General features: G+C 47.3%; 1 protein-coding gene and 1 pseudogene across 3 annotated transcripts; both read right to left on the bottom strand.

Annotated features, from left to right (window-relative positions):
* Positions 1-14,104: 14,104 nt before the first annotated feature.
* On the bottom strand, positions 14,105-43,266 carry IDH1 (isocitrate dehydrogenase (NADP(+)) 1). Of its 3 annotated transcripts, none has more exons than XM_007672591.4 (9): positions 43,173-43,266; positions 40,116-40,253; positions 36,183-36,474; positions 34,175-34,280; positions 25,524-25,701; positions 23,542-23,693; positions 18,049-18,189; positions 16,414-16,576; positions 14,620-14,859 (listed from the first exon to the last, which is right to left on the bottom strand). In XM_007672591.4, exons 2-9 carry the CDS (start codon positions 40,235-40,237, stop codon positions 14,766-14,768), a joined length of 1,248 nt encoding a protein of 415 aa, XP_007670781.1. In that variant the 5' UTR covers positions 40,238-40,253; positions 43,173-43,266; the 3' UTR covers positions 14,620-14,765. The 3 variants fall into 3 exon arrangements, with proteins under 3 accessions (XP_028925008.1, XP_007670781.1, XP_001511049.1); XM_001510999.6 differs by lacking the exon at positions 43,173-43,266 and adding an exon at positions 42,982-43,115; XM_029069175.2 differs by lacking the exons at positions 18,049-18,189; positions 43,173-43,266 and adding an exon at positions 42,982-43,123 and having other exon boundaries at positions 14,105-14,859.
* A 12,348-nt stretch (positions 43,267-55,614) lies between these two features.
* Positions 55,615-57,092, bottom strand: LOC100076625 (annotated as a pseudogene).
* Between the last annotated feature and the right edge of the window lie 14,410 nt (positions 57,093-71,502).

The following is a 71,502-nucleotide window of genomic DNA, read 5'->3' as shown; positions in this document are numbered from 1 at the left end:
GGTGATGCAGAAGGGAATGGGAGAAGAGGAAAGGGGGGGCCCGAGTCTGTGAAGGCCTCTTGGAGAAGATGAGCCTTCAACTATTCCTCTCCCCATTAGTTTCCCCTCCTCTATCCCCTATAACAGCTCTACCCTTCCCCACATCGGACATTTTCAGAGCTCCCTCCGCCGCCTCAGAGACATTTGGACCATGAGCCCTAGGACTCTCCTTGCCGCTTGCCTTTTGATTTTGATCCAATTGACCCGTAGTCAACACGACCCTGGTCATCACTCGCTTATTAATAATATCTTATTGTATCATATTACTATATTACTGGTTTCGCATATTAATGTTAATTGTTCTCTGTGCTGCCACCTACCTCTCTGGCCTCACCATGTCCTTCCACCCCCCTCCTCCCATCTGCCCCTCCCAATCCTCACCTTCCCCTTCCCCTCTCCCGCCCAGCTCTTTCCCCCTCTCTCCTCTGCCTCTTCCCCTCCTCCCGTCCCCCGCCCTAGAACCCCACTTTACCAGCACCACCCCTCTTCCCCCTCCATCTGTGCTCCTCCCCACCAAACCCCCTCCTCCCACCCCCTCCCCTTTCCTCTTCTCTACCCAAGCCCCATCCCAATCCTCCTGTCCCACCACCACCCCTTATCCCCTTCTCCCCACCCAGGCTCCTGCCATCTTATTCCCATCCAAACCCTCTCCTCCCCCCGCCCCCTCCCCCCCCGCACCCACAGCTGCTGTCACGTGTGGCCTTTGGAATCCCCGCTCCATTACAGGTAAACTACCTTTCATCCTTGACCTTTTCCTTTCTCACTCTCTCCTCCTCCTTGCCCTCCAGAGACCTGGCTCACTCCTGAAGACATGGTCTCTTCTGCTGCTCTCTCCAGCGGAGGCCTCTCCTTCTCCCACTCCCCCAGACTCACCGGAAAGGAAGGAGGCGTCGGCTTCCTTCTCTCACCCCAATGCCGCTTCCGCACTATCCCCCCTCCTCCCCCTTCCCTTTCCTTCCCCTCCTTTGAAGTCCATATCATTCGCCTCTACCACCCCCTCCAGATTCTTGTAGCCATCATCTACCACCCTCCTCGTCCCACCTCCAACTTATTCAACCACCTTGACCCCTTTCTCACCTTCCTTCTTTCCTTCTCTCTGCCAATTCTGATCCTCGGAGACTTCAACATCCACATGGATATACCCGGTGATTCCTCTGCCACCCGCCTGCTATCACTCCTCGACTCTGCCAATGTCCTGCTCCACCCCACCTCGCCCATTCACCGACTTGGTCATACCCTCGATCTCATCATCTCCTACCGCTGCATTATCTCCTCCCTCACCAACTCTGAAATCCCTCTCTTGGACCATAACCTTCTCACCTGATTCCTCTCTCACACTCTCTCCCTCTGCAAATACATATTACTCCCCCACAGAGACCTCGTGCTCTCTTGATCCCATCTGTCTCTCCAAAAGCATTTCTCCCCACCTTGCCTCCCCATCCTCTCTTCCCACTTGATGATCAGGTTACCGGTCTCAACTCCACCCTCTCTACTCATCTCAACTCACTCGCCCCCCTTTCCCTCTGCCACTCTCAGTCCACTAACCCACAGCCCTGGATCTCTGCCTCTGTCTGCCTCCTTCGCTCTTATGCTCGAGCTGCTATGTGCTGCTGGCAAAGGTCCAAGCACCAAGCCAAGCTTATCCATTTGAAATTTATCCTTTCCTGCCTTAACTCTGCCCTCTCCTCTGCCAGGCAAAACGACTTCTCTTCCCTCATTGACACCCATGCCCATCACCCCTGCCAATTGTTCCCGCACTTTTAATTCTCTCCTCAAGCCCCCTGTTCCTCCCCCTCCCCCATGCCTCAACTCCAACGATCTGGTCACTTACTTCATCATGAACATTAACACAATTGGGTCTGAGATCCCCAAAGTCACCCTTCCCCCTTCTGCTTCCCCCTCCCTCCTAACCTTCCCCCTACTTTCCCATCCTTCCCTAAAGTATCCTCAGAGGAGACCTCCTCCCTCCTCGCAAGTGCCACCCCCTACACCTGTACTTCAGACCCCATTCCCACTCACCTTATAAAAACCATCGCCTCTTCCCTCCTCCCCTCCTTAACTTCTATCTTTAACCACTCACTTTCCAATGGCTTCTTCCCCTTTGCCTTCAACCATGCCCATGTCTCTCCCATCCTAAAAAAACCCTCTCTCGACCCCACTTCCCCTTCCAGTTATCGCCCTATCTCCCTCCTACCCTTCCTTTCCAAACTCCTAGAACAAGTTGTCTACACTTGATGCCTTGAATTCCTCAACTCCAACTCTCTCCTGGACCCTCTCCAATCTGGCTTTCATCCCCTCCACTCTTCTGAGATTGCTCTCTCAAAGGTCACCCATGACCTCCTTCTTGCCTAATCCAATGGCTCCTACTCTATCCAAATCCTCCTTGACCTCTCAGCTGCCTTTGACACTGTCAACCATCCCCTTCTCCTCCACACCTTATCTCACCTTGGCTTCACAGACTCTGTCCTGTCCTGGTTCTCCTCTTATCTTTCTGGCCGTTCATTCTCAGTCTCCTTCGTGGGCTCCTCCTTCCCCTCCCATCCACTAACTGTAGGGGTTCCTCAAGGGTCAGTTCTTGGCCTTCTTCTGTTCTCCATCTATACTCACTACCTTGGTGAACTCATTCACTTCCACGGCTTTAACTATCATCTCTATGGCATCATCTCTATGCAGATGTCACCCAAATCTACATCTCCCCTGTTCTCTCCCTCTCCCTTCAGGCTCATATCTTTTCCTGCCTCCAGGACGTCTCCACCTGGATATCTGCCTGCCACCTAAAACTCAACATGTCCCAAACTGAGCTCCTTATCTTCCCTCCCAAGTCTTGTCCTCTTCCTGACTTCCCTGTCACTGTGGATGGCACGGCCATCCTTCCCGTCTCTCAAGCCCGCAACCTGGGTGTCATATTTGGCTCAGCTCTCTCATTAACCCCACACATCCAATCCATCATCAACACCTGCCGGTCTCACCTTTACAATATCACCAAGATCTGCCCTTTCCTCTCCATCCAAATGGCTATCATACTGGTACAAGCTCTCATAATATCCCGACTGGATTACTGTGTTAGCCTTCTCTCTGATCTCCCTTCCTCCTGTCTCTCGCCACTCCAGTCTATTCTTCATTCTGCTGCCCGGATCATCTTCCTACAGAAACGCTCTGGGCATGTCACTCCCCTCCTTAAAAACCTCCAGTGGTTGCCTATAAACCTCTGCATGAAACAAAAACTCCTCACTCTAGGCTTCAAGGCTCATCACCTTGCCCCCTCCTACCTCACCTCCCTTTTCTCTTTCTACTGCCCAACCCACATGCTCTACTTCTCTGCCGCTCACCTCCTCACCATCCCCCATTCATGCCTATCCCGCTGTCGACCTATGCTTCATGTCCTACCACTGTCTTGGAATGCCCTCCCTCCTCACGTCCACCAAACTAACTCTCTTCCCCTCTTCAAAGCCCTACTGAGAGCTCACCTCCTCCAAGAGGCCTTCCCAGATTGAGCTTCCCCTTTTCCCTCTGCTCCCTCTCTGCTCCCCCTCTGCCCTCTGCTCCCTCCCCCTTCCCCCCTTCACCTCCCCTCAGCTAAGCCTCCTTTCCCTCTGCTCCTCCCCCCTCCCTTTCCCTCTCCTCAGCACTGTGCTCCTTTATATATTTTTATTACCCTATTTATTTTGTTAACGTTTATTTAGTACATCCCCTTGATTCTATTTATCGTGATTACATTGTCTTGTTTTTGTCCGTCTGTCTCCCCCATTAGACTGTGAGCAGGGATTGTCTCTATCTGTTGGCGAATTGTACATTCCAAGAATTTAGTACAGTGATCTGCACATAGTAAGCACTCAATAAATACTATTGAATGAATGAATGAATAAGACTTTGAAGTGGGCCAGAGTAATTGTCTTTCAGACTTGAAGAAAGAGGGCAGTTCCAGGTCAGGGGCAGGTTGTGGATTGGGGTCAGTGGTGAGAAAGGTAAGATTGAGGCATGGTGAGAAAATTAACACTGGAGGAGTGAAGTGTGCAGGCTGGGTTGTAGGAGAGAAGCAAGGTGAGATAGGCGGGGGCAAAATGGTGGAGTGCTTTAAAGACAATGGTGAGGAGTTTTTGGTTGATGCAGAGGTAGATGGACAACCACTGGAGCTTTTTGAGTGACATGTCCTGGCCGCTTTTGCAGAAAAATGATCCGGACAGCTGAGTGAAGTATGGACTGGAGTGGGGAGAGCCAGGAGGCTGGGAGGTCAGCAAGGAGGCTGATGCAGTAATCCAGGCAGTAATCCAGGGATTATTATTAATAATAATAATAACTATTTATATTACAACAATGATACTTGTTAAGCACTTACTATGTCCCAGGCATTGTACTAAGGGCTGGGGTAGATACAAGCCCCATGGATCCACGTGGAGCTCACAGTCTCAATCTCTATTTTACAGATGAGGTAACTGAGGCACAGAGAAGTGAAGTGACTTGCCCAGGGTCACACAGCATACAAGTGGTAGAGCCGAAATTAGAATCCATGACCTTCGGATTCCCAGGACCATGCTCTATCCACTACACTGTGCTACTTCTCTGATTACTGTCCAAGCCCTCCTTTCCTTTACTTCCACTCCCTTCGCCCTCACCTATGCACTTGGATCTGTATCCTTTAAGCAGATGATATTCATTCCACCCCCTCCCCACAAGCACTTTTGGTCCTATCCATAATTTATCTAAATGTCTGTCTCCCCCTCTAAACTGTAACCTCCTTGAGGGCAGGGATCTTGTTTACTAACTCTATTGTATTGTACTTTCCAAAGCACTCAGTATAGTGTTCTGCACACAGCGGAGCGTAATCAACACTACTGATCAATTGATTGTCAGAAACTAAGTAATTAACAAATACCACAATTCATATTATAATTAGGAAGAACAATGCAGCTGCTTCACCTGAGCTGTTCCTGTCACCTGGATGGAACATTGTGGTCCAGAAGTAGTCCAAGAACCTTGGTTTTGAGCGATGAATTGGTTGCTTAAAGCCCTCTTCCTCCAGGAAGCCTTCTCTGGTTAAGCCCACCACTACAGGCTGTGTAATCCCGACACCCTTTGCATGTTATGTACAGTCAGCCAGGCTTAGAACATGTCTCTATACTGGGTCATGTATTATACTTACTTCATTATTCCTCTTTCCACTCTCCATATGAGCTGTATCTTTGTGTCCTCCCGCTTACCCTCACTACTTTTGTAAGTAATTTTGTCAGCCCAACTCCCACACTAGATCATAAAGTCCTCACAAATAGGGATAGTGTCTTTTACCTCTATGGTTCCCTCCTAAGCTCTTAGTCCAGTGCTCTGCAGTGCAGTGCACAGTGGGTGCTTATCAAATGATGGTCATGGTGGCCAGAGGTTCAGATGGGTCAGGGACCGTGGGTTCCTGCAGCCTACAGGGCTTCACGCTGAGTTTCCTTAGTATCACTGCACTGGAGCTCTGGCGGGGAGTGAGTTGTGAGTGTTTTGTGATAAGGTGCCCTGGTGAGGAACACTGCTCAGTCTGCCTGCTGGTCCCCATGCCTGTTGACCATCCCCAAAGCAGAGACCATCCCGCTTAATGGCTAGTGTGGAGTCGAGACCCCCACAAAGACACCCTACCTGGCTGTCTGGGCGAAGGCTAGGAAGGGTGTGGGGCCCAGGGAGGTGGCGGGGTGAGGACAGAGCTTCTTCTTGTCATCACACACCAGTAACAAGGATTGGGAAGGAGGGAGAGGGACAGAATGCAGAAAAAGCATCCAGAAGGGGGATTTGCAAGTTGCAGTTTACTTTTGCTATTCCCCAACCTAATGGTTACTAATGCCTTCTTTCCAGCAGAACACACTGCTTTTTCTTCATTCACCCTCCTCCCTTACCCTCTGGTGGTCCTAGCCAAAGGCCTTGTACTCACCGAAGAGGTTTTAGATCTTTCTGGTTTTCATTGTGGGGGAAATTTATGCTTTTAAGTAACTGAAGACATTGTCTGTGGGCCAAGCTGATCCCCAGTCGCTGCTTGCTAAGCTGAAATGCAACCAAAGAGGACAGGGTCCTGAGCTGGGATCATGGGGCATTTCAGCCCTGATGTTGCAAATCTGATTCAGCTGAGCTGGACATGATGACCAAGACCAGCCAGAAGTGATCCACAGAGTCAGCAATTCTTGGCAGAGCTCGCTTTCTCTCGGCAAGCTTGGTCAGGGAGGATCCCATGCTTGTGTCGAGGTAGACCATTACTTAATAATAGACAGTTTTTCCACTGCTACCCCAGTGCACATCCCTGTCCCTGCCTCACCTCTGCTCAGCATGGAACTGGTGAAAGGGTGGAGAAGGGAGAAAGAGTTTGTTGAACAGCTGACTAAATTGAATGCTCCAATTTCCCGGAAAGCAGTGAGTGATACTGCTCCAACTCAGTGCATTTTGCTCTGTGACTTGTGCTCCCTGAGGGAAGCACACTGAAAGAATGAAAATACTTAGCAACCTCAACTGTGGTATTTGTTCAGCACTTCATGCCAAGCACCATACTACGCACTAGGGTGGATAAAGGATAATTGGGTTGGAAATAGTTCCTTTCTCACATTGGGCCGTCAGTATAAGGGGAAAAGAAAATGGTATTCCATCTCCAATTTGCAAATGATGAAACTAAGGCACTGAAGAAGTTAAGCAATTTGACCAAGTTCACATAGGAGACAAGTAATGGAACCAAAATGAGAACCCAGGCCTCCTGACTACCAGCCCTGTGCTCTTTTCATTAGGCTATGCTGCTTTTTCTGAGTTGATTTCTCTGCTCTTCCCTTCCTCCAGTGAGCCAGCTTACAAGAAATCTGCTTCCCCCCTGCCCTTTCCTTCTCCATTTGACACAGGTGGAATTCCTTGCTGATAAAATCTAAATCTCCTCAAGGAGGGTGATTATCAGGCCTTTTGACTATCGGAAAACTACCTCTCTGATATGAAGACTGAACCAATCAATGCCCCAAGGTCCTCTCGGTGCCGGGCTCCTCACTCCTCCTTCACCATTCTTCACATCCTTACTTTTAATAAAGTACTTTTTAGATTGCGTGGCTCCAGAGGGACAGGGACCATGTGTAATCTCCACCTGTGTATTCATTCCCAGTGCATGCTTAAAATGCTATTATTACTACTATTACTTTAAAATCTTATTAAGATCACATCATGTCCAGGAAGCCTTTATTTTCTCTCCAACTTGCATTATCTATGCACTTGAGTTGTACCCGCTAAGTACTTGGGTCCTCATCCCACCGACAGCACTTATGAGACTTGATTTCTTCCCCTCCCTGTAATTTATTTTAATGACTCCCCTGACAGACTGTAGACTCCATGAGAGCAGGGAATGTGTATACGTATTCTATTGTACTCTCCCAAGCACTTATAACAGTGTTCTGCAAAAGGTAAGTGCTCAATAAATTCCACTAATCGCACTCTGGACCTCTCCGCTGGCATTCTCCTGGGGCATGCTGCCTCTCCATTTTGCTTCTTTGGGCTCTGCTCCCAGCACGCACTGCAGACTGCCTTCACAGACTTAAGTGATTGCTCGCCAAACCCCAGACCTCTCCACAAGATGGCTGTTTGACTTCTCTACATAGCTGCAGCGCCCTACCACGACTTCCAGGAGCTTAAGCGTCCTCCTTCAGATGGCTCCACCGCCTCCCTGGGTCACTGCACTGGCTCTCCTCTGCATTACCGAGGAAACCTCATTCCAAACCACCTTCCACCACCCTGGTGGAACAGGGAAGAACAGCTGCAGCCTGGCACCACCTCTACAAAACCTCAGAAGACTGTGGAAGCTGCTGTTTTAGTCACTGTGGCCACAATTAGAACTATGGACTCTGAGCCATGAGGAGCCTGAAATTGTGCTCCTCCTGCCACAACATCCAACTGATTTTTGCTTTTATCTTCATATTTTCTTAGTGTTTGTTTCATCTTTCCTTACATATCTGTAACCATTCTCTTCCCATTTTTATTTTTAGGTGTCTAGCCCCATGAGGGACAGGAACCTTGTCTAATTCCCACCTGAGTATTTTTTCCCAATACTTAGTAGAGTTCTCTGTATCCAGTAAGAGTTTAATAAATACTGTAACTATTACCACTACCATGGATTGATTTAATTGACCAAGCATATTGGGTGGTGTGGTGTACACCCAGGCCAACCATCCACATGAGCTAGAGAGATCATTCTGCCTTAGCCAGGTCGCTGTGGTGCACTCTAACTCTCCAGATATCACAGGGCAGTTCAGGCCCCCATTTGCAAACTCAAAAGTGAGTAAAATTCCCCAGTTCCCCTCTCACCTCTGTCCAAAGAGCAGGACCACTAGGTGGCTATGGACTGGACTTAACCAGTTGGTTTCTGACTGGTGCAGTGGCAGCAGCTCTCCCGAAGGGGGCACAGTCCAGAGACCATCATCACAGTGCAGAAGCCACAGCTGTTCCCTAGGAACCATTGATCCTGACTCTGTGAGATGGGTCTTCCCAGTACCCTGAGTCCCAGTCCACTCAGGGTCTTTCTGGACTCTGCTTTCTGGCCGTGCCAGAAACTAACAGAATCAGCAGCCCAGGCTTGATTAGTTCAGCAGGGCCAGTGTTCCTGCTCCCTTCCACCTGCATCCTTCTAGGACCTGCTGCCTCCCCATGCAGGTCTTCAGATTCTGCTCCCAGGGTGCCCTGTGTGCTGTGGACTGCTCAGGTAAATTTGTTTTTATTGTGTGTATTTGTAAGATGCTGCATGGCCTGGAAGAAGCAGTGTGGCCTTGTAGAAAGTGCAAGGCCTGGAAATCCAAGGACCTGGAAGTCATAGAACCTTGGTTCTAAACGCAGCTGCACTACATACTTGTTGTGTGACCTTGGGCAAGTCACTTAACCTCTCTGGCCTTCAGTTTCCTCATCTACAAAACTGTGAACCCCATTTGGGACCTTATCTTGTATCTACCTAAGTGCTTATTACAATACTTAGCATATAGTAAGCACTTAAATACCACAATTATTATGATTCTCAGGTTGTGTTTTAATGTTTCATAACTTCTGAAGCATATCTAGTCCTTTCACCCCATTTATACTCAGAATGTGAGCCCCGGAGGTACAGGGACTCTGTCTTAATCCCACTTATGTATTCTCTCCCAGTGCTTAGGACAGCTCTGTGCATAGTAAGTACTGAATAAATACAATTACTACTACTATTAGTTGAGCCCCCACTGGTCACACCACTCCTCTCCATGAAGCAGCACCTAAGGAAGACTGTGGCAGCTGGTGCTGTAGCCATCACTGTGGCTATGGTTGCAATTGTGGATTGAGTCATGAGGAGATGGAAATTCTGTTCCACAGTACAGAGTATACTACTCAGCTTTGTTTTAGCCTTTATGTTGTTCTGATGTTCTGTTTCATCTCTCCTTGACTGCTGAAAGGCCCCTCTCCCCATTTGTGGGCCATTTAAGGGGTGCTTTGCCTCACATCTCCTTTCGGTGCCTCCCGTAGGGGGTTCTTAGCCCTCGCATTCCTGCCTTGACATCTTCAAAGTCGCCAGTACCAAATAAACCATGGGCAGCAGCTGCCTTCCCAACTCACTGCTGTCTTCCTTGCCCCAACCCCAACTGCTAGGGTCCTAGTCTGGGCCCGCTCAGCCAGAGGATCAGCTGAGACCTTGTGGAGCCCTGAAGGAGGCCCAAAGACAGGTATGTGACATGACAGAAAAGGAGCAAAACATCTCTCCCAGAGCCATTTATGCCCCTATAGACTATACGCTCCTTGTGGGCAGTGATCACATCTACCAATTAGATAAGCCCCCTTTCCCTTGGGGGGCTGACAATGCGAGAGTATAAGTGGGGAAAAGAGTTCATGGGCCGAAACCCCAGGACTTCGAATTTGTGGACTGGGTTGGGCTAACAGGAGTGGTATGGTCCGTTTATAACCATGTAGATAGCTGTCCAAGAAGGAATCTGGGATAGATCTGCGGCCCCTTCCTGAGACCCTGACCTTTAGTAGCTTCTGTTACTTGAGGAGTGTGTCTCTTATCTAGCTACCCAGCAGGGGCTGGGCCAAAAGCCAGGACCTCTTCAAACAAGGGAGTTCCCAGGAGCCTGAGAAAGGCACAGTGTAGATTTCCATCTCCAAGATTTTCAGTTTGCTTTGCTTCCCCTCCTGTGGATGGGTTCAAAGTGCTGGTCTGGAGCATGGGGCACTGCTCGAGCGCTAGGGATTGCAGAGGTCAGGGAGGGGTTCCCTGCCCCTCGGACTTTCCCTCCTCCTATTGATAATAATAATAAGTTGGTATTTGTTAAGTGCTTACTATGTGCCAAGCACTGTTCTAAGCGCTGGGGTAGATACAAGGTAATCGGGTTGTCCCACTTAGGGCTCACAGTCTTCATCCCCATTTTACAGATTAGGTAGCTGAGGCACAGAGAAGTTTAGAGAAGCAGCGTGGCTCAGTGGGAAGAGCACGGGCTTGGACGTCAGAGGTCATGAGTTCAAATCCCAGCTCTGCCACTTGTCAGCTTTGTGACTGTGGGCAAGTCACTTAACTACTCTGTGCCTCAGTTACCTCATCTGTAAAATGGGGATTAACTGTGAGCCTCACATGGTAATCAGCTGATTACCCTGTATCTACCCCAGCGCTTAGAACAGTGCTCGGCATATAGTAAGCGCTTAAATACCAACATATATAAGTGACTTGCCCAAGGTCACACAGCTGACAAGTGGTGGAGCCAAGATTAGAACCCACAACCTCTGACTTCCAAGCCCATGCTCTTTCCACTAAGCCACGCTGCTTCTCTCTCCCCATGGTCCCCTCCCCCAATTCATCCATCCATCCTTGGTATTTACTGGGCACTTACCATGTGCCCAGCACTGTAAGAATAGAGTTGGTAGGCATGAACCTTGCCCAGAAAGAGCTTACAATGTCCTGATACCTGGAGTCTCCCTGGCTCTGAGGTTGACTGGCTGGAGACTTCCTGCCATCTAATCTGGGAGCAGAGATTCCAAGGGCAAGCTGACAGCTAGAACACATAGTGCCCAGTGAGGTTCTCAGAGGGAAGAAGAACACCATCTACTTGGCAGTACCTGCCCCACCCAAAGGAAGTGGTGAGGAGAGGAGCTGGAAGAAACTGGGCAGTCAACTTGACCAGTTCTGAAGAACCCAGTCCCAACAGCCTGAAGCCGTTTAAAGAGGAACTATGACAACTCCCTCCTAGGGCTGATTACAGATGGACCTTACATACACCAAGTCTATTCTACAGCCTTACATTATCATGAACTAGAGCCATCTTCAGGATCTCCACTGCTACCACAGCTCTTTTAACACAAGGAGCTAGCTGAGGGTGGGTGGTTTTGTTTTGTACTGCTGTTGCACATTTCTGTGCCCAGTCCAGGGCCCTGCGCCACAGAGACACAGTGTCATTAATGCAAACAGTGCTCTTAAGGATGATGATGATGAGTCTTTGCGAGCTGGGAGATGTAGCTCTCTACTTGATTTTTACTTAAAACCAAATCTGAAACAAAGTTGAAAGTCCTCAGAGAATTGAAAGAGAATTTATAAAGGGATATGCACTTTAAACTCTTCATATGTGGTTTCCAGAACATGGAGCCTTGGTTTAAGGAGTTATTCACCTGGATGATTTAATGGAAAAACAAATTCTATTGACTCCCTTCGCACAATTATCAAAAATAGACTCTAATGCCATAGCAGGTGTTGCTCCACAGCCTAGGGAAACCACCAGAAATGTAGCAGGAGAGTAGCTAACATTACATTTATGGTATTTATTAAGCACTATGTGCCAGGCACTGTTCTAAGTGCTGGGGTAGATACATGGTAATGGGGTTGGACAAAGTCCCTGTCCCACATGGGGCTTCATTTTACGGATGAGAGAACTGTGACACAGAGAAGTTGTGACTTGCCTAAGGTCATACAGCAGACAAGTGGCAGAGCTGGGATTAGAACCCATGACTTTCTGACTCCCAGGCCCATGCTCTGTCCATTATGCCACGCTGCTTTCTCAACATTCAGAAGAAATAATTATTTGAAGTTGAAATTTGCTGCCACAAAATTACTGCCACACCATTATGAGGTAAGAGAAGGCCACAGCTTGGTATAAAGACCAGTCCTTCTTACAGTTCCAGCATGGAGTCTTCCCACGTAATTTCAGTAGCAGAAACTCAAGCAATAACTCCTCACTATTGGCTCAAAAGCTCTCCATCACCTTGACTTAGCTCACCTCCCTTCTCTCCTTCTACATCCCAGCCTGCACACTCCACTTCTCTGGTACCAGCCTTCTCACTGTGCCTTTTCACTTGTCTGGCCATCGACCCCTGGCCCACGTCCTACCGCTGGCCTGGAATGCCCTCCCTCCTCAAATCCACCAAATTAGCACACTTCCCCACTTCAAAGTCCTACTGAAAGCTCACCTCCTCCACGAGGCCTTCCCAGACTAAGCCCCCCTTTTCCTCCGCTCCCCCACCCACTGCCCCAACTCACTCCCTCTGCTCTCTCCCTGCCCCACAGCACTTGTGTATATATGTACATATTTAAAGCTGTGTGATTTGGGGCAAGTCACCTAACTTCTCTGTGCCCCAGTTACCTCATCTGTAAAATGGGAATTAAGACTGTGAGCTCCACATGGGACAACCTGATCACCTTGTATCTGCCCCAGCGCTTAGAACAATGCTTTGCACATAGTAAGTGCTTAACAAATGTCATTATTATAATTCTATTTATTTTTATTAATGATGTATATATATCTATAATTCTATTTATAATGATGCTACTGATGCCTTTTTACTTGTTTCGATGTCTGTCTCCCCTTTCTAGACTGTGAGCCCATTGAGGGCAGGGACTGCCTCTATTTGTTGCTGAACTGTACTTCCCAAGCGCTTAGTACAGTGGTCTGCACACAGTAAGCACTCAAAAAATACAACTGAATGAATGAATGAATGAATGAATAGCAGAAGCTGAGGGGCTTGGGTCCTGAGGGAGGGGTCAGCAAGGTACCTGAACACTACCAACACAGGTCCAACCAAGCCCTAAATGTTGCAGGCCAGTTGTTGCCTCCCCTCCTCCCAAAGACTGCTCTGGTTACAGCCCCAACCACCAGTGGTCCCACAGTGCCTTGGCTTTAGAAGGATCAAAGGGGTCTCCTTAAGCACTTTGTTATCCACCCCATTCCCTGTTCCACAGCACTTACATACATATCCTTATAGTCTGCTGCTTCCCCATCTGCAATTTATTTTAATGTCTGTCTCCGAATCTAGAATGTAAACTCCTTGATTGTGTCTACCAACTAACTCTATTGCATTATACTCTCCCAAGTGCTTAGTACAGTGCTCTGCAACACGAGAAGCAGCATGGTTGGGTGGATAGAGCATGGCCCTGGGAGTCAGAAGGGACTGGGTTCTACTCCCAGCTATTCCATTTGTCTGCTCTGTGACCTTGGGCAAGTCACTTAACTTCTCTGGGCCTCAGTCACCTCGTCTGTAAAATTTGTAAGACTGTGAGCCCCATGTGAGACATGGACTGTGTCCAACCTGATTAGCTTGTATCTACCCCAGGGCTTGTTATAGTGGCTGGCACACAGTAAGCGCTTAAAAAGTACCATAAAAAAATGCTCAATACATACCCCTAATTGATTGGGTCCAGGTTCAGGTGGGTTGGGAGTGGCCCTGAGACTGGTAGGGTCTTGCAAAGAAGAGCAACAACCCAGCTCTACCCACTTTAAGTCCGTTCCCAAGTAGTGCATCCCTCACAAAGCAAGGAGGCGCTTTGGCTCTCACCCATGCTGTGCAGGGCACAGAGCAGAACACGGTGATGTCAATGGCATCGCTCTGCAGAGTTACACCAATTACACAAATCCCCTGAACCTCCCTCTTGTTCCCCTTCTAGGCCACATCTGGCACCAAGTCTGTGCCATGAAACTCAGCAGTGGGAACTGCGATGCAGGGAGACAAGGCCCCCAAAATGATCTGATATCGGACCACAGAGCTGGAGTTTAAAACCAGGCACTGACCTCTGGAGCTCTCCGGCAGAAGCCAGTCCACAGCCGAGTAGCCCAAGGGTCATTTTAAATTCAGACAAACACCATTTGGAGAGACGTCATGGCTGGGACAGTCTTTAATCATAATTCTGAAATATGGATGAAGAACTTCCTCTAGGAGCACTTTTGTTGAAATGCACAATTTCTGGTCACAAACACACATCCTGTCCCTGCCCAGTTAAGCACAGAATCAAAACCAGACACATCCTACCTTCTAACTTCACAGGACTCCCAATGACGGGGCTCACACCGCTCCTCCTGCTTGCCACAGCATGCCTTCCCTCTCTTCATAGCCCTGACCTATCAGTTCACTCCACCCAACACCTTGGTCCCCGCACGGTATTGGGAAAGAAGAGTTAGGGCCAGCCTCTCCACTGGCCATTGCAGGGGATATCCCTGCTGCTGTGGCTGTGTCCTTTCATATTGAACACCCTTTCCACTTTGGTCTACTTCAGAATAAGAGAAGAAAAGTGATAGTAAGAATAACATGGGAAGAAAAGAACCCACTAATGGCTATAAAATGTCTGTGGGATTTTCCCGCCTGACACTGACACAGATGGACTCAAGTGTAAGAAAAGTTTTAAAACTCATAGAAAAAATTAATTTCTGAGTCACAGAAAAATCACAAAGTTGGTTTTGCTTAACCTTTGAGTTTCACCCAGAAAAGGTTACCCAGGGACAGCCTCCTCATCCAGCCCGAGCAAAATCTTAAAGTTTTGCCTGAGAGGCCAGTTTTGCCTTCAAGTTTTCACCAAGCTTGTCCATGAACTCAAAGGTATTTAGGTAGTCAGAGCGTTGCACACTGGAGAAGAAGGAGAAAGAAACTCAGTCAGTTATCTATTCCAAATCTCCTGGAAAAAGGGGAGCAGGTGCACAGCGGGGAAAGGGGTCCTGGACCCTGGCACTTAGAAGAGTAACTTTCAGTCTGCTTGCTTCCCAGAGTAGGAAAAAGACATGGCTAAGGTAGCGCCAACATTGCGGCTTCAAGGTCTCTGGGACATGTGGCACGACATCCCCTCTGAAGCCAGCAGGAGAACCTGCCCTACCTGGATATCGTACTGGAAAAACACAGATAGCCAACAGGCCGCTGCCCATCATGTGGTGGGGGCTACCTGCATTAGCTCTGCCCAGTTGCTCCTGGAGCTACAGCCTGATAAACTAAACATGGTGCCTCCCCATGCTCTTCTTTATTCATTCAATTCATTTATTCAATAGTATTTACTGTGGGAAACCAAGTGCCCAGCTACCCAGCTCCTTGAAAGACCCTGACCCTGAGGAACAACCAGAACCACCCGGTTTCAATGGGTGTTTGCGTTTCACAACTGTTTTCTTAGAACAGTCAGGTTCAACTTCTGGCAGGCCAGCCACTGCAAGGTCCTGGGTAAATCCAGAACAGTTGCTTACAGCAGGAAGTGAGTAAAGGAAGGCATCCTGGGGGCTCATCTTGCCCCTGTTCCAGCCTGAAAGGGTGATGTTGCCACGACAACAGACCCTAAATTCTTGGTGAATGGGAATCATATCTACAAGCTCTATCATATTGTGCAATCCCAACCACTTAGTACAGTGCTCTGCACACAGTAAGCACTCATAAAATAGGACTGATTCTTCAATCCTGCTCTCTGGGGTTTACGGGCCTCAGGGGAGGCTCTGCCTGCAGCTGCCAAGCCAGAATCTGGAAAAGCTGTGGAGTGGCTTTGGCCTCATCAAACAGGAGCACAGAGCCTGGCCGACTAATGGGGGTGAGGGGGTGGCAGGAGGGCACTCATTCTGCACTTTCCTCTTGCTGCTGCTACCAGTCAGAAGGGAAAATCATCTAGGGGGACTGCAGGGGTGGGGGGACACATGCATGTGTGTGTGTGTGTGTGTGCGTGTGTGTGTATGTGCTGTCTCTACCTCTCTCCTTCCCCTTCGTGATTTCTGCACGCGTGCGCGCGTGTGTATTGTGGGTGTGTGTGCATATTTCTTGTTTGTTTCTGTCTCTACCTCTTTCTGAAATGGTCTCCTAAATGAAGACACTGAGTTGATGTTACATCGGGAAAAGCAGAATTGGTCTTGAAGCGAGTTAACCTCCCAACTTGGGGTGCCCAGGGAGCCGATAATGGTGGGTGGAGGGGTGGCACACTTATCCATAGCTGCTCTATGGAGTGCAAAATTTGGATTGAACATTTATGAGTGTTTGTAGAGGGGTCAATTTTCAAAGGGACACACCCTGTTTCTAAGATGTGGAATCTGATTGTTCCTAAACTAAGTGCAACTCAATTCCCAGAATTGAGTGGCTTATGCCCCACACACAGTATAGCAGTGCTGGGACCTGGCTGGAATGGGAAGAAGCCACTATCAGGCAGTGTGTCCTTACTTGGGCAAGCCTTTAATGCAAGCAGCTAGGTCCTTGGTCATGAAGCCTGCCTCAATGGTCTCGACGCAAACATCTTCCAAGGTGGTTGCAAAGGTGCTTAGTTCTGTGTTGTTATCCAGCTTGGCTCGGTGAGCTAGTCCTCGACTCCAGGCAAAGATGGAGGCTGAGAGGGAAGGGAGAAGAGGAGACATCCATTTTTGTGAATGATGAAAATATCTTGTTGATGAATGATGGTATTTATTCAGCATTTCCTACCTGTACCAAAGCACTGTGTTTAATACTTTGGCAGTTACTTATCATTAGATTGGACGGGGGTCAAAAGCTCAGAGATGGGGAGAGCAAGTATTCCTCTACACTTCAAAGATGAGGAATTGGAAGCTCAGAGACGTTAAGAGACTTGCTCAAGGTCACCAGAAGAGCCAGAACTGGAACTTATGTCTACTGATCCCATTCCTGCGCTCTTTCCACCACCCCACAATTCTCTACCTGAGGGTCCTGGAATTCATTCATTCATTCATTCAATAGTATTTATTGAGCGATTACTATGTGCAGAGCACTATACTAAGCGCTTGGAATGTACAAATTGGCAACAAATAGAGACAGTCCCTGCCTTTTGATGGGCTTACAGTCTAATCAGAGGAGACAGACTGACAAGAACAATGGCAATAAACAGAATCAAGGGGAAGAACATCTCATTAAAACAGTAGCAAATAAATAGAATTAGGGTGATGTACATCTCATTAACAAAATAAATAGGGTAATGAAGATACATACAGTTGAGCGGATGAGTACAGTGCTGAGGGGACGGGACGGGATGGGGGGACGAGCAGAGGGAAAGGGGGGAGAAGAGGGTTTAGCTGCAAAGAGGTGAAGGGAGGGGCAGAGGGAAAAGGGGAGCTCAGTCTGGGAAGGCCTCCTGGAGGAGGTGAGCATTAAGTAGGGTTTTGAAGAGGGGAAGAGAATTAGTTTGGTGGAGGTGAGGAGGGAGGGCATTTCAGGACTGCGGGAGGAAGAGGCCCAGGGGACAACGGCGGGATAGGCGAGAACGGGGGACAGTGAGGAGGTGGGCGGTAGAGGAGCAGAGCACGCAGGGTGGGCAGTAGAAAGAGAGAAGGGAGGAGAGGTAGGAAGGGGCAAGGTGATGGAGAGCCATGAAGCCTAGAGTGAGAATACCTGAATACCTGCAGTGGTTTCAGGATGTATGGAAACAAGATCCAGTTTCTCAAACAAAGTATATTTTCATGGCACTAAAATGTAAAGTATTTAATGGTCATTCCATTTCATCTCCCACTATCTCCCTAAATGCTGCTCAAAACTTTGTGGCATGGACGTGGCCCCATAACCCAGAGCATTAATCTCAAATTTCATTTTAACACACATAGGTGAAATGAGATGCATACAGTATCTGTAGAGTACTGCCATGTAGCCTGGACCCAAGGGGGCTCCAAAGTTCCATTTGGAGGTAGGCCAAAAGGACTTTGATGTCATAAACAGAGTTCAAAGGGCATGAAAGCTGTTTGGATAATAATCTATTCACTGAGCAGTCTCTGTACAAGGTGATGGCTATTCCCCAAGGAATGTTCCAGATTTCCAGAGCCTAATTCAGGAGGAAGGCAAAGGCCAGGGGCATCTTACCAATGGGGTTGGTGGATGTTTCTTGGCCTTTCTGGTGCATGCGGAAGTGGCGGGTCACAGTGCCATGTGCAGCTTCGGCCTCTACTGTCTTGCCATCTGGGCAAATCAGCACGCTGGTCATCATTCCCAGTGAGCCGTACCCTGTGGGAACAAGCATCTTCCTCTGCCTCAGCCACACAGAGAAGCAGTGGGCCCTGAGGCGACCAGCACTGGGCATGCAATCAAACAATCAGTGGTATTTATTGAGTGCTTACTGTGTGCAGAGCACTGTACTAAGTACTTGGGAGAGTATAACATATTAGAGTTGATAGACACTTTCCCTGTCTATAAGGAGCTTACAGTTTAGAGGAGGAGCTTACAGTCTCAAGGAGGGGTCCAAAGCAACAGAGCAGCCCTAAGGTGAAGTTTGCCCCATGGGTGTCCCTGGGAAATCAGACAATGAGGAAGGTCACAATCAAAAATTGTTCCGACCCTCTCCAACTAAGCAAGAACCCCAATAAACACTTCTTCTAGAGTCTTTGCTATTTTCATTGCATTTGCAATACAACTTTTTAACTTTCTTTGATCACTTTTGGTCTGAAGTCAAATAGCTTATGGATTTTGAGTTCTTTCAATTGCCATAGCTAGCCCTGTGGCATGACTGTCACTGCCCTCTCCAGACCTCCAAAAAGGTTCTGGCCAAAAGGGCTCACACGTCTGCATCTCTGCCAAATCAACTCTCACTTTTCTAATGGTATTTGTTCAGCACTTACTATGTGTCAAGCTTTGTTCCAAGTGCTGGGGTTTCTCCTGTTGGACACAGTTTTCCCACAGCTCACAGGCTGTATTCTGCGAGCAGCCAGGAAGCGGGACTCCACTGTTCCCACTGGAATCCGTCAGCTGAGCCCCCAAATTGATACTTTTTTAGCACTGCCTCTGCCTGTGATCTCAACCGGACATGCTGTCCTTTTGGGAATGCCTAGCTAATTCTTTGTGGATCAGTGCCCATTTCAAAGTTTTCCTTCTTTTAACCTGGGTAGGTAAACACTTCCTGGTTAAATATTTCACCAATCTCTATCTTGCTATCATTCCCATTACTAGCCACTCAGAGATATCTGATGGGAATCTTATTACAGCTTTTCAACCCCTGCAGCTGGAGCTGGATTTAGAGGAAAGAGTTTTCTTTTTCTATGCAGAACTCCCCAGAAGGAGTGTCACATGACAATACTTGGAGAAGTCCAAACACTGAGTTCCACCTTGCTGTCTCTCCACCTATCTCTCTGATGGATCCTTCTCGGTTTCTTTCATAGGCTCCTCTTCTTCTTCCCACCCTCTAATCAAGGGAGTGCCTCAAGTTTCATTTCTAAGTCCCCTTGTATTCTCTACCTGCACCCACTCCCTTGGCGAATTAATTCACTACCATAGCTTCAACTACCATCTATATGTGATGAACTACCATCTCTTTGTGGATGATTTCCAAATCTCCCTCTCCAGTCCTGACCTCTCTCCCCGTTGCAGTCTTGCATTTCCACTTACATTCAGGACATCTCTACTTGGATGCTCCACTGATACTTCAAAACTTAACATGTCCAAATCATAACACCTTCCCACACAATCCCTGTCCTCTTTCTGACTTATATTACTGTAGACAATACCATCATCCTCCCTGTCTCCCAAGCCCAAAACCTTGGCCATAGCCTAAGTCACATATCACTTATTCAACCCTTACATTCTGTCACAAAATCCTTTCAGTACTACCTTCAAAACATAATCAGAATTATGGTACTTGTGAAGTCCTTTCCTTGGGCCAAAGCACTGTATTCTGGGGTAGATATAAGATAATCAGGTTGGACACAATCCCTGTCCCACATGGGGCTCACAAACAGTAGGGGGGAACACATCTACAGAACCCACCTTTTCCTCCACACAGATTCAAGGACTCATCATTTTCCACTGTGACTATTGCATCAGCCTCCTCGTTGAATTCCCTGACTCCTATCTATCCTCTTTCCAGCCCACACTATGCTTTGCTGCCAGGATCATTTTTCTGAAAAACCACTCAATCCATATCTACTCACTCCCAAAAGTCTCCAGTGGTTGCCCACCCACCTCAGCATTAAACAGAAACTCCTTACCAACAACTTAGAGACAATCGATCAGCTCTCTCCCTCCTACCTAACCTCGCTGATTTCCAACTACAATCCAACCTACACTCCAACCTACACTCTCTGCTCCTCTAAACCAAACTGCTTTCTGCATCTCAGTCTCATCTAGACCACTTCCAATCTCTTGCCTACATTCTCCCAGGGCCTGGAACTCCTTCCCTATTCATATCTGTTGGCCCACCACCCTCCCCACCTTGAAGATTCTCCTAAAAATCACACCTCCTCTAAGAAGCCTTCCCAGACTAAGCCTTTTATTTCCCCATCAATTCTCCCCTCTTTTTCGACTATGTACTTTTCTGTGTATACTTTAAGCACCTTGATTCACACCTTAGCCCCATGATACTTCTGTAAATAATCTTATGCTCTATTATTTCTCCTATCTGTAACTGTTTTAATTACTTGCCTCCCCCTGTAGACTGTAAGCTCGTCGTGGGCAATGACCGCATCTACAAACTCTGTTGAACTGTTCTTCCCCAAATGCTTAGAGCTGTGCTCTGTACACAGTAAACACTCAATAATTACCATTGATTGACTGATTAACTGGAATCTTTCTGCTCCTAATTCTCCTTTAGGGGAGGCCTCTCTGTACCCACCCCAGAAAACTTCAATCTTGACCCTCATCTTTCCCAGCTCTCCCAGCTCTCCCCCCTGAAGGGTCAGTTGGGGGCTGGGGAGCAGATTTTCCTGATAGCTTTTTAACTCTAATTAAAGCCACCCCACCTGCAAATCCCAACTGCTGACACACAGATCTTGAAAAGGGGTGAGCCTGCCCAGTCCTTTCTCCTATGCAGGGAGGGGGCCCATGCTCCCTCCAAGAGTGGTTCTGCCTTGATCTGCACTGCAAGACTGGCTAGAAAGCTGAATGGCCAAACGGGCTGGAGAGGACTGCTGCCCATAATCCAGGCATCCCACAAGTATCCCAGGGTTGGGCTAGACTGAGCTACACTATGATGTGTTCATAAACCTCCATGCTGCCCCCCCTTCTATCTCCCCACCCTCACAACCAACTCAACCCCCACCGACTATGTGGACTGAGCCTGAGAAATATGTGAAGGGAGCAGAGAGCGGCACAGTTTCTCCTTTTTCGGTGTTTCTCAAAAGCCACCCTATGTGGACCTTGCCTCCTTCCTAACAGAAGATTCTCCCAGCACAAGGCATTAAACCTTTCTCTGGGGAGAGGTTCCTTTCCAGAGTTAAACATAAGGCCCCAAAACTGAAGGATGAGATTTGACCCCAAGGGAGGTCCTGGACATGGACATACACAGCAGGCTTTCCAGACAGTGTCTGGGGGTGGAGGCTGAGCGGAAAAGCCATCCCCTTCTCCTGTCCACCTGCAAATCCTGCCATGCCCAGTCCCCGACTCTGAGCCAAAAGCTATCCAGAGGTCATTGTTTTGTTACTGGCACCAATCGGAATTGGACAAAGCTGAGTTTTCCTTGATTCTTTCCAGTTATTCTTCTAAGATCTTGGGACTTGTCCCTGAAATTCCTGTGGCAGACATTCCATCTTTCATTTGCCCTTCAGGCTTACAAGCTAAAGTGTTTGCTTTTCAAAATGGCACAGCACTTTCCCGGTATAAGTTCTGAGCTGCTCAGCCCAATCAATAAGAGGCTGCTGACATTAGGCAGCCCCCCAACCCTTAACTCCATCTTTTCTCATACCTGCCTCCAAACTCCGGGCTGTTTCCCATCTAATACTTGCAGTACCATCACTGGGAGACACCAACAGCCAACCCAGCCCAGTACTGTTTCAGGCTGGAAGCCCTCCTGGATACCCAACCTCTAGTTAGCCATGGACTACCCAACCACTTCAACTTCTCATGCTAATAACCGACTATCAGTATCTAAATTCTTGATATTCTCAACTAACCTCTAATTTTTTCCATTACATCTCTAACTTTTCCCTCCATTTATTATAGATTCCTTTTAAAAGATGTATCAGATTTGGAAGCTAGTCATATTTTCCAACTGAAGAAGTATTCCCTTTAGTTTACTTTAGACCTACTAGCTTCGAGAGAAGCTAGAGAAGCACAGTGGCCTAGTGCCTAGAGTACTGGCCTGGAAGTCAGAAAGGTTTGGTTCCAATACTGGTTCTGCCACTTGACTGCTGTGTGACCTTGGGCAAGTCACTTCCCTTTTCTGTGTCTCAGTTCCTTCACCTGGACTGTGTCCAAATTTATTATCTTGTATCTAGACCAGTGCTTAGTACAGTGCCTGGCACGTAATAAGTGTTTAATAAATACCATTAACAACAAGTCTTAGTAGGGATGTGGGATCTGAAGAACAATTCCATTACACTCTCCTTGACTTCATAATGTTAAACCATTTCATCTTTCCAGACTTCAGGCCTGAACCTTTTCCATCTAGCACAACTTCTCCATCTCAGTTGTCCTTCCCTGTCCCCTTTTACAGCTGCATGATGTCCTTCCTCAAATGTCTGTCTTTTTTATATTAATGTCTGTTTCCCACACTAGACAGTAAGCTTATTGTGGGCAGAAAATATGTCTACCAACTTGTTGTATTGTATTCTCCCAAGCACAGTGCTCTGCACAAAGTATTCAATAAATACTATTGACAAGGATGCTGTCACCACCAGAAGTGCACCTGGCATTCGAGCTGCAGAGAGTAGCAAAAACTGGGCCCTTCTGTTTCATTTTCTCTGCCTTTTATGATGATGCCAGGAAGTGTGTTGGTCTTTCGGGCCACAACTACTGCGGCACATTGAACCAACAATTTGTGAGAGCAATGAGCGACGACGCAGATGGGACTGAAAGCCCTGATGCCTTTGTCATAGAGTTGTAATCCAAATTGTTTTTCCATAGGTGGGGCATAGATGGAATAAAATTTAAACCAATTTTACTTCTTGTTATAAGCACTTGGAAAAGGAATAGAGGGGTGGAAATTAATAATTGTAGTATTTGTTAAGCACTTATTATGGGCCAAGCACTGTACTAAGCCCTTAGTACTTTATATCTATATATAAAGTACTCAGGCAAAGGTTCACATTTGTGCCAGGGTTCACATTCTAAGTAGGAGAGAGAATAAATATTGAGTTCTACTTGACAGATGAAGAAACTGGGGCACAGAGGAGTTAATTGCCCAAGGTCACAAAGCAGGCAAGTGGCAGAGCCAGGACTGAAACCCAGGTCCCTCTGACACCAAGGCCTGTGCTCTTTCAACTAGGCCACGCTGCTTCTCTAATTGAAATTAATCCCTGAAATGAAGATCAGCTGAGGACTTCACATCCATTCTTCTAGCGGTTATTATAGGTGGTTTTAGGATTTTAGAACTATGCCCTTCTTTCAGGAGCACATTGTGCCCGGTCTTCACTCAGCCCGTAACATCCTTACCTTGGGCCACAGAGTCAGACTGAACATCGCCATCATAATTCTTACAGGCCCAAATGAAGCCTCCTTCTGATTTCATGGCTTGGGCCACCATATCATCAATGAGCCTGTGCTCATACCAGATCTTCTTGGCTTCAAACTTGCTTCTGTATTGCCTAAGAAACACACAATCAACACAGAGATGCTTATTTGATCCTGTAAAGGAAACCAAAGAAACATAGAGTAATGTCTAAAACTATCTCCTGCCAGATACTGGCTATCCAAGGGGTATCATCTGTACTGCTTCATATGTTCTTGCTAAAATTCTAGACTGAAGACTATAAGCTTGCTCTCTAGCTAGTGTGGACAGGGAATGTGTCTACCAACTGTGTTGTACTGTACTCTCCCAACTGCTTAGTACAGTGCTCTGCACACAGTAAGCACTAAATAAATACCATTCACTGATTCTCTTTTAAGCATCTGTTGTTCTCCAGGACGCTGCTTTACCTGAGAGAATGAATGACTTCTAGATTCTGTAAACTCAAAGCAGCCTGCAAACCCTGAGACACACAAAGAGGGGGAAGCTAACATCTGGGTTCCAGTCACCACTACTCAGCTAAAATGAATCACAGTATTCAAAATGTAGGTCACCCCCAAAATATCTTACTAGGTAGCCAAACCTCTTTGCTATCATCAAATAAAATGCTTCCAAAAGAACAGGTGAATCCAAAAGGTGATTGAGTTTTCTGGCTATGACAGTGGCAACCAAGACACACGAAGGAACTGCTGAGAGTTACAACAACATTAATAGTGGTATTCGTCAAACATTTACTTCGTGTCAAGCACTGTACTAAGTACTGGGGTAGATACAAGATAATCAAGTCCAACAGAGCTCACAGTCTAAGTAGAAGGAATAACATGCTTTGAATTCCCATTTTTCAGATGAGAGAACTGAGGTCACATATCAGACACGTGGTGGAGCTGGGATGGGAATCCAAGCCATTTGAATCCCAGGCATGTGCTCTTTCCACTAGGCCACAATGCTTTCCTACTTACCTAATTTGTAAGATTAAGATGGTCCATCCAATATGTTTACTTACTCTAGTGACTCATTATGGATGACTTGTCCACAAACCTAACACAGTGTCCTTAAACCCAGTGCCATTCTTAAAAGGTAAAAGTAGATTCCACTCAAATGTTCACAGTGATGCCTGCATCCTTATATCACAATAGAAGTCTGTCTTTGGTCAATGCAAGGTCAAAAGAGGGAAGACTAAATTGGCATTTCAAGATCAGCAAGGTTCAATCACAGGCCTCTAGGCATCTCTGCTGGGCAGACAGGCTTCCTGGGCACTTATCACTCTGCAGGGGGGTGAGGAGGGAGGAGAGGGAAGCAGGAGGCTTTACCTCCTTATTCCTGGCCCCTGGTTTTGAAATAGCACTGGTCAGAGGTGCCTGGTCCTTTCCCCTTGCCTGAGCTAAGAGCAATGGGGCTGGAAGGGCAGGCTGCTGCCTCAGACCCCTTTATCTCCATAAAGGGAGAGATTGTCACCTACACATTTCATGGGCTCTAAAAGTGTTGCAATCTCCAAGGTCCAGCCCTTGATGCTCCTCCCACTGTCTCCTCCTCCAGCTGGAGGGGGATACAAGAGGTAGAGGAGGGAGTCTATGGGGCTGAGATGTTGAGAAGGAAACTTCTCTTTTTCCCTTCCTCTCATCCCCTCTTCTCCTGGCCCCTCTGCTCCTCACTTACTTTGTACAGAACACTGTTCTAAGTGCTTGGGCATCTGCCGGCAGCTGCCCCCATCACATCCCCTCGCCTCCTCACCCTTCTCAGTGGGGACAAGAAGTGGGGTCATTCCTCGAGGAAGCGTTAAGAGCATAGGATCAGTCTGTGCCTTTTCTCTGCTCGGGGAGACCCCCAACCCAAACCAGCTGGTCAGCCTATTTACTCTTGACCCTGAGGCCAGATGGGTTCCAAAATAATCAACCAGAGAACTAATTACTTTTCATAAATCTCTTGGAAGATGTCTTTAAAACGTCCATCGTATCTCTTCAGAATAGTGTTTTTGGTGCTCATGTAGAGGGGCCAGCTTTTAGAAAGTGCCATCTGGAAGGAACTATGTGCAAAGTCTCTGATTGATTGATCAAGGTTGTACATTCCCATAGCGACGCCACCGCCAGCTGTGTGAACAAGAAAGGGAGAAAGGGGTAAGTCTGGCTTCTTGGAAATGGTGATCAAAGCTCCCCTCCCCTACACTTAATGGTAAGACACCTTGAAGACAAAGTCAACCAGGCTGCCATGCTCCCCGGCCAGTCTTCCACTGGGAGCACATCAGCCACAGATACAGAAAGTGCAAACAGAAAGAAAGTCAGTGTGAAGCCAATGTGACTTCCTTCGGTGCCACCATCTCAACTCTGGCCTCAATAATTCAACCAACAGGCAGCCCTGGAGATAGAAAGGTATTCACCCCAGATTGAGTTACATACATACCCGTCCACTTCTGCCTGCAACAGAATGGCCCCACCCAATTTCCCACAACCTGCTAGTTGGGACTTTGTTTCACCAACATGAGGATCAAGAACATTTTCTGAATGATTAGCAAATGATTCCCCAACTCTGACAATTGTTGAAACCCTAGTGACCAGTAAGTAATGACAATACACTTCAATGAAAGATTTCCAGGTTTGTACATATATCCTCAGCTCTCAAATCATCTAACATATAATTCAGTGGCTATCTGTGCCATTCTCAAAGAAGCCCAAGAGCTTCCATTTCCCTCCATCTCCAGCAAAAATTCCTGACTACTGGCTTGAAGGCCATCCATCTCTCTTTAGTTGTCTGCCCTCTTCACTGGCTCCTTCCCAGCCTACGTTTGCAGTGTGAAAACAAGGCTAGAAAGATTTGCACTCTTTGGAAACAGAAGGGTCTAGAACCCTACAAGAAGAATTGAAAAGGGAGCCTTGTCTTCAGAGTTTTCAAAACAAAGGGTGGGTGGCTTGGAATGAAGCTGGACAACAGGCTGTCTGGAGCTGTGTGGTACTCAAAAGGTATACATGCTTGGAGCAAGTACTTCCCAGGATGACTTGCTGGAAGGAGATATGTGACATATGGGTAAAAGTGGAGGAGGCCCTGAAGCGTGTGACATTACACACTTTAAGGAAGCAAGAAGTTGACCGAGTGTGATCCAAGGGTGTCGTTATAGCACTTGGATCTGGACTCCTTAGGAAGTTAATATTCACCCCTCTCAGCCCCATAGCAACTTCTGTACATAGCCATAATTTATTTAACCTCCTCTTTGCTGTAAGCTCCTTATGGGCAGGGAACTTGTCTACCAACCCTGTTATATTGTGCTCTCCCAAGTGCTTAGTACATTGCTGTGCACACATTAAGCACTCAATAAATATCATTGGCTGATTGACTGACTAACTGTTTGAAAATATCATTGGCTGATTGACTGTTTAACTGTTGGAGTTCCTCAAGGGTCAGTTCTTGGCCCTCTTCTGTTCTCCATTTACACTCACTCCCTCGGTGAACTCATCCGCTCTCACGGCTTTGACTACCATCTCTACGCAGATGACACGCAGATCTACATCTCCGCCCCTGTCCTCTCCCCCTCCCTTCAGGCTCGCATCTCCTCCTGCCTCCGGGAGGTCTCCACCTGGATGTCGGCCCGCCACCTAAAACTCAACATGAGCAAGACTGAGCTCCTCATCTTCCCTCCCAAGCCCGGTCCGCTCCCAGACTTCTCCATCACCGTGGATGGCACGACCATCCTTCCCGTCCCGCAGGCCCGCAATCTCGGTGTCATCCTTGACTCGTCCCTCTCGTTCACCCCACACATCCTATCCGTTACCAAGACCTGCCGGTTTCACCTCTACAATATCGCCAAGATCCGCCCTTTCCTCTCCACCCAAACGGCTACCTTACTATTACGGGCTCTCGTTATATCCCGGCTAGACTACTGTGTCAGCCTTCTCTCTGACCTCCCTTCCTCCTCTCTCGCCCCGCTCCGGTCTATTCTTCACTCCGCTGCCCGGCTCATCTTCCTGCAGAAACGATCTGGGCATGTCACTCCCCTTCTTAAACAACTCCAGTGGTTGCCTATCGACCTCCGCTCCAAACAAAAACTCCTCACTCTAGGCTTCAAGGCTCTCCATCACCTTGCCCCTCCCTACCTCTCCTCCCTTCTCTCTTTCTACCGCCCACCCCGCACGCTCCGCTCCTCTGCCGCCCACCTCCTCACCGTCCCTCGGTCTCGCCTATCCCGCCGTCGACCCCTGGGTCACGTCCTCCCGCGGTCCTGGAACGCCCTCCCTCCTCACCTCCGCCAAACTGATTCTCTTTCCCTCTTCAAAACCTTACTTAAAAATCACCTCCTCCAAGAGGCCTTCCCAGATTGAGCTCCTCTTCCCCCTCTACTCCCTCTGCCATCCCCCCTTTACCTCTCCGCAGCTAAAGCCTCATTTTCCCCTTTTCCCTCTGCTCCTCCACCTCTCCCTTCCCATCCCCACAGCACTGTACTCGTCCGCTCAACTGTATATATTTTCGTTACCCTATTTATTTTGTTAATGAATTGTACATCGCCTTGATTCTATTTAGTTGCCATTGTTTTTACGAGATGTTCTTCCCCTTGACGCTGTTTAGTGCCATTGTTCTTGTCTGTGCGTCTCCCCCGATTAGACTGTAAGCCCGTCAAACGGCAGGGACTGTCTCTATCTGTTGCCGACCTGTTCATCCCAAGCGCTTAGTACAGTGCTCTGCACATAGTAAGCGCTCAATAAATACTATTGAATGAATGAATGAATGAATGAATGACTAGCATGAGAATCTGTTCTGCACAATGGAACAAGGTGCAAAAACATCTCCAGTTTGAGTTGAAGGTATCCATTGCCATTTGCTTCCTCTTTAAACACACACACACACACACACACGTGTTCCCTTGCCCTTCCAGTCATTGGTATTCACCAATATTAGTCATTTCACACAATATCAAATTGATTCAATTGTTGCCAACAGACATGAGGTACAGAACGGTAGAAATGGAAGCAACCCTGCTCCCGACCCTCCACTCCCGGCAACCTATTAGAAACCAGAAAGAGCCCTCCTCAATCACTGGTACTTACTGAGCACTTCTTGTGTGCAGAGCACTGTACTGAACACTTGGGCAAGTACAATACAACGGAGTTGACAGACACAGTCCCTGTCTAAGGAGCTAACAGACTAGAAGAAAATAGTTTCTGCCATCTACACTGGATGTAACAGATGACTTTACCACTCTCTCCATAATGTCCAGGACCAGGAAACCTTTCTGCTCCTGCCTACTGAGAATTTCCTTGCTGGAGCAGACTTCACTAGATGGTTCACCATCTAGTGGGACAGATGCTGCAGGATTGGGTGAAATACCCAACCTGGATAACAAGCTGGAACAATCACCATCCTGGTAGGCTTCATTCAATAGTATTTATTGAGCACTATGTGCAGAGCACTGTACTAAGGCTTCATGCAACAAGAGAGTGAATGCTTGTTCTGAGTTGGTCTAAAGAATGTGAAAAGGGGCTAGGAGAGGAATGTCTGGGCTGTCTACAAGCCAGCTGGAGTGACTAAATGATTGAGTGGGATGCTGGGTATGCCCAGGTCCACATCGCCACCTCCCCCCCCCAGGCTATTTCTGCTTGGGCCGGGGACTCGTACTTCAATCACATTTATTGAGTGCTTACTACATGCAGAGCACTATACTAAGCACTTGGTAGACTACAATTTTTCTACAAAAAAACTCCTCACCTTGGCTTTAAGGCACTCCACTTTCTTGCCCCCTCCTATTTCACCTCACTTCTGTCCTTCTACAACCCAGCTAGCACACTTCGCTCCTCTAGTGCTAACCTTCTCATAATGCCTCTATCTCGCCTATCTCACTGCCGACCCTTAGCCCATGTCCTGCCTCTGGTCTGGAATGCCCTTCCTTCTCAAATCCAACGGACAATTACTCTGTCCCTCTTCAAAGTCTTATTGAAGCACATCTACTCCAAGAGGCCTTTCCAGACTAAGCCCCACTCTTCCTCATCTCCCACTCCCTTCTGCATCGCCTTGACCTGCTATCTTTGCTCTTCCCTCATCCCAGACCCACAACACTTATGTTCATACCTGTAATTTCTTTATTTAACATTACTTTATGTCTCCCCACCCTCAGACTGTACGCTCATTGTAGGCAGGGAATGTAACTGTTTATTGTTGTACTGTAGTCTCCCAAGAGCTTTGCACACAGTGCTTTGCACACAGAAAGCATTCAGTAAATATGACTGAATGAATTAATGAATACACTAAAACAATAACAGACATATTCCCTGCCTATTTAGAAGCAGACTGTTCCTTGGACAGGGAAGCTGGGCCGCTGAGGAGCACCCCTGGTCCAGGCTATCTATGGGGGTGAGGGGCTATACATACTGCTCAGCTGGGCAGTCAGCTGGGTTGAAGCGACTTCCAGGATTACTACCAGAGCAGGCTTGGTACCTCCCGGTCACCTCAACCAGCAGACAGGGCAGACCACCATTCAGCCAGGGCAGACACCTCATCCGAACACCCACAACCCACTTTTTCCAGCTTGCGCTCGCAGGAGACATTTAGTATTTCCTTCAAAGTCACTTCCTCTGGAATAAACACACTTTCCTGGTGGTGGGAGAGAGAGGGAAGGAGGAAGGGAGGACATAGGCCCACACCTACCAGGGTACAAAGTCCTAACCCCAGTCCAGTGTGCTTCCAAGGGAATGAAAGATTATTCTGAGGAGGATCAAGTGGCCAGTGGCCACACTTTCCTGGTGGTGGGAGAGAGAGGGAAGGAGGAAGGGAGGACATAGGCCCACACCTACCAGGGTACAAAGTCCTAACCCCAGTCCAGTGTGCTTCCAAGGGAATGAAAGATTATTCTGAGGAGGATCAAGTGCCCCCCAACCCCCAGTTCAGCCAAGATGAGTCACGGATGAAGTCAGCTCATCTCTGAAGCATGTTAGGAATGTGTGATGGTCTGAGGGCAACCCGAAGGGCTTCAGGGGATCTTCAGTTACCTTCTCTGTAAAATGGGGATTGAGTCTGTGGGACAGGGACTGTGTCCAGTCCTATTTGCTTGTATCCACCCCAACACTTAGTACAGTGCCTGGTACATAGTAAGCACTTAAATACCACAGTTATAAGAAGCAGCATGGCTTAGTGGAAAGAGCACAGGCTTGTGAGTCACAAATTGTGGGTTCTAATCCCGGCTCCTCCACTTATCAGCTGTGTGACTTTGGGCAAGTCACTTAACTTCTCTATGCCTCAGTTACCTCATCTGCAAAATGGGGATTAAGACTGTGAGCCCCATGTGGGACAAGCTGATTACCTTGTATCTATCCCACCGCTTAGAACAGGGCTTGACACATAGTAGGCGCTTAACAAATACCATCATTATTATCTGGCCTAGTGTAGGGTCAGGCTGTTTTTCTGAAGGACCCAGAGGGTCCAAGCACCAGACTAGATTCTGCCCAGGGGTCTCCTCAGACACCTATTTTGGCTTCTCCAAGCTTGGGTCCTCCAGAATAGCTGACACCCAGAACAGTGCCATCTACCTGGGTTGTGCCATTGAAAAGCTTCCCTGTATGGGGATTCAGAGGGAAGCAATCAAATGCCTGCTTTGGTCACCAAATCTTTTCTGCTTTTCTTGGGGCCCAAAGGTGTATCCCTGAGGTTCAATGTACCTGTTCCAACCACAGTGGGGGTTTCTCTGGAAAGTAGAATTGTACATAAAGGAAGTAGGAATCGACCACAGAGAAGAAATGTGAAAGAAATTCATTTGAGAGGAAGACTGGAAAGTAGTTAAACCCCTCTGAGTTTTTGGATCTCAGCTAGCACCTTGTGGATTAACCTCACTCCTGGAGGATGAGGAAAGGGAGTTTGCCCTCCAGGAGGGTGGGGGTTGATGAAAATACCAGCTTTGTGGACAAGAGCAGACAAGCCTCCCATCAGGCCTTTCAGATTAAAAGGAGTTACTCAACTCTCCTACAATTGAGGGCCTTGACCAGGTAAATAGATCTGTAACAATCTTGAGAAACCACAGATAAATTCTCAGGTACAAAGGTGAAGTCTAACCTAAATCTGTGTAAAAGCTCTTTCTTCCCAAAGGAACTTAGTCCTAAGATGGTTTGGGTTTGTTTTTTTTGAAGTGTAATGAAGTGTAATGAAGACTGTAAGCTTGTTGTGGGCAGGGAATGTGTCCGTTTATTGCATTATTGTACTCTCCCAAGTGCTTAGTACCATGCTCTGCACACAGTAAGCGCTCAATAAATACAATTGAATGAATGAAGAACTGAAAAAGGAAAGCAGGCTGTATATGATGTCTGGGTGCACCCAGTTCAAAATAGCAAACAATTAAGGCATCAACAGACAGCTAAGTCAAAGGCTATGAAGCAAAACGTGGGCAACCCTCCAAGGAAGCAGGTGCCCATTTTCTTTGGGGGAAAAAATTTAAAAAGCCAAATAGTTTTGTGGCAAGATATAATAGTTTTTGCATAAACGACAAAAACTGAAAAGGGCTTGTATGATTTTGCTATTTAAGTTTCTGTTCTACTATTCATGACAAAATCACTTGTAGAACTCTCTCTGGAAAGGCTAGACTGTGAGCTTGTTGTGGGCAGAGACTGTCTTTCTTTATTGCTGCATTGTACTTTTCCAAGCACTTAGCATAGTGCTCTGCACACAAAGCGCTCCATGGACAAAACTGTACCTACAAGATTAAAAATAACGATGAAATTGAGAATCCCAAAACCTAAATCCAGGCTATGAAGATTTGCTTTTGAAGCATCATTTATTTCATCTAAACTGGCCCGGACCCCAAACAAGGTAGGCCAATCTTGGCCATCTTGCACAAAGCTTGTACAAAAAGCAGCAGGGCCTCAAAGATAGAGCACGGACCTGGCAGCAAAAAGAACCTGGGTTCTAATTCCAGCTCCGCTACTTGTCTCTTGTGGGACCTTGGGCAAGTCACTTAAATTCTCTGAATCTGAGTTACTTCATCTGTAAAATGGGGATTAAGACAAGACTGTGAGCCCCACGTTGGAGGGGGACTGTGTGCAACCCCAGCACTTAGAGTGCTTGGCACACAGTAAGCATTTAACAAATACCATAAAATAAATCCTTGCCAGTTAGAAGGACAGGGAGACTGGAGGAAGAAAAATCTTCGGTTTCTCAGCCAATAAATAATCTGATAGGCAGGAGACCTGTGTGAATAAAACACTAACCACACAATGGGCAATTCTTAACAGAGCTAACCCACTATGCATAGGGCAAACCCAACACTGAATAGGTAGCAAACATTAATGAGGATTGGGCCATGGATTGGGCAACTCCTAGTGTACCTACAATTCCCCCACCCCCAGAATGCTCAAGAGTTTTTTTTGGCTCTGCCTCCTCTTGCCCCCACCCCCCATCCTGCACCTCTCTGGCAGGGCTTAGGGTAAAGTCTAGGTAAGCTGGCAGTGAGGAGTGGGTGAGAGGAGAAGGGGGGAAGAGGAACACCGAAAAATTCATATCCATTGGCAATAACTGTCAATCACAGAAATGCCCTTTCTACATGACCTCAGGCTAATCTTTTTCATTCCCTACAAGATGACTTGTGAGAGAAAGTACTGGTGGTATTAAGCCCCCAGTGAATGCTGGCCAACCAGCCCGCTCCACTGTGGTGGAGCAAGCTCCCTCCCCTCTCTGCCATCCAGTGCTTCTGCTCCCAGCATGCTCTGTGCACCAGCCATGTTGCCCTGGTACACTTTGTGCACCAGCCAGGTTGTCTCCCTGAGAAACAGCATTGATTCCCCTCTGAACCAAAGAGATCCTGCTTTCCACATCCCTGGCAGGAAGGAGAAGAGCACCTGCAGTAAGCTTCATATGATCTTGGGAAAGCTAATGGTTGTGGTATGCCAGGAACTCTGAATCACAAGGATCCAGAAATTCCACTCCTCTAGCCAATGACTCCCTACTGATTTTTGTTTTAATTTTATGTATTGTGTCTTTGTCCTTGCACCTTGTACTGTTTTAATGTTTTATTTTTTCATTGCTCCCATTGTGCCTATCTCCAATCCCTCCCCCAACTATATTCACAGATTGTGAGTGCCTCAAGAGACAGGGTCTGTGTCTAATTCTCACCTGTGTATCCTTTTCCAGGGCTTAGTACAGTGCTCTGCAGAAAATAAGCGCTTAATAAATATTACTACTACTACTCCAACTAATGGTCTTCCTTAAGTTTTTATTATATGCCAAGCACTGTACCATGCGTAGGGGTAGACACAAACTAATCAACTTGGACACGGTTCCAATCCCCATTTTAGCAGATAAGGCACCTGAGGCACAGAGACATTAAGTGACTTGTCCAAGGTTACACAGCAAAGTAGCAGAGCCAGGAGTAGAACACAGGTCCTTCTGACTTCCAGGCCTGTGCTCCATTCCCTGGGTCATGCTACTACTCCTATTTCTACTATAACACCAAGATCTGAATGGATTTAGAGAAGTGATTCAAACTTGTCTCCTGCAGATTTGACAGTAGCTGGTAGACCTGTCCTACACAGACCCATCTACAAAGGATCATGCAATGAAGTTAACACTCCCTGGATGAGTTTTCCCACTTTTCCCACATACCTTCAAAATTATGGACCAAATATGTCACTGCTTTGCCGCCATCCTGGGGAGTGTAAACCATCTCCACCTTGCCAGGTCTAGGAACTACAAAATCTGTTGCCCTGTACTGTGCAAGAAAGGAATGAAGTTTTAAGAAGATTAATGCAAAAATCCACAGTAAATAGCAGAGGTATTTCACAGGGATTCAAGCAGGGTCTTCGGAAACTAATACTTGACTGAGCTTTCACCTGCCCAAGGCCATGGTGCTGGATTCAGCCTGGGCCAATCCACATGCCAAACTGTGGCCACTTTTGTGACCCCTTGGAAATGGGCGGTTTGTGAGGACCAGGCTTCACCAAAAATCAGCATCTTAGGACTCTAAATACTAAGTACCTGATAACCATAATAATATTATTTTGATACCATAAAGTTATTATGGTACTTATTAAATGCCTACTATGCGCTAAATTCTAGGATGGCTAGAAGGCTATCAGAGGGGACACAATTCTTCTCCCATATGGGGCTTCCAGCCCAAAAGAGTGGGAAAGCAGGTAATTTCTCCCCATTTATAGATGAGGGAATGGAGACCCAGAGGTCATGGGGCCAGGAAACTGCCCAAGTCACTGACAGAGTTGGGACTCAATCCTGGGACCAGGACTCTGTGTTTTCCACTAGCTGTGTGCTTTCCACTAGCTGCACTCCCTCCCATAAGTCAAATGAACAAATGGACAGAACTCCTGAAAGAATTAAGTTTCTGGAACATAAAAATCCAGGAAGCAGCGTCGCCAAATCGAAAGGGCATGGGCCTAGAAGTCAGAGGACTTAGCTTCTAATCCCAGCTCTGCCATTTGTCTATGTGACCTTGTATAAGTCCCTTAACTTCTGTGTCCTAATCACCTCATCTGTAAAAGGGGAATTCTTACTCCCTACTTAACAGCGTGAGCCCCATGTGGGACAAGAACCATATCCAACCAACCTGATTATATCTACTTCAGGATTTAGAACAGTGTAGTGCTTTATTATTTAGCCTCCATGTTACAGATAACAAAACTGAGGCACAGAGAAGTTAAGTGACTTAATATCAATAATTGTGGTATTTGTTAAGCACTTACTATATGCCAACTACTATATTAAGCACTGGGGCATATACAAGATATTCAGATTCTACATGGGGCTCTCAGTCTAAGTAGCAGTGAGACCAGGTATTGAATCCCCATTTGGCATATGAGGAAACTGAAGTATAGAGAAATTAAGTGACCTGCTCAAGGTCATATAACAAGGAATTAGAGTCAGGATTTTCCCAAACCAGACTATTTTTAAAGATAATAGCCAGTAAGAAAAAAGGGTGGTAAAATTAGATTTAGATACAGTCCATATGGAAATGCTACATCTCTTCCACTATTCCCCAACTCACACTCCTTGATCCTCCCCAGGTCTTCCCCTAACTGCCCTGCTCTCAACTTACCTGCCTCCAAGCTTTTCCTCAAACCGCCTCCCTGGCCTAGAGCCCCCTTACCCTCAAAATCCAGCAGATCTAAGCCCTACCTCTCTTCAGGTCCCCTCTAAAATTCCACCTACTCAAACAAATCTTACCAATCCAAAGAGCCCAGATCGGCCTAACAGCCATCTCTAGTACCCATGTCCAACACTTGAGTTTATGTGTCTAATGGTAATAATCGTGTTATTTGTTAAGTGCTTATTACGTGCCAAGCACTGTACTAAATGCTGGAGTAATTACAACATAAGCAGATGATATATATCTGATGGAACATTCAGTTCATTCAGCTCAACTGTTTAGAAATACTTTTCCATTTGTTTCCCCTATTAAACATAAAGTGCCCGTGGGCAAATAATGTGACTTGTGTTTTTGCTGGCCTCTCCTGAGGGCTTAGTACAAGTGCTTGGAAAACAGCAGGTCCTCAATAAATGCATTTATGGTAAATTCTATATTGTAAATATGGACCAGAGAACTAAGGGGAAGCAAGAAAAGTGCTGATGACAGAGAATACGTGATTCCAAAATGACTTACTTGGTCTCCATAAGCATGACGGCCTATGATGATTGGTTTTACCCAGCCAGACACAAGTCGGGGAATGTTTTTACAGATAATGGCTTCCCTGAAGACAGTGCCCCCGAGGATGTTTCGGATAGTTCCATTGGGCGACTTCCACATCTGCTTCAGCTTGAATTCCTCAACCCTCTTCTCGTCTGGGGTGATTGTCGCACACTTGATGCCCACGTTATATTTCTTTATGGCTTCGGCAGCCTCTGAGGTGACCTTGTCATTAGTAGCATCCCGATTCTCTATGCCCAAATCATAGCTTCAGGGAATCAAAATCCCAAAATGAATTAGCATGGCCAGACAGCTTAGACCAACTTTTTATGATAAGAGTGTTACAGTACTTTATGCTTAAGGCAACAGACAAACTTAAGATACCAAAAGTTGTGATTTACAAGAGCCCAGGACAAGAAAAGTGAGCGACCAGGCACACATGATCCTGGGAAACACTAAACAGTAAAGCAAAGTGCTGTTCCATGGTACTTTCACATACTTCCTTTTGTAGCAGGTATCACAATCCCAAACACCATCCTCACACTCTTGTCTTTTCTGCCTTACACATGGGCATTTTCTCTTTTCTTATCCTCACAAAGATATCCTGTAAGAGCTTTGTTATTGGGGAACTTGGGGACCACCTGCTGGCTTGAATGTTGGTTAGCCTGCAGGAAGCTTTATATAATTTCACAAAAGACTCAAGAAAAGTTTTCAGAAGTCCAAAGAGGGTCTGCGAAGGGGCAGACATCACAGAAAATCAGGGAATTCATGTATTACAAGAGGACCAGTCTATCAATTGTATTTATTGAGCACTTACTATGTGCAGAGCTCCATACTAAGCCCTTGGGAGACTACAATATAACAATAATAGACATACTCCCTGCCCACAATGAGCTTACAGTGTAGAGGGGGATACAAACATTAATATAAATAAAATTACAGATACGTACATAAATGCTGTGGGGCTTGGGGGGATGGGAGGATGAATAAAGGGAGCAAGTCAAGGAGATGCATAAGGGAGTGGGAGAAGAGGAAAGTGGGGGCTTAGTCATGGAAGCAAGAAAACTGTCTACCAACTCTGTTGTACTATAGTCTCCCAAGCCTTTAGTAAGTGCTCTCAAAAAATGTCATTGATTGAAAGGTTTGGTTTGCTGATCGAAATAGGAGATTCCCCCAAAGCCTCCAGCTGGTTAAGTGCTGTTTGCCAAACAGATTAAGAGAGTTTATGCAATCCTCACAGAAGTGCTGCCTAGTCACAAGGGAGAAGTCACTCACTGTATATTCCTCTCTACCAAAACTCCTCTCTACAAAGGGCCAATTGAGCAGGTCTACCAGAAATCTGCATTCTCAAAAGCAACAGGGAGTAAGGTTCTGGCTAACAAAGCTTACATTATTTCAGTGTGTGCATGTCTATTTTTGTGTGTGTGAATATATATTTCTATACACATAACACACACATACAAATATACTGTTCTATTTTGGAGGATCAATGACGATGTTTTGTTAAGCAGACAGTATCTAATAAGTCACTAGTAGCCATAAAAAAACCAAACAGATCAAAATCAATCAATGGTATTCATTGAGCGCTTACTGTTGGAGAGCACTTTATAATAATGTTGGTATTTGGTATTTGTTAAGCACTTACTATGTGCCGAGCACTGTTCTAAGCGCTGGAGTAGACACAAGGGAATCAGGTTGTCCCACGTGGGGCTCACCGTTTTAATCCCCATTTTACAGATGGGGTAACTGAGGCACCGAGAAGTTAAGTGACTTGCCCAAAGTCACACAGCTGCCAAGTGGCCGAGCCGGGATTTGAACCCATGACCTCTGACTCCAAAGCCTGTGCTCTTTCCACTGAGCCACGCTGCTTCTCTACTAAGTGCTTGGAAGAGTAAAGTACTAGGGAGTTGGAAGACCCATTCTCTGCCCACAAGAAGCTTACGGGCTAGAGGGAAGACAAAGACTTTAAAATAAATTATGGCTTTGTACATAAGTATTCTTGGACTGAGAAGAATACCAAGTGCTCATAGGGGACAGATCCAATATCACCAGCGAAAGACATTAAATAGCCTTGTAGGGTGCTAAGCGAAAAGGGATCTTAAACATGGAGTGGAAAACAAATAAAGCTTTATTCATATGCCAGGCAGATGGAGCAGGAGATCTTCTTGCTGAATGTGCTAAGTCTATAACCAGTTTTGTATTAAAAGGCTCCCTGGAGTTGTCATTCAGTAGAATCCATGACCCTTTCCCCGATTGTTGAGAGATTACCTTTTGTTCTCAGACTCAGTCTCTAGTTTTACTGCCAACATCTGGGCTTATTCTGAGGCAGAAAAACCCTCTATATACACCCACCCAGAAGATACTAACTGTTGTTAAAACGAAAACAAAGTTCTCACTGAAAGCACAGAATGATGCAAAGGAAAACTTGAATCAACAAAAGACTTCAGCTACTCAATTGCTCTTTCAAAAGTTGTAATAATAAAGGTAGAGAGCAGGCTTTTTTACATTCAAAATTGAAGAAAGGTTTTCATAAGTCTCTCACTTATCTTTCTAACTGTTGCAACTTCGCAAAGTGTGTGTGTGCGCGTGCTCGTGTGTGTGCTCTCTCTCTCTCCCTCCTTCCACAGCCCCTATTTGACCAAGGAAAACAGCGCTTAAACACCATTATCATTCTTATTACTCCTGACATGCCTTATACATGTCAGGCTACAGGGGATATGAGTTGCTATAGTGTGCCCCTCCAGTCTCAGTGAATCCACTGGGGCCCTGCTCCCTTCTTGTTGCAATTCCTGCAACTGCCACTTTGTCACCATAGCTCTGAGAGCACCCCACGTTCCACTCTACCAGACAACCCTACTGCCTCACCGAGAACCCATACTGGCTCTCCTTCATATCATATCATATCATTATCCCAACCTGCCTTACACCACCCTGGCAAGGAATGAGAAAATCAGCCCCAGCCTGGTGCCACCTCCACAAAACCTTGGGAAGGCTGTAGTGTCTGTTATCGCAGCAGGCATTATGGCTGCTGTACTGACTGTGGACTCTGAGCCACTGCTTTTCCAATCACAGTGCCCTACAGCTTTTTGTTCATCTTTATGTTGCCTTAGTGTTTTGTTTCATCAGTCCTTATGGGTATGTTACCAGTCCCCTCCCACCTTGTATTTTTAGATTGTAAGCACCCAAAGGACAGGGACCATGTCTAATTCTCACCAGAGTATTCTTCTGTTCTAAGCACTCAGGTTGTCCCATGTGGGGCTCACAGTCTTAATCCCCATTTTACAGATGAGGTAAACTGAGGCACAGAGAAGTTAAGTGACTTGTCTGAAGTCACGGAGCTGACAAGTGGTGGATCCAGAATTAGAACCACACTGAGAAGCAGTGTGGCTTAGTGGAAAGAGCATGGGCTTGGGAGTCAGAGGTCGTGGGCTCTAAATCTGGCTCCGCCAGTTGTCAGCTTTGTGAGCTCCATGTGGGACAGGGAATGTGTCCAACCTGATTAACTTGTATCTTCTCCACCATTTAGAACAGTGCCTGGCATATAGTAAGGACTTAAATACAGTTATTATTACAGCGTACTTCTCATCTCCATTTTTCTATGTTAAACACATACTCGAATGAGGAAGCCAGCTTCTAATGAGTCTGAAACCACAAACTCATTAGCTCACAGGTTCAGTTTGGTCTCCAAAACCTTTCCCAGCCCTAGGGGTGCTCGACATCTCTTCATTCAGCTTCATGAGAACCACCGACATAGGGCCTGCCCAGGGGTTCTGTAGGCTCTCACCTGAAATTTGGGCTGAAGGGAAAGTCCTACTGGTCACATGTTAAAAATGCAATCCCTGTGCTGGTGGCACACAGTCTAATGGACCTGGGTCAGCTTAGGTGATAGCCCCAAAATGAGAAAATTACCTGTGCAGATCCAGATCAACATAAGGGAAAATAAGCTTTTCTTTAATCAATTCCCAAATTACTCGAGTCATCTCATCTCCTTGCATCTCCACCACAGATCCGCCACAGATTTTGCTGGACATGTTGACCTGAAAAGAGCTTTAAGGGAAAACAAAAACAAAGAAAAAAAACCCAGATATTGTTAGTAATTGATCAAGCAATAGGACACTGCACTCACTGTACAGAAAATACAACAGAATCATAAGACATGATCTCTGCCTTCGAGGAGCTTACAGTCTAGTTGGAGAGGCCGGCATATAAGTAAATTACAGAAAAGAGGAAGTAATAAAGAATAGAAGATTCGTACAATTGTGCTAAGGGGGCTGTGAATACATTAGATTACAACTAGAAGGAAGCCATAATATGCTACTGGGGTTGCGAGGATTTAAATGTTTAGAAGCTGCTGATGTAGGAGTGGAAGATTATTTATTTTTAATAGAAATTGGAAGGTTTGCACATCTGCTTTCTTTTAACCAAAGATGAAATCAAATGTAAATAATTATTCCAAAGGGTTACATCTTGCTATCAAAGTTGTATGACTCTAATGGCAGTGATTTTAGAAGATTGGGTGTCTGAAATATACACTAAGCACTGGGGTAGATACAAGCTAATCAGAATGGACCCCATTTTACAGATGAGGTAACTGAGGCACAGAGAAGTGAAGTGACTTGCCCCCAAGGTCACACAACAGACAAGTGGCCAGAGCTGGATTAGAACCCAGGTCCTTCTGACCCCAAGACCCATGCTCTATTCCCCAAGGGGGCAGCGTAAGGGGCAGAGGAGGGAAGGATGTCTCTCTCTCTCTCTCTCTCTCAAATCAGGACTGTCAGGGAGCAATGACAGACTTTGATATTCCTCACCACAACTCCCAACCTCTCTGGGAAAAACTGTCATAGTTCGCCCTCCAGGGCCTACTTAGCTAGTCTCTGCGGGAAGCAGGACCAAATTTAAGTCCACCACTGCTCAGAGTCCCTTAGAAAGGGGAACAAAGACTACTGTCCCTAATGGGCCTTCTGGAGAATGAATCTCTCCAAGCCCACTTCAGGTGCAACCCAGGATCCTGTCCTCTCTCTTCCCTCTCTCCTTTACCTCAGGCTTGCCTCCCAAAGGAAGGGCCAAGGTGGACAGGATGATTTTAAAGATAAAAGACTGGAAGTTTAAGCAGGACCTTAGCAGCTAAAAAGAGCTAGTCCCCTGTCCCTTTACTATCCTCTGGGGCATATCTCTTATCCTCCACTAGGGCCAAAATCACTGCACCAAATGTACTTGAGCAATTTTCCCCTCAGGTCTCATGGTGAGAGAGTTCAGTTTAGTCATTCAAACCAGAGATCCCATAGGGAAAGGGACACCAATAGCATGCCCTGAAGAAGTAAGTGAAATGTAACCCCTTTTGAGAAAGCCTGATCATTCTTGGATTAAAAATCCTCACTCATGCAAATTGATTATGTGCTCCTACAGACTAGGCACTACTTTCTTTCAAATTTTGGAGACTTAGGAGGATATACAACTTAGCAAAGATAGGTTAAAATCTCCCAAACATGAAAGCCTGCCCAGACACATTCCCAGAAAAGGGAAGAACCTCTCAGCTTTTTGAGAAGTTGCTACTGGCAACCTGCAATTAAAATCACCCTTGAAACAACTGTTTCTGGAAGTGATTTCCTTCAACCTGCCTGGGAACAAGCTATCCTGAAACAGTTAATGACTGAAGGTCTCCCTTTGGCAAAGAGATACTTGATCTCACTTTCACATTTGTCCTTGCAAGCATTAGCAAACCTCCAATGAGCTACCTCACCTTCAAATGGCCTAATACTTCTTCTTTCACAAGAGCCATGACTTGGCAATTTTTCCTAAAGAGCAAACACAGTTCTAATGTAGACACAGAGTCATGGAATGAAAGCAGCAGGCTACTTTCTGGCTGTTTTGCAATTATAAAAGGAATGGCTAGAAATATTTTTAAGTTTCACTGGTTCCTCTTTACTTAAAGCAAGGGTTTTTTTTTTTTTTTTACATATGAATTGAGTACCTAGAGACTGTCAACTCACTATGGGCAGGAAAGATATCTGCTGATTCTCTTGTATTATAGTCTCCCAAGGGAGAAGCAGTGCCGTGCACATAGTAAGCACTCGATAAATACCTTTGATCCGGTTGATTACCATATTGCAAAAGAGTGGGGCAGCCAACCAAGTCTCTGTAATATAACCGGATTTCAGCCTATCCGTAGCCTCAACAAACACTTCTCCTGACTGCCCGCAGGTCTCCTATACATTCAAGTGCTCTGTGACCCCTGCGCCAGCCAAACCACTTGTCTCCTCTCCCGGTTCTAAAGCAAAACGACACAGAAGAGGGGTCAAGCTGCTTGTTTCGGAACTATAGTGGAGATACGAGGGGTGGAGGGGGTGGGGGAAAAAAAAAATCCACCGAGCACCTAGGGATTAAAGGTCGGGTGGAGTGTGTGTGTGTGTGCAGAGTTTCTGTACGTGTGACTAAATACGTGTCTGTGTGAATGTGCCTTTATGCAACTATGTGCCTAGGGGGTGTGGTGTTGCATGGGCTGACACCTACCCTCCTGGATCCCCCAACCGGCACAGGGCTTTTTTGATCACGGTCAAGCTGCAACCCGCCTCTCCCCAGCCCCACCTCTGCAGGCCAATCGTTGATGGGTGCGTCTCCCTGGCTCGGTGACCCGGGGTGCCCTGCGCCCCCCCCCCCCTCCAACTCCCGGTGCGCTGCACCTACAGCCCGAGGATGCGCCGCCCGCCCGCCGCCTCCCCGGAGCGCACTAGGCACCGCAGGAGCACAGACATACCGCACCTACGGGGGTACATACCCTTCGTGTACGCTCCCCGTCGTACGCAAAGCGGATCGCCTACGGACACAAAGCCACCGGCCGCCTCTCGAGGCGCGCGCACGCCACCCCTTCAGACGCGAGCGCGCGAGCGCGCGCACACACCCCGCACGGCACAGAAGGGAGGCGACCCAAGACCCAATGCGCGCGCGCACTCGCGCGGCCGTACTCACCCAGCTGAGCCTACTGCCGCGGGTGGGTCCGGGCGCCTCAGGATGGGCTGAGCTCACCGCCACGCCCATCCGAGGCCTGCAGCCAATCCGCAGCCTCCTCCAGCCCCCAAACGGCCAATAGAGGCGGCCGCAGCGGGCCGGGGAGGAGGGAGCGAGAGGGAGGAGGAGGGGGAAGGGAAGGAAAGGGAGCGGGCGGAGCGAGAGGGAGGAGGAAGAAGGAAAGGGAAGCGCGGAGGAGGGGCGGGGGGGGGGCGGAGGAGGAGGAGGAGCCTGCTTCATCCGAGGTTGGAGGAATGGGGAAGGGCTGAGCCGATTCCAGCCCCGCTCTGAGGAGACGGAATCTCATCCCTCGCCCTTCCGGCTAGTGACAGGTCGCGGAGAGGAGGGGCCGCGTAAACGGCAACCCCGCCTTTCGGGCGGAAGAAAGGAGCCCGACCCTCTGGACACCCTCCCCCACCCCCGGCGCTGGGACAAACAGCGTGGCTCAGTGGAAAGAGCCCGGGTTTAGGAGTCGGAGGTCGTGGGTTCTAATCCCGGCTCCGCCATTTGTCAGCTGTGTGACTTTGGGCAGTCACTTCACTTCTCAGTGCCTCAGTTACCCCTTCTGAAAATGGGGATTAAGACTTGGGGCAACTTGATTACCCTGTATCTACCCAGCGCTTGGGAACAGTGCTCAGCACATAGTAAGGGCGTAACAAATGCAAAAAAAAAAAAAAGTCCGGCCTCAGTTTTGCCATTACTACAGCTGTGACCGGCCGAATCAGTCACGGGACACCACCGGAGCGGAGGCAGGCAGAGCCGGTGACAAGGCCGCTGGAACGGGCTGCGCATGCGCAGCAGCCTGCAAGCGGAGTGGGTCAAGCGGCGGACGGCGGGGGGCTGTCGCGTAACGGCCCTGCCCCTCGCCCGCCCCTCGCCCGCCTCGGGTCCAGTTACTGCGCTAAGCCCCCTTCAGTATATTATGGTGGGAACAGTCAGTCAGTAGTATTTATTTAATGCAGAGCAATGAACTGAGCCCTTGGGAGAGTAAACTATAACGATAAAGTCACAGTCTCTGCCCACAGTGGGTTTGCAGTCTAGAGGGGAAGACTGATGTTAACATAAATAAATGAAACTAGAGATACATACATAAGTGGTGTGGGGATGGGAGGGGGGGATGAATAAAGGGAGCAAGTCGGGGTGATGCAGAAGGAATTGGGAGAAGAGGAAAGGAGGGCTTAGTCGGGGAAGACTTCTTGGGGCAGCTGGGCCTTCAGTAAAGCTTTGAAAGCGGGAAGGGTGATTGTCTGTCGGATACGAGGAGGGAGGGCGTTCCAGGCCAGAGGCAGGATGTGGGGCGAGAGGTCAGCGTCAAGGTAGACGCGATTGAGGTACAGTGAGAAAGTTAGCATTAGAGGAGTGAAGTGTGTGGGCTGGGTCGTAGTAGGAGAGTAGTCAGTTGAAGTAGGAGGGGGCAAGATGATTAAGTGCTTTAAAGCCAGTGGTGAAGAGTTTCTGTTTTGATGCGGAGTTTAGATGGGCAATCACTGGAAGCTCTTGAAGAGAGTGAAACATGGCTTGAAGGTTTTTTGAAGGAAAATGACCCGGGCAGCAGAGTGAAGGAGGGACTGGAGTGGGGAGAGACAGGAGGCTGGGGGTCAGCAAAGATGCAGTAATGCAGATGGGGTAGGATAAGTAATTGGATTAACATGGTTACAGTTTGGATGGAGAGGAAAGAGACGATTTTAGTGATGTTGTGAAGGTTGAATAAACAGGATTTAGTGATGGACTGAGTAGGGTTGAAATGAGAGAGAGGAGTCAAGAATAATGCCGAAGGTATGGGCTTGTGAGACAAGAAGGATGGTGGTGTCATCTCTAGTCATGTGGAGGACAGGGTTTGGTTGGGAAGATGCAAAGTTCTATTTTAGTCATGTTAAGTTTGGGTGACAGGAGGACATCTGAGTAGAGAAGTCTTGAAGGCGGAGAAAATGTGAGACTGCACAGAGGGATCAGGCCTGGAAATATTAGATTTGGGTATCAGCTGCATAGAGGTGATAGTTGAAGCTATGGGAGCTATGGAGCAAATGAGTTCTCCAAGGGAGTGGATGTAGATGGAGAATAGTAGGGGACTCAGGTCTGCGCTTTGAGGGACCCCCACAGTTTAGGGGGTGGGAGACAGAGGAGAAACCCATGAAAGAGACTGAGAATGAGCGGGGCAGAGAGATAGGAGGAGAACTGGGAGAGCACAGTGTTCAGTGAAGCGAGGTTGGCTAATGTTTCCAAGAGAAGGGTGTGGTCGACAGTGTTGAAGGCAGCTAAAACGTCTGGGACGATTAGGATGGAGTTGAGGCCATTGGATTTGGAAAGAAGGAGATCTCTTGTGACCTTTGAGAGACCAACTTCTGTGGAGTGAAGGAGATGGAAGCCAGATTGGAGGGGGTGATGGAGAGAATGGAAAGAGAGGAATTTGAGACAGCAGGTGTACACAATTCGCTCAAGGAGTTTGGAGGAGAAAAGGTAGGAGGGAGATGAGGGTGATAACTGGAGAGAGCCGTGAGGTCAAGGGAGGGTTTTTTTAAGATATGGGAGACATGGGTATGTTTGAATGCAGGGGGAAGAAGCCATTAGTTAAGTGCTTACTATGTGCCACGCATTGTTCTAAGCCCTGGGGTAGATACAAGGTAATCAGGTTGTCCCACTTAGGGGTCACAGTCTTCATCCCCATTTTACAGATGAGGTAACTGAGACACAGAGAAGTGACTTGCCCAAGGTCACACAGCTGACACGTGGCAGATCTGGGATTAGAACCCATGACTTCTGACTCCCAAGCTCATGCTCTTTCCACTAAGCCACACTGCTTCTCGTGAATGGATAGTTGAAGATGGCAGTTAAGGAGGGAAGAAGGGAGGAGGCAGTTGGTGGTGAGGTAGAAGAGATTGAGGTATAGTGAGTAGGTTGGGTATTGGAGGAAGGAAGTATACAGACTGGGTCGTAGTAGGGAGGTACCTTAGAAGGGGTAAGGTGATTGGGTGCTTTAAAGTCTTTGGTAAGGTGTTTCTGTTTGATGTTGATGGTAGGTGGCAACTACGAAAAGGTTCTGAATGGGAAACAATAATAATAATTATGGTACTTGTTTAAGTGCTTACTACATGCCAAGCACTGTTCTAAGCGCATGGGTACGTACAAGTTGGACAGAGCCTGTACCACATGGGACTCACACTCTTAATCCCCATTTACAAGTGAGGTAAGTGAGGCACAGAAAGTGAAGTGACTTGCCCAAGGTCACACAAACAGACATGTGGCAGAGCTAGGATTAGAACTCTATCCACTAAGTCATGCTGGGGAAGTTACATGCTGGAGTGGGGGAGAGATAGAGTCAGGGAGATCAGCAAAGAGGCTGATGCATCAAGGCAAGATAGGATATGTGCTTGGCGTAATGTGGTAGCAGTTTGGATGGAGAGAAAAGGGCAGATGTGAAGGTTGAGCTGACAGGATTTGATGAAAGATTGAATATATGAGTTGAGTGAGAGAGATGAATCAAGGATAATGCCTAGAGTTATGGGCTTGTGAGACAGGGTGAATGCTGATGCTGTCTATAATGATGGTGGGTAAGTCAGGGGTGAGACAGCTTTGTGTGGGAAGCTAAGGAGTTCTGTTTTATGTTAAATTTGAAATGGGACATCCAAAGTAGAGATGTACTGAAGGCAGGAGGAATGAGAGATTGCAGAGGATGAGTGGAGATTGAGCTGGAGATGTAGATTTGGGCACTGAGTCTTGAGGGACTCCTACTTTTAGGGGGTAGGAAGCAGAGGAAACTGAGATGGAGCAGCCAGAGAGATAGGAGAACCAGGAGAGGACAGCTTCAGTGAAGCCAAAGTTAGATAATGTTTCCAGGAGAAGGGTGTGGTCAGCCAGTGCTGAAGACAGTTGAAAGCGTTGAGGATAATTAAAATGGAATAGAGGTTGCTGGATTTGGCAAGAAGAGAGAATTGGGAAGGGATGGGCCGATCCCAGCCCCGCTCTGAGGAAACGGAATCTCATCTCTCGCCCTTTCCGGCTAGTGATAAGTCGCAGAGAGGAGGGGCCGCATAAAGGGCTGCTGTCTTCACACCGCAGTAGGGACTTGCCATGCTGGTGGTTTTCAAGGACAAGGGCGTAGGATGACTGCAGGTGGTAACCCCCAGACTAGTGTTGGTGTCTGCAGCCATCTGCTGCCCCCTTCAGGAGTCTTAGTAACCTGGCTGTGAGCCCTTTCTGCAGCCCTCCACTCATCTGCTGCTCCCTGGATCCCCTAGGCCCAGAGTGGTGGTGCTGCTTTTGGTTGGGGCTTGGCTGACCTTATAGGCAGCCTCATGGAGCTGGCAGTAGATCTATCTGAGTCCAGGAAAGCCACAGCTTGGCATAGGACCTGTAACAACCCACCTGCTCAGCCCTTCTCTGCCCTCCCTCTCCCTCCTTCCCTTCTATTTTCCTCTTCCCTTCTTTTCCCTTCCTCATCTGTTCTCCTCCTCCCTCCCTTCTCCCTCTGTTTCCCTCCTCTACTTCCTTCTCCTCTCTGTCTCTCCTTTCCCCTTCTCTTCCTTTCTCCTTTCCCCTTTCCCCTTCCCTCTCATCCCCTTCTCTATCCCTTTTCCTACTCTCCCATCCTGTACCTCCTCTTCTGTCCCCTCCCCTCATCTTCTCCATGCCCTTCTCCTTCTTTTCCCCTCCCTTCCTTTTCCCCTTTACTCTCCTCTTCTCTCTCTCCCATCTCCTGGCCTGAGAGGCAGGAGACAAGGCAACCCAGACAGTTCTGAGTGGGAAGTGAACTGAGATACAGCAATTGGAAGCCAGGTTACTATAACAGGAGAGAAGAGAAATGCAATGTACCCTCAGTTGCCGAGGTGGTAGAGCAGATCAGAGACCTTCATTCTTTCATTCATCTCATTTATTGAGCAGATCACTACTAAGTCAGCTACTTTCCTTGGCTTCTACATTCAGAGAAGCCAGAAAAACCAAAGTAAAAACCAGCAACCCAGCCCAAAACAGATTTGATTCCTGAGTTGGGTTTTGAGAGGGGACACAGAAGCAAATGTTTATGGAGGCAGTTGCTAGGCCTGGGAACTGTGATTTCTCTGCTATAGTGGAAAGCCACAAACTGGGGTAGGGGACCTCTAGACTGAAAGCTCATTTGAGTCAGGGGTGAGTCTGTTTATTGTTATATTGTAGTCTCCAAAGCACTTAGTATAGTGCTTTGCACACAGTAAGTGCTCAATAAACACGATTGAATGAATGAATGAATGGATAATCCCGGCTCTGCCTCTTGCTCACTGTATGACCTTGGGTTTAATTTAACTTCTTGGTAACCTGTTTTCTCATCTGTAAAATGGTGATTCAATACCTCTCCTTCCTAAGACTGTGAGCCCTATGGGGGACAGGGACTCGTTTCAATGTGGTTACCTAATATCTACCCCAGCGCTTAGCAAATACCACAATCATTACTATTATCTTGCTGCTGACAGGAGAATTGGGCATGAATGGAAAGATAAGGCTGGAGCAGGGACCCAGTGAGACAGTCTGGCCAGGACCAGCCCGGGTGTCGGGATAGCAGCAGCCCCAGGGAAGGGAGCCTCAAGGTTGTTCTTCCAAAGCAGAAACTGTGGCCTGGTGCCCAGCTTCTCCAGCGGAGATATTGGTTCTGCTGCTATCTCTACTATACCATTCATCAGTATCAGTTTCAGTCATATTTAACTGAGTGCTTACTCTGCAGTGCATTGTACTACGTTCATCGGGAAGAGAAGTGGTAGACTGCATTCTTGCACAGTGAGTTCACAGTCACTAGAGGGAAATACAGTCTACGCTGTACTGGAAATAGTTCGCTTAGATCTTTTGAAGAAAATAACCCCAAGCAACTTGGCCGACCTTCTTGGATGCTATTCAGGCCCTAGGTCCACCACTCCCTGGATTCACCCACCTCCCCACACCAGTAGCCTAGAGGGTCTGGGCTGCACAGTTAACCGATTCAGCCATCTGGTATATGGCAAATGATCTTGGGGTCATTAGTCATAAATGCATGTGTTCTTCCCTCCCCCAACCCCCGCCCTAGGCTCACAACCAGGGAGCCAGTCAGCATTCTTCCCCCACCCCTGTTCATTCAGTAGCATTAATTGAGCACTTACTTTGTACAGAGCACTGTACTAAGCGTTTGGAATGTACAATTCGGCAACAGATAGAGACAATCCCTCCCCAGTGACGGGCTCACAGTCTAAACAGAGGAGACAGACAGCAAAGCAAAACAGAACCAAACAAAAACAAGACATCATCAAGATAAATAGAATCAAGGGGATGTACACCTCATTAAGAAAATAAATAGGGTAATAAATAATATATACAAATGAGCACAGTGCTGAGGGGAGGGGGGGAGGAGCAGAGGGCGGGGGAGAGGGGGAGCAGAGGGAAAGGGGGGCTCAGTCTGGGAAGGCTTCTTGGAGGTGTGCTCTCAGTTGGGTGGCCCTCACACATGCTTGCCAGAGTGGGTCAGGATGAAGGGCAGGTCCAGACATCATGTGAACATGCACTGCTGGCCACAGTGGTAGGCGGCAGCCTAAAGTAACTGCATCAGCCTCCTTGCTGGCCTTCCTGCCTCCAGCTTCTTCCCTTGAGATCACAACTTAATAATAATGATGATGGTATCTGTTAAGCATTTACTATGTGTCAAGCACTGTTCTAAGTGCTGGGGTAGATACAAGGTCATCAGGTTGTCCTACGTAGGGTTCACAGTCTTAATCCTCATTTTACAGATGTGGTAACTGAGGCACAGAGAAGTTAAGTGACTTGCCCAAAGTCACGCAGCTGACAAGTAGCAGAGCTGGGATTAGAACACACGACCACTGACTCCCAAGCCCATACCCTTCAGATCATTTTTCTAAAACATTATTCTGAGCCCATCCCACTCCTCAAAAACCTCCAATGGTTTAAGTTATTCTTCATCACATCAAGGAGAAACTCCTAACCCCTGACATCACAAGGCACTCTCCATCAGCTCTCTCTTGCTTTCTTATCCACTCTTTCCTCCCACTACACCTCTGCTCACATTCTTCATTACCTTCAGCCTCACCTTCTCACTGTGCCTAGTTCTCAAATTTCCTGCCAACAACCCCAACTCACACCCTACCTCTTGCCCAGATCCATCTTCCTTCACATCCGTGAGGTCAATGCTCCCCCTCTTCAAAATCTCCTCAAATTCCAACTCCTCCAGAAAACCTTTCTCTATTCATTCCCAACACATCAAGTTGTCTCAACCCAACATCTGGTCCTAGAACTCAGATATCAGTTCTCATTCTGAGCACTTAGGTATAGCTGTACAGTCAGCTCTGCTCTCACACATGTTTGGATTTAACCTGATGGAAGAATGGGTCTGTTCTGGAATGATATGATCCACAAGTTGGCACAAGGATATTTGGTGCAGGAAGTAGCATGGCCCAGTGGATAAAGCCTGGGATTGAGAGTCAGAGAACCAGGATTCCAATCCCAGGTCTGCCCCTTATTTGTTGTGTGACCATGGGCAAGCTACCTAACCACTCTGTGCCTCAGTTTCCTTATCTGTAAGAAGGGGATTAAATCCTACTTCCTCTTAATTAAACCAAGAGCCCCATGTGGACATGTGTCCAGCCTGATTAACTTGTGTCTACCCTAGCGCTTAGTACAATGCTTGGCACAGAGTAAGCATGTAATGAATGCCATTAAAAAAAAGGAAGGCATGGTTGAGGGCCTGTGGAGGATGCCATCAGCCAAAGTGCGATACTTCTATGTTCCTCAAAATGCTCCAGTGGCTTCCCAGCCGCCTCCTCACAAGGCAACAAGCCAACACTCCTCATGATGGACTCCCAGACTTTCCAACACTCTCCATCTTACATGACAGCTCTCTCTTCCCATGCTATCCCTCAGCTCACTCTCTTCATTCCTCCCAAGACAACCTTTTCACTGTTCAACTCTCCTGCCTCCATCACCTTGCTCACAGTGATCCCCCAGGCTGGATCTCCCTCCCCACTTCAATCCTACAAATCACAGCTCTCTCTGTGTTCAAAGCCCACCTAAAATCTCCTCTCCTAGAATAGGTCTTCCCCAGTCAACTCCCAACAGCCCAAGTCATAGCCACCCAGCCCCCATCCCCAGGACTGACATTTTTATACTTGTTCACAGCACTTGGGCTCCTGAACTTCCTGTTACTGTAGACGGCACCTGTCTTTCCTGTCTCACAAGCCTTGGCACTATTCTTGATTCCTTTCACTCATTCAACCCACATATTGAATCCATCCCTAAATCCTGTTGTTCCCACCTTCACAATATTACTAAAATCTGCCCTTTCCTTTCCATCCAAACTGCTACCACATTAATACAATCACTCATTTTATCCCTCCTGGATTACTGCATCAGCCTCCTTGCTGACCTACCAGCCTCCTGTCTCTCCCCACTCCAGTCCATACTTCACTCTGCTGCCTGGATCATTTTTCTACAAACTCTTCCAGGCCCTGTTTCCCCACTCCTCAGGAACCTCCAGTTGTTGCCCATCCACATCCACATCAAGCAGAAACTCTTTACCATCAGCTTTAAAGCACTCAATCACCTTGCCTCCTCCTACCTGGGGATAGGAGATACCTGCCAAGAGAAGCAGTGTGGCTCAGTGTAAAGAGCACAGGCTTTGGAGTCAGAAGTCATGAGTTTGAATCCCAACTCTGCCACTTGTCAGCTGTGTGACTGTGGGCAAGTCACTTAACTTCTCTGTGTCTCAGTTACCTCATCTGTAAAATGGGGATTAAGACTGTGAGCCCCACGTGGGACAACCTGATTCCCCTTTGTCTACCCCAGTGCTTAAAACAGTGCTCTGCACATAGTAAGCGCTTAACAAATACCAACATTATTATTACCTCTCCTCCCTACTCTCCTACTACAACCCAGGCCTCACACTTCACTCCTCTAATGCTAACCTTATCACTCTACCTTGATCTCATATATCTCTATCTCTATTCTGTGCTGCCCTGACTTGTTCCCTTCTTTCATCCCCTCTCCCAGCCCCAGACCACTTATGTACTTACCTGTAATTTCTTTACTTATCTTAGAAAAGCAGCATGACTTAGTGGAAAGAGCAAGGGCTTGGGAGTCAGAGGTTGTGGGTTCTAATCTCAGCTCCACCACTTGTCAGTTGTGTGACTTTGGGCAAGTCACTTAATTTCTCTGTGCCTCAGTTCCCTCAATCTATAAAATGGGAATTAAGATTGTGAGCCCTGCGTAGAACAGCCTGATTACCTGGTATCTACCCCAGTACTTAGAACAGTGCTTGGCACATAGTAAGCACTTAACAAGTACCGTCATTATTATTATTACCGTATTAATGTCTGTCTTCCCACCTCTAGACTGTAAGCTTGTTGTGGGCAGAGAATGTCACTGTTTATTGTTGCACTGTACTCCCACAAGTGCTTAGTACAGTGCTCTGCACACAGTAAGTGCTCAATAAGTACGATTGAATGAATTCACTGGTGAGCAAAGTACTGTACTATGTGCAGAGGGAGAATACAGTAAAGGAAAATTGAGACACAGTCCTTGATTCCAAGGGGGCTCACGGTCTAGGAATGGGGTCTGAGAAAGTGGCTAACAATGGGCACTTAAGGAAAGATTGGAGCACATGAAGGCAAAACAACAAAAGGAACAATGATGAGCACAATAAAGAACCAAAGATCATTGGGAATGAAAAAGCCACTGTAGATAGTGAGCCCCTCACCCTTCTTGTGGGCAGGGAACATGTTTGCCAACTCTGTTGTACATATTTTTCCAAGCTCTTAGTACAATGTTCTGCACATGACATTCAGTAAAGACCATTGATTCATTGATTGATAGAGACCATGTCTAATTCCGACCTGTGTACTTTCTCTCAGAGTTTAGTACAGTGTTCTACACACAGCACTTGGCAAAGATTACTCCCCTGCCTCCTCCTCCTCCTACTATTTCTTAGCATACTGACAAGGGTAAACTCCTGGAGGGTAGAAATCATGTCTACCAACTCTGGTGTACTTGCCAAAGTGCTTACTTCAGTGGTCTGTACAGGTAAATGTTCTATAAATCAATCGATCGTATTTACTAAGTGTTCACTGTGTGGAGAGCATTGTACTAAGCGGTTGAGAGAATACAACAGAGTTTGTAGACACATTCCCTGCCCACAAAGACCTTAGAGGCTGCAGTCTTTAATTAATTAATCCAACAGTTTCAGGAGCTACAATTCCAACACTCTAAAATGTGTGGGGGCGATGCTGCTTCTGTTTGCGTTTTTCCCTACCTTGCCTATCCCCTGAATGATGGCGAGAGGGGAGATCCCTGATCCATCCAATGCTCAGAAAGTCTTTTGGTATGGAAAGGCTGAGACCATTCCGCCCCCTGCTGGACTATCTGTGTACTTACAGATATTCAATTGCACTCAATGCTTCATTCCAATTACTCTGCTTGTAAAGACTTCATGTCTATCTCCCCTCCCGAATATAAAGAAGCTCCTTGAGGACAGGGAAAGTGTCTCATGTTTCTGGATTAGTTAGGACAGTGTGTTGCTCCCAGTGGTACTCGATAAATACCATCATTACTTTATATTACTACTGTTACTACTACTATTAATTCATCAATCAATCACATTTACTGAGCACTTACTGTGTGCAGAATACTGTACTACATGCTTAGGAGAGTACAGTAAATCAAATGAGCTTATAGTATAGAGAGGGAGGCAGACATTGCTGTAAATGAATATTTTGCAGATATAAACATGAGTGCTGAGGGCTGAGCGTGGGGTGAATAAAGGGTACATATCCAAAGGCACTGGTGGCACAGAAGGCAGAGGGAGTAGGGGAAATTAGGCCTCAGTTGGGGAAGGCCTCTGGAGATGTGCTTTTAATAAGACTTAAAAGGTGGGGTGAGTGATTGTCTGTCAGATGTGAAAGGGGAGGGAGTTCCAGCCCAGAGTCAGGACATGGGAGAAAGGTCGGTGGCAAGATAAATGAGATCAAGGTACAGTGAGTAGGTTGGCATTAAAGGAGTGAAGTATTTAGGCTGGGTTATAGCAGGGAATCTGCAAAGTAAGATAGGAGGGAGGCAAGGTGATTGAGTAAAATTTTACTACTACTACTTTTTTAATGACATTTGTTAAGAAATAACAAATAACAAAACATAGTAAGCACTAGGGTAAATACAAGATAATATTAATAATAATGGTATTTATTAAGCCCTTACTATGTTCCAGGCAATTAGATAATTAGACACAGTTCCTGTCCCACACAGGGCTCACAATCTCAATTCCCATTTTACAGATGAGGGAACTGAGGCACAGAGAAGTGAAGTGACTTGCCCAAGGTCACACAGCAGACAAGTAGCAGAGCTGGGATTAGAACCCATGACCTTCTGACTCTCAGGCCTGTGCTCTATCCACTAGGCCACACTAGGTTGGACACAGTACATGTCCTACATGGGGCTCACAGCACTAATCCCCATTTTCCAAATGTGGTAACTGAGGCAAAGAGGAGTCAGGTGATTTGCCCAAAGTCCCCAGCAGACAAGTGGCAAAGGGGGATTAGAATCTAGGTCCTCTGACTCCCAGGCCAGTGCTCTTTCCACAAGACCATACACCTACTCTTAATACTACTTCTACTATTACTACTACTATACTTCTCAACCTCTGCCTCAACCTTACTGCACTGAACCATAAAGTATTTTCTTCTAGGCCTTTAACTACCTCCTGAGACCCCAAGTATCCCACTATCAAACTCCTCTTGCCCCAGTGACCATACCAACTGCTTTGTTGACAAAATCAAAGCCATCAGCAGGAAGTCTCTGAAATCTCTCTCTCCCTTGTCCTATTCTTCTCACTTCCACATCCACTGTCTCATCCTTCTCAGTTATCTCTCAAGGTAGTGGAGGGGATCTCCTTTCTACTTTCAGAGTCTACACCACTGCCCCAACCTGTGGCTCTGAACCCATCCCTTCTAACTTGTAAAAACCCTCGTGCCAGCTCTGCTTCATTTCCTGCCTGTCACCTTCCCCTGCAGTCTCTCTGAGAACTCCTTGAAGTCTCCCTTTGAACACATCCATGTCCCACCCTAAAAAGGATTATTAACTGTAGTATTTGTTGAATGCTTACTAGGTGCCAATGCAGTACTAAGTGCTAGGGAAGGTTGAACACAAGTTGAACACAGCCCCATCCCACATGGGTTTCACAGGCTAAGTAGGAAGGAGAGCAGGTATTTAACCCCAGTTCTACACATGAGGAAACTGAGACACAGAGAAGATAAGTGATTTGCCCCAGGTCACACAGTAGGCAAGTAGCAGAGGCAGAGAGTAGACCCCGGCCCTCTGACTCTCAGGCCCTTGATCTTTTCACAAGGCCATGCTGATCTTCTCATAACCCCACTGTGCCCAAAATCAAAAATAAGAGGAGTCCATCAGTACTGCATCACACAGGAAATCCTTTATTCACTGCCAGATGGAGAATTCTGGCAAAGGGGTCTCCATACAGGTCGAGGACACGTCGCAGAGACCCAGCCCTGGCGTCGGCAGCCCCCCAGTCAGGGAAGCGACCATTACTGGCCAGGCCGCAGCAGAAACTGCCTGCCCCGGAATTGGCCATCTCGTATAGGATCCAGCAGCCCTCCAGCACACTAAGGAGGGACCTCATTCAAGCTGGAAGCGATCATAAAGAGAAGGGCAGTCATCGCTTCAGCTCCACCATCTGGCCCTTCTGGTCCTCCCTCTCGTACAGCCGGATCCTGTGGTGCTGGACTGTCGGGACCGCGCGAAGGGGTGAGAGATGCTGTGAGCTGCCTGACTGCAGCCACCTTGGCCACACCTCCCCACCCGTTGTGCCTCCCCTCTCCCTCCTTTTGGGACTGTGAGCACCATCAGCCACAGAAGCAGTCACGAGGTCATCCTTCTGGCTACGAAGGTACATTTACTATTCCAAAAACCCTGGGTGAACAAAAACTCCCCGTGGGCCCACATCATGTCTGTCAGGGATCAATAAGGGATGGGCTGGGAAGAAGCTGGTTGGAGAACAGCGGTGACATGTCCACCAATGTTGTAGTATTGCACTCTCCCAAGTACTTAGTACAGGGCTCTGCATACTGTAAGAGCTCAATAAATACCATGGATGATGATGATAGAACATGGTGGGGGTGGCCAGACTCTTGTCTCTAAGGGGTCTGCAGAGTATTTCCATACTGGAAACATTCCATCAGCTCATTAGCATTTCACAGGGATCTGACCTGTAACCTCTCCCCAGTGTCCCATTTCCAGGAAGTGTTCGGTAATGATGAGCTTTACATGCTGACCCCTATAACTCCTTCTAGGCTGGTCTGGCTTCAGAAACAATGAGATTCTGCTGGTCACAGGGGCTGTGGCCCCATTTTGCTGTTTCTCCCAGCATGTCCCACCTGATGCTGGACAGTCATGCTGCAGCCCAAGGAAGAAGCCCTGGGGATCCCAGTTTCCAGAAATGAGCCTGGGAGTGCAGGGGCATGGATTACTCACGGCAGGAATGAGGCGGCAGGACCGGACGGCGTCACTGAGGCCCATCCAGTGCTGGTAGTCAGGGTAGTCTCCAGGGCGCAGGTAGAACTGGCTGCCCAAGTAGTGGGCCGCTCATAGACCATCCAGCTCCCACTCTCCACACGGATGGAATTACAGCGGCTGAAGTAGGCCTGCAGGTTGGAGTGGTCGCTGCTGCGCTCATGGCAGCGGCCCCGGAAGGCCCGGTCCTCATAGAAGATGATCTGTGGGTAAGTAGGGCAGCTCTAGTGACAGCTCCCGCAAGGCTGCTCAGACCTCCTTGGCCACCTCTGCGCTCTTAGCGCACCCCAGCCACCTCTGCCCTCTCAGAGCCCCCTAAGCTCACATTGGCTCCCTCACCCACCGCGCCAGGCTCACCTTCCCCATGCTTGTCAGGCGGTGTTTGTGGTCAGTGTTGGGGTCCTAGCGGGACCCACCGCATTATATATCCTGGCCCTGGGTGCTGCATTGGCAGGATCAGCACAAAAGAGGCCCCGCTTCCATAGTCTGGGAACAGCATGTTGCCTTTCTCTCTTGAGCATTGTGCTCAGAAGGTTCTTTGTATGTTTTCTCTCATTCACTCTAGGACATTCTTGCTGTGGATTGGAAAAAGCTGTCCCTGGTTAAATCCACTTTGCCAAACTGCATTTGCAATGCAGCTGCAACTGCAATAGGACCCTGTTGTACTCTCCTATGCGCTTAATACAGTGCTTCTGCACACATCAATAAATGCCACTGAATGATAGATCAATCAAAGTCTTGTGTCTTGTGGGGGTCCAGATCACTGTAGAGGTAGAAACCCCAAGCTTCATCCATCTCATTCACCAGGTTTCTTTCCACCAGAAACTGAGATCCTGGGGAAGATGACAAAACCAAAGTGGAAAGGGAGAAAGAAGACCAGGAACAGAGCCGGCAGGGAAGACACATCCATTGTTTCTGCAGGGAAGTGGGTGTAAGGGCCACAAGGAGGAATCCGGTCAACCCCAGGGCTCTAGGTTCCAGCTAGAGTTCATCCCTTTCCTCTCCAAATGGATGTTCCCCTCTTCGTGCTTTCTCCCTCCTGAGCCTCAGAGGCAGGGACTGAGTGGAGGTAGCAGGGTCAAGGGACTGGAAATAGGACTGCTTCCCACCATCCTTTCAACACCTCATCAGCAACTCTCTCCACCTGCCTCAGCCCTCCAACTCTGCCTTGCAGTCTGCAGCATACAACCGACGCCCATATTGCCAAGTGCTTCCCCACCCTGTCACCAGGAAGTCACCACTGGACCCATCCACCCCCAAACAGCTCCTTCCAGGGGTAGTGTCCACCCAGGGGCCCCCATCACAAAAAGTCAGACCACCCCACAAGGCAGCTTGGTAACAGTTAAGCTCCCACCCTCTACTTTTTCTCTTTATTCAGAGAAATAATTCATCCTTTATTCATCCCTCCCTAAGCCCTACAGCACTTACTACATAACCATATTTTGTTAAGTGCTTACGATGTGCTTAAGTGCTTATGATGTAATAATGTTGGTATTTGTTAAGCGCTTACTATGTGCCGAGCACTGTTCTAAGCGCTGGGGTAGACATAGGGGAATCAGGTTGTCCCACGTGGGGCTCACAGTCTTAATCCCCATTTTACAGATGAGGGAACTGAGGCACAGAGAAGTTAAGTGACTTGCCCACGAGTCACACAGCCGACAAGTGGCAGAGCTAGGATTCGAACTCATGAGCCCTGACTCCAAAGCCCGTGCTCTTTCCACTGAGCCCAGTGCAAGGCACTCTACTAAGCACTGGGATGGATACAAGATAACCAGGTTGGACACAGTCCATGTCTCACATGACACTCACAGTCTTAATCCCCATTTACATATTAAGTAACGAATCACAGAGAAGTGAAGTGACTTGCTCAAGTTCATACACAGCAGACAAGTGGTGGGGTCTGGGATTAGAACTCAGGTCCTTTTGCCTTCCAGGCACATGCCTCTACCCACTAGCCATGCTGCTTTGTTGTGGCAAAGAATATGTCTGCCAACTGTGCTATATTGTATTCTCCCAAGGACTTAGCATAGTGCTCTGGTTATCTGTTGCCGACTTGTTCATCCCAAGCGCTTAGTACAGTGCTCTGCACATAGTAAGCGCTCAATAAATACTATTGAATGAATGAACAGTATGTGCTCAATAAATATGATTGATTGATTGGCAACAACCTGAAATTGTATGTTTTATGGCTTCACTTTGCACCTCAATAAATTTTCAATCTACCTGGACTGCTGCTTACAGCCCCTTACACCACCACTGCCCTGCTATAACTGCACTAATGTAGCTAGTTCTTCACTGCAAGACTCCATAGAGATTCTTAATTGAGTGGAGTAGGAGGTCATCCTGAGTCCCAGGACTAGCTGAGTCCTGTGCCTGGCCTCAGAAGCAGGGAACAGAGAGCAGGGAGAAGGAATTGCTCATATTCTCTCTACAAGTCAGTCAGGGCTGGACTGGGCTGGACTGGACTGGACTGGGTGGAGGGCAAGAGATAGGGGTGCTATTGAAGGCCAATCCTGGAGCAAGAAGGAGAGGAAGATGTACAGAAGGGAGGCCAAAAGGATGAGGAGGAGGAGGAGGACCGGGAGGGAGAAGAGGAAGAAGGTTAGGAGAAAGCAGCCTGGTCCATAGAACTAACATGGAATTAGGAGTCAGAGAATTTTGGGTTCTTATCCAGCTCTGTCACTTGCTCCTGTGTAACTTTGGGCCAGAAACTTCACTGTTTTGAGCCTCAATTTTCCCATCTAATAAAATGGAAATTCCATACTTGTTCTTCCTCCCACTTAGAATGTGAGCTCCAGGAAGGACAGGGACAGTTCCCAACCTGCTTATATTTTATCTATATCAACTCTTAGTACATTGCTTGATATATAGTAAGCACTTAAATACCATCTAAAATACGAGGAAGAAGAAGAGGAGGAAGGGGGGAGGAGGGTTAGGTGGAGGAAGAGGAATAAGAAGAGAAGAGGAGGAGACCACAAAGAGCCAGGGCATGGAGATACTGGAGAGTAGGATGAAGCAGCAGCAACAGTAGCAGTTAATACTGCTGCAGCTTCCAGAGGCAATGAGTTGGAGCCCCAAATTCTTGCCCTCAGGAACCCGGGGACCAAGAGGTGCCAGCTGCTACAGTAAGAGACAGAGTTGAGTGCCAGCTTGAGGAAAGAAAGAAGGAGCAGAGAGGAGTAAGAGAAAAAATCAGAAAGGGCAGAGAAGAGGCAGAAGGGGACAAGGGAAAGGTAAGGGAGAGAGGGAAAGATTGACTTTGGCCATTGGCTTACTGTTGCAAAGTAACAGCCGCAGTCCAGAAAGCAGAGGGGATGAGAGACATGGAGGGGAGAGAGGAGGGTAGAGAAAAGCCATTGAGAAGAGTCTCCTAATCGAGATCAGAGATCCAGGGGAAACAGCAGATAAGATCAATTTAACCCCATAGAGCTCACAGAGCTGAAGACCAGGGCCTGGAGTTTATGGAGGAGGGGACCTCGGTCACCTCACATCGTGACCTTCCCACAGTTGTCCGAGAGGCTACTGCTTCTGCAGCCTCTCCCCAGCCTCCATTAAGGTGTGGCTGGATGAAACCCACTTCCCCTAATCATTCACCCTCCACTGTATCCTTGTCTTTATCCTCGACTCATCTTCCTCATTCAATCGTTTACCAAATCTTATCGGTTCTACCTTTGTAACATTGCTAAAATCCAAGCTTTCCATTCCATCCAAGTGGCAGCTATGCTGATCCAAGCACTTCTCATCTCCTGCCTTCACTACTGCATCGGCCTCTTTTCTGACCTCCCTGCCTCTCACCTCTCTGCTCTCCAGTCCTGACTACACCCTGGTGCTTGGATCGGTTTTCTAAAATAGCATTTTGATTCCCATCTCTCCACTCCTCAAGAACCTCCGATGGTTGCCCATCCACCTTCACATCAAAAAGAAACTCCTTACCTTCAGCTTTAAAGTACTCAACCAGCTCGCCTCGCTCGCCCCCTCCTCTCTTACCTCACCTCTTTACCTACCAATCCAGCCCAGATGTTTGCTTCTCTGACCCCAACCTATTCACTGTACCTCGATCTTGTCTCTCTCGCCGACCCCTTTGCTTACATCCTCTGCGCAGTGGAAAGAGCACGGGCTTTGGAGTCAGGGCTCATGAGTTCGAATCCCAGCTCTGCCACTTCTCAGCTGTGTGACTGTGGGCAAGTCACTTAACTTCTCTGTGCCTCAGTTCCCTCATCTGTAAAATGGGGATTAAGACTGTGAGCCCCACGTGGGACAAACTGATTCCCCTGTGTTTACCCCAGCGCTTAGAACAGTGCTCGGCACATAGTAAGCGCTTAACAAATACCAACATTATTATTATTATTATTATTCCCTCCCTGGACTCTAGCCTGCTGCCCAGGACAGAGTGGAGTGCAAGAGTCATGCAGGAACCATGATTGCAGCTATCCAACAGCTGTAGCCCCCTGCCCACCCAGTTTATACTGCCTCCCCGCCAACTACCACTTCAGGCCTTCTGCACCACCTAAGCATTTCAATGACTCTACCCAGTAAGCACTTCTGCTCATAAGCCTGAGGATTTATGTACATATCTTATACACTTCATTACTATCTGGGTCTATAATTTACTTGAGTAACTGTCTCCCCATCTAGACTGAACACTCTTTGAAGCCTGGTATTGGGATTAGCAACACCACTACACCCTGCCTATTACAGTGATCTGCACATAGAAAGTGCACAATAAATTCCACTGATTGATTGGGAAATCCTTGGCTCAGCATCAGAAATTCGGAGGTGGGGAAAGGGAGCCCTCAAGCCTACAGGAAGAGGTAAATAAATAGGGGGACTGACCCATCATTGATCCTCTCTTTTCCCTGCATTAAAAGCCACTGGTAATGGGGGACCTGACCTGTGGGGAACCCCTCCAGTCTCAGCCCCAAGGAAACATCTGTCTCAGGCCAAAATGCTGTTAGCCCCATGAGCTATCAGTTTCCTCGGAGCTGGGAGAGTCCCCTGGGAACAGGGGTGGGGACAGGGGAGGGTCCTTAGCTGGATGCTAAGCAGTAATGCTTCAGGGAGGTGCCAGTGTCATCATACACACTGTGATAGAATGATGCTACATATCTTGTGGGGGGATCTTGCAAAATCCATTAACCTCAGGCCCCAGTAGAGTTAACATGATCCTGGCAGCAAGAACACCATAGACACCAGATGCAGGGCACATCAGTGTTGGATGACTGAGTCTTAAGGTGAAAAATATCCATATTGAAGTTGGGAACAAGGAACGGGGGTCTGGGCAGGGTCTGGATGACCCCCTGGTGCAGGCTGAAGCTGACTTGGTGGCTCTACCTGTTGGGAGATTGAATACCAGGCAAAGAGGTACTTTGAGTCTGGGGTGAGGATGGAGCAAAGGGCGGGGCACTGACATGCTGCTCACAAGACTAAGAGGCTGCTCTGGACCTGAGCTACTGTCACTCTGCTATCAACAGAGAGCAGGAAGCCAGCCTGAGGATCGGTCTTCCTCTACCCAGGATCCTCACTCCATAGCAGCCCCAGAACGGCACCCCCAACTTGCCAAATCAACCCCAAATCCAGAGGATTCTATTCATGCCCAGACCTTCCAGGGGTCAGACCTGGGTGGGTAGGCTCAGTCCAGGGGTGCTACAAGGTCACCATGGAGCCCAGAGATGGATCCAGTGGGCAGCAGTGGCAGAACAACAAAATAGCAAATGAGAAATGCTTTGTTGCAGACTGCTGTATTTTACATCATTTTGTAAAATGTATTTTACATTTTACATTTTGTGCAGGGTGCAACCTACTGTATTTTACATCAGCAGGTTGCACCCTGCACAAAATGAGATGTCATCATCATGTTGGTATTTGTTAAGCGCTTACTATGTGCAGAGCACTGTTCTAGGCGCTGGGGTAGATACAAGGGAATCAGGTTGTCCCACGTGGGGCTCACAGTCTTCATCCCCATTTTACAGATGAGGCAACTGAGGCCCAGAGAAGTGAAGTGACTTGCCCACAGTCACACAGCTGACAAGCGGCTGAGCAGGGATTCAAACCCATGATCTCTGACTCCAAAGCCCATGCTCCTTCCACTGAGCCACGCTGCTGTGCCAGGCATCGTGTCAGGGGCAGCACTTGGAATTCTTGCCAAGAACGGTGGATCCTGTGATCCACTAAGATAGATATGCACTTACAGCTCTGCAGCTCTTGCCGTGCTTGAGAGGCTTTAATTGAGGATACAAATGGTGTTCAAGCCCTCATGTTCTAGATTCAGAGAATAAGAATACAGAAGCACTTATTGAAAAAGTGCAATAAAATATAAGTATGATACAGAAAGGGCCTATGGTACCCAGGAGAAAGATTCAATAAAATGATATTGATGTAACAGATAAAGTGGCAGAAACAAGAAAGGAAGAAGGAGGGGCAGAATAAGTGGGATGAATGAGGAGGAGAGAATGGAGAAGAAAGTGGAGGAGTAGTAGAAAGAAGAGAGCAGTTGGAGAAGAGCAAGAATCAGTTTTTCAGCCCAACAATAGTACTTACTGTGCAACTACTGTGCCTAATGGAATCTCTCAAGGCTCAGTTCTGTGTTCCCTTATATTCTCCATCTACACTCACTCCCTTGGAGAACTCATTCACTCCCATGGCTTCAAATACTGTCTCCATGCAGAGGATTCCCAAGTTTAACTGTGCAATTAATCAATCAGCTGATCTATCATATTTATTTAGCATTTACTGTGTGCAGAGCCCTGGACTAAATGCTTGGAAGCATATAATGCAACGAAGTTGGTAGACAAGTTCCCAGCCCACAAAGAGCTTTCAGTCTAAAGGGGGAGACATACATTAACATAAATAAATGTTACAGATATGAATATAAGTGCTGAGAGACTGGGAGAGAGGATGAATAAAGGGAGGAAGTCAGGGCTATGCAAATGGGAGTGAGAGAAGAGAAAAGGAAAGTTTAGTGAAGAAAGGCCTCTTGGAAGAAACGTGTCTTCAATAAGACTTTGAAGGTCCGGAGAGTAATTGTTTGGTGGACATGAAGAGGGAGGATGTTCCTTGCCAGAAGCATGATATTGGTAAAAGGACAGCAGTGAGATAGATGAGATCGAGGTATAGTGAGAAAGTTAGCATTAGAGGAATGAAGTGTGTGCACTGGGTTGTAGTAGGAGATCAGGGAAGCAAGATAGGAGAGGGCAAGGTGATTGAGTGTTTAAAGCCTATGGTAAGAAGTTTCTGCTTGATGTGGAGGTGGGTGGGCAGTGGCTGGAGGTTCTTGAAGAGCAGAGAAACATGGACTGAACATTTTTGTAGAAAAATGATCCAGGCAGTAGGGTGAAGTATGGACTGGAGTGGGGAGAAACAGGAGGCAGGGAAGTCACCAAGGAGGTTTATTCAGTAATCAAAGAGCGACAGGATGAGTGCCTGGATTAGTGTGATAGTTTGGATGGAAAAGAATGAGTATATTTTAGCAATGCTGTGGAGGTTGAACCGAGAGTATTTAGTGACAGATTGAATATGAGTTGAATGAGTTGAGAATAATGCCAAGGTTATGTGCTTGTTAGACAGGGAAGATGGTAGTGCTGTCTAAAATGATGGGAAAGTCAAGGGAAGGACAGTGTTTGTGTGGGAAGATAAGGAGTTCTGTTTTGGACATGTTAAGCTTGAGGTGTTGTCAGAACAGCCAAGTAGAGATGTCTTGAAGGTAGAAGGAAATGCAAGCCTGGAGAGAAAGAGAGAGATCAGGGCTGGAGATGTAGATTCGGATGTTATCCATCTAAAGGTGGTAGTTGAAGCCATGGGAGCGAATGAGTTCTTCAAGTGTGTGGGTGTAGATGGAGAATAGAAGAGGACCCAGAACTGAACCTTGAGGGACTCCCACAGTTAGGGGGTGGGAGATAGAGGAGAAGCCCACAAAAGAGACTGAGAATGGATGGCCAGAGAGATAAGAGGAGAACAAGAAGAGGACAGTGTTAGTGAAGCTCAGGTTGGATAATGTTCCCAGGAAAAGAGGTTGATTGACAGGAGTGTTAAAGGCAGCTGAGAGGTCGAGGAGGATTAGGGTGGAGTAGAGGCTGTTAGATTTGCCAAGGAGGTCATTTGTGACCTTTGAGAGGGCAGTTTCTGTGGCATGAAGAGACAGAAGCCAGATTGTAAAGGGTCAAGGAGAAAACTGGAGCATAAGAAGTGGAGACAGTAGGTGTAGAAAACTCACTCAAGGAGTTTGGAGAGAAATGGTAGGTGCAAGATGGGGTGATAACTGGAGGGAGCTTTGAAGTAAAGAAGGGTTTGGGTTTTTTTTAGAATCAGGGAAACAGAAGAGTGTTTGAAAGTGGTGGGGAAAACACTACTGGAGAGTGAACAGTTGAAGGTGGTGGTCAGGGAGCAAAGACGGGAGGGGGCAAGCGCTTTGATAAGGTGTGAAGGAATGGAGTTTGATGCACAGGTGAAGGGGGTGCATTTTGAGAGAAGGCAGGAAGTCTCCTCTTGAGATACTGCTGGGATAGATGGGAGAGCTGAAGAAGAGGCAGAAGAAGGGAGGTACAGGAGAGGAGCAGGGAAGATTTTAGGGAGATAATGCAAATTAGTTTCAATTTTCTAAACAAGAATAATAATAATGGTTTTTGTTAGGTGCTTACTATGTGCCTATGTGCCAAGCACTGTACTAAGCGCTGGGGTAGATACAAGGTAATCAGGTTGTCCCATGTGGGGCTCACAATCTTAATCCCCATTTTACAGATGAGGGAACTGAGGCACAGAGAAGTTAATTGGCTTGCCCAAGGTCACACAGCAGACAAGTGGTGGAGCTGGGATTAGAACCCACGTCCTCTGATTCCTAAACCTGTGCTCTTGTCCCCAGAGTGCGGGCACCCTCTATACCCTCTACACCCTCTATTGTACTCTTCCAAATGCACAAAGAAAATGTTCAAAAAATACCATTGATTGATTGATTGATGAAGTCAGTGACAATGTTTTGGGTTTAAGAGATTGTAAGGATGGGGGTACTGTCATCTATGATGGGAAAGTTGAGTGGAGGAGAGTATTTGGGAAGTAAGATGAGGAGTGAAGTTTAGCATATGTTTGATCTGAAGGTGATGGTGGGACACCCAAATAGAGATGTCCTGAAGGCCGGAAGAAATTTGAGACTGCAGAGAGGAGAAAAGCAGCATGGCCTAGTGGAAAGAGGCCATGCTTGTAAATCAGAAGGACCTGGGTTTTCTAATCCCAGATCTGCTGTGACCTTGGGCAAGTCACTTCATTTCTCTGGGCCTCAGTAACCTCATCTGTAAAATAGGGATTAAGACCAATCACCATGTGGGACTTGGACTGAGTCAAGACTAATTTTCTTGTATCTAACCCAGGACTTATCTCCCTGACCATTCATTCTCATTCTTCTTTGCAGGCTCCTCCTCTCACTCCCACCCCCTAACTGTGGGAGTCCCTCAAGGTTCAGTTCTGGGTACCCTTCTATTCTCCATCTTCACTCACTCCCCTTAGAGAACTCATTCACTAAAATTCATTAAAATCCATCCTTTTCTCTCCATCCAAACTGCCACCACATTAATGCAATCACTCATCCTATCCCGCCTAGATTACTGCATCAGCCTCCTTGCTAACATCCCAACCTCCTGTCTCTCCCCACTCCAGTCGATACTTTGTGCTGCTGGCTGGATCATTTTTCTAGAAAAACATTCTAGAGATATCACCTCGTTCCTCAAAACACTCCAGTGGTTGCTCATCCACCTCTCTATCAAACAAAAACTCCTCACCATTGACTTTAAAGCACTCCACCACCTTGCACCCTCCTATTTCACCTCACTTCTCTCCTACAGCCCAGCCTTCATACTTCGCTCCTTTAGAGTTAACCTTCTCACTCCACCCCACTCTTGTCTGCCTTGCTGCTGGTCCCTAGCCCACGTCCTGCCTCTGGACTCAATTTCCCTCCCTCCTCTAATCCGACAAACAACCACTCTTCCCCACTTCAAAGCCTTATTGAAGGCACATGTCCTCCAAGAGGCTTTCCCAGACTAGGCCCCACTTTTCCTCATCTCCCACTCCCTGTTGCATCACCCTGATTTAATTGCTCTCCCCCTCCCCCCGCATCCCCACAGCATTTATGTACATATCTGTAATTTCATTTACTTGTACTGATGTCTGTCTCCCCGCCCCTAGACTGTGAGCTTATTATGGCAGGGAATGTCACTGTTTAATGTTGTATTGTACTTTCCTAAAGGCTTAGTACAGTGCTCTGCACACAGTAAGGACTTAATACAACTGAATGAATGAATGAATGAATGAAAGCTTAGTACAATGACTGGCACATAATACACCCTTGACAAATACCATAAAAACTTATAGGAACTGCAGGAGGAGAGGTAAAAGGAGAGGAGAAATGAGCAGCAACCCCAGCTACTGAGGAAAAAGAAACAATGGTCGACACAGAAGGGATGGGGTGGAAGAGAGGAGACATGGCATAGTGGATAGAGCATAGGTTTGGGAGTCAGAAGGTCATGGGATCTAATCCCAACTCCACCACATGTCTACTGTGTGGTCTTGGGCAAGTCACTTCACTTCTCTGTGCCTCAGTTACCTCATCTGTAAAATGGGGATTGACACTGTGAGCCCCAAATGGGAAAGGGACTGTGTCCAACCCTATTTCATTTATTTATTCATTCATTCATTCATTCATTCATTCATTCAATAGTATTTATTGAGCACTTACTATGTGCAGAGCACTGTATTGGAATACACAATTGGGCAACAGATAGAGACAATTCCTGCCCACTGACGGGCTTACAGTCTAATCGGGGGAGTCAGACAGACAAAAACAATAGCAATAAATAGAATCAAGGGGATGTACATCTCATTAACAAAATAAATAGGGTAATAAAAATATATACAAATGAGCAGACGAGAACAGTGTTGAGGGGAGGGGAAGGGAGAGGGGGAGGACCAGACGGAAACGGGGGGGAAATGGGGCTTAGCTGAGGTGAGGTGAAGGTGGGGGCAGAGAGGGAGCAGAGGGAAAAGGAGAAGCTCAGTCTGGGAAGGCCTCTTGGAGGAGGTGAGCTCTCAGTAGATCTTTGAAGAGGAGAAGAGAGTTAGTTTGGCAGAGGTGAGGAGCGAGGGCATTCCGGGACAGCGGAAGGAGGTGGCCCGGGGTCGATGGCAGGATAGGCGAGAACCGGGGTCAGTGAGGAGGTGGGCGGCAGAGGAGTGGAGCGTGCAGGGTGATCAGTAGAAAGAGAGAAGGGAGGAGAGGTAGGAGGGGGCAAGGTGATGGAGAGCCTTGAAGCCTAGAGTGAGAAGTTTTTGTTTCGTGCAGAGGTTGATAGGCAACCACTGGAGGTTTTTAAGAAGGGGAGTGGCATGCCCAGAGCTTTTCTGCAGGAAGATGATCCGGGCAGCGGAATGAAGAATAGACTGGAGTGGGGAGAGATAGGAGGAAGGGAGATCAGAGAGAAGGCTGACACAATAATCCAGCCGGGATATTATGAGAGCCTGTACCAGTAAGATAGCCATTTGGGTGGAGAGGAAAGGGCGGTCTTGGCGATTTTACAAAGGTGAGATCGGCAGGTGTTGGTGATGGATTGGATGTGTGGGGTGAATGAGAGAGCTGAGGCAAGGATGACACCAAGGTTGTGGGCTTGAGAGAAGGGAAGGATGGCCATACCCTCCACAGTGACAGGGAAGTCAGAAAGAGGACAGGGCTTGGGAGGGAAGATAAAGAGCTCAGTTTTGGACATGTTGAGTTTTAGGTATTGGGCAGCGGTAGAGATGTCCTGGAGGCAGGAGGAGATACAAGCCTGAAGGGATGGGGAGAGAACAGGGGCAGAGATGTAGATTTGTGTGTCATCAGCATAGAGATGATAGTTGAAGCCTTGGGAGCAAATGAGTTCACCAAGAGAGTGAGTATAGATGGAGAACAGAAGAGGGCCAAGAACTGACCTTTGAGGAACCCCTACAGTTAGTGGATGGGAGGGGGAGAAGGAGCCTGTGAAGGAGACAGAGAATGAATGGCCAGAAAGATAAGAGGAGAACCAGGAGAGGATGGAGTCCATGAAGCCAAGGTGAGATAACGTGTGGAGGAGAAAGGGATGGCCTACAGAGTCAAAGGCAGCTGAGAGGTCGAAGAGGATTAGATTAGAGTAGGAGCCAATGGATTTGGCAAGAAGGAGGTCATGGTGACCTTTGAGAGAGCAGTCTCGATAGAGTGGAAGGGATGGAAGACAGATTGGAGGGGATCCAAGAGAGAATTGGAGTTAAGGAATTCTAGGCAGTGAGTGTAGACAACCCGTTCTAGGACCTTGGAAAGGAAGAGTAGTAGGGAGATAGGGCGATAACTGGAAGGGGAAGTGGGGTCGAGAGAGGGTTTTTTTAGGATGGGGGAGACATGGGCATGTTTGAAGGCAGAGGGGAAGAAGCCATTGGAGAGTGAGTGGTTAAAGATAGAAGTTAAGGAGGAGAGGAGGGAAGGGGCGATAATTTTTATAAGGTGAGCGGGAATGGGGTCTGAACGCAGGTGGAGGGGGTGGCACTTGTGAGGAGGGAGGAAATCTCCTCTGAGGATGCTGCAGGGAAAGATGGGAAAGTAGGGGAAAAGGTTGTTGGGGGGTGGGAGGCAGAAGGGGGAGAGGTGACTTTGGGGAGCTCAGACCTAATTGTGTTAATTTTTGTGATGAAGTAGGTGGCCAGATCGTTGGGGGTGAGGGATGGGGGAGGGGGAGGAAGAGGGGACCTGAGGAGAGAATTAAAGGTCTGGAACAATTGGTGGGGGTGATGGGCATGGATGTCAATGAGGGAAGTGAAGTAGTTTTGCCTGGCGGAGGAGAGGGCAGAGTTAAGGCAGGAAAGGATAAATTTGAAATGGATAAGGTTGTCTTGGTGCTTGGACCTTCGCCAGCAGCTCTCAGCAGCTCTCAGCAGCTCGAGCATAAGAGCGTAGGAGGCAGACAGAGACAGAGGCAGACCCAGGGCTGTGGGTTAGTGGAGCAAGAGCGGTGGAGGGTAGGGGGACGAAGGAGTTGAGATGAGTAGAGAGGGTGGAGTTGAGAGTGGTAACCTGATCATAGAGAGTGTTTGTACAGTGCCTGGCACATAGTAAGTGTTTAACAAATACCACAATTACTATTATTATTATTAGATGTCAAATAATGGGAAAGGGCAGATTCTAGCTATTGACTTCTACAATAAAGGAAAAGACTTTTCTGAAGTTGTAAATGAATAAATGTAATAACCACTTTCCATAAAAGTGCTAAGGTGGTTGAAGGACTGACATGACAAAGGGGAATGGAAATTCACTGGGCATTTCGTGGCTCTTCTGTGGTCTAATAAAAGAGCAGGGAACTGGACATCAGGCAACCTGGGTCCTAGTCTTAGCTCTGCCAATGCCAAGCTGGGAGACCTTGGGTACTGTCACAACCTTTGTGGGCTTCCATTTCTTTTTCTGTAAAATAGGGATAAAATAACTTTTCCTTAAACCTAGACTGTGAGCCCATGTGTGGAACACAGACTGTAGATAACCTTATTCTTTTTACTCTACCCCAGAGGTTAGCATAGTTCTGGGCACATGGTTAATGTACAATACCTGCTGTCATCATCATCATCATTATTATTAGAAGAAAATGGTGAAAGCTTTAATATTTTTGTCCCAAGCCATGCAAAGTCTCCAAGCTCCACTGTTCCCAGACCATTTGCCTATTTTCCATTTGCAGCATTGGGTCTGGTTTGGAAGGAGCAGATCCATAGGTTCTCCTCCCTGAAGCTGAGAGTGAAGCCCAGTAAGAGAAAGGGCAAGGGGAGAGAGAGATCACCAGCTGCTTTGTTCCCTTCTTGTTCTTATCTCTGGGGATGACCTAGGTGCTGTGAAGATATTCCTCTGGATCTGTCAGAAATAGAATGTGTTTTAGAGGAAAGTTAGTGAGAAAAAGAACTGTGGTATTTGTTAATAATAATAGTTATAATAATGATGATGATGGTATTTGTTAAGTGGTTACTGTGTGCCAAGCACCGTTCTAAGATTTGGGGGAGATACAAGGTCATCAGGTTGTCCCGGTGGGGTTTACAGTCTTAATCCCCATTTTAAAGATGAGGTAACTGAGGCACTGAGAAGTTAAGTGACTTGCCCAAGGTCACACAGCTGACAAGTGGTGGAACCAGGATTAGAATCCATGACCATTGACTCTCAAGCCCAGCCTCTTTCCAGTGAGCCATGCTGCTTCATAATAATAATAACTACAGTATTTGTTAAGTGCCTACTGTGTGCCGAGCACTATTATAAGTGCTGGGATAATGATAATAATAATAATGGTATTTGTTAAGCACTTACTATGTGCCAAGCCTTATTCTAAGTACTGGGGTAGATACAAGGTAATCAGATTGTCCCACATGGGATTTACAGTCTTAATCCCCATTTTACAGATGAGGTAAATGAGGCACAGAGAGAATTTAAGTGACTTGCCCAAAGTCACACAGCAGACACTATACTAAGTGCTGGGGTAGATTCATTATAGTCAGATCAGGGTCTCTGTTCAACAAGGGGCATGAAGTCTAAGGAGGGGTGAGGAACAGATATTTAACTCCCATTTTACAGATAATGAAACTGATTCCCAGAGAACCTAAGAAGCATGACATGAGTCACCTAGCAGGCACATGGCAGAGCCAGGATTAGGACCTGGGAACCCTGACTCCCAGACCATGCTCTCTGTCTGCTAGACAACAGGGCTTTTTTGCTTTGGGGTTCAACTCAGAAGGTACTGCACTAATCTGAGACCGGTACTGA

Source organism: Ornithorhynchus anatinus, chromosome 7 (genome assembly GCF_004115215.2).
Source record: "Ornithorhynchus anatinus isolate Pmale09 chromosome 7, mOrnAna1.pri.v4, whole genome shotgun sequence".
Taxonomy (NCBI): domain Eukaryota; kingdom Metazoa; phylum Chordata; class Mammalia; order Monotremata; family Ornithorhynchidae; genus Ornithorhynchus; species Ornithorhynchus anatinus.
Note: the sequence above shows the minus strand (reverse complement) of the source record. Positions and strands in the feature narration are given on the sequence as shown.

Coding starts and splice junctions, on each gene's coding strand:
- IDH1 (XM_007672591.4), bottom strand. CDS start 40,237: ATGTCCAGCAAAATCTGTGGCGGATCTGTGGTGGAGATGCAAGGAGAT. Junction 36,475..40,115: donor GTTGATCTGGATCTGCACAG/GTAATTTTCTCA, acceptor GATTCCCTGAAG/CTATGATTTGGGCATAGAGA. Junction 18,190..23,541: donor GTCTGACTCTGTGGCCCAAG/GTAAGGATGTTA, acceptor TTGTTCCCACAG/GGTACGGCTCACTGGGAATG.